The sequence below is a fragment of the Ips typographus genome, linkage group LG9, assembly GCF_016097725.1.
Source record: "Ips typographus isolate SLU linkage group LG9, UJ_Ityp_2.0, whole genome shotgun sequence".
Classification (NCBI taxonomy): Eukaryota; Metazoa; Arthropoda; class Insecta; order Coleoptera; family Curculionidae; genus Ips; species Ips typographus.
This window is the reverse complement of record NC_138430.1, coordinates 1,149,928-1,222,016: the sequence shown is the minus strand read 5'-3', so window position 1 is coordinate 1,222,016 and position 72,089 is coordinate 1,149,928. Positions and strand designations below refer to the sequence as shown.

General features: G+C 34.6%; 1 protein-coding gene and 3 long non-coding RNA genes across 5 annotated transcripts in view; 2 read left to right on the top strand and 2 right to left on the bottom strand.

Moving 5' to 3' along the window:
• The window catches only part of LOC145733692 (uncharacterized), an 8,034-nt gene extending 3,778 nt beyond the window's left edge, over positions 1-4,256 (top strand). The window contains exon 3 of the long non-coding RNA XR_014179258.1: positions 3,804-4,256. This is a non-coding gene — a long non-coding RNA (uncharacterized LOC145733692). The remainder of the gene's footprint in view (positions 1-3,803) is intronic.
• Positions 4,257-13,178: 8,922 nt separating this feature from the next.
• LOC145733649 (uncharacterized) lies at positions 13,179-21,399 on the top strand. Of its 2 annotated transcripts, none has more exons than XR_014179250.1 (3): positions 13,179-13,329; positions 13,415-13,652; positions 19,191-21,399. It is a non-coding gene; the product is annotated as an uncharacterized LOC145733649 (long non-coding RNA). The 2 variants fall into 2 exon arrangements; XR_014179251.1 differs by having other exon boundaries at positions 13,181-13,329; positions 13,450-13,652.
• Positions 21,386-22,773, bottom strand: LOC145733648 (uncharacterized). The gene is made up of 4 exons (XM_081986566.1): positions 22,404-22,773; positions 22,130-22,341; positions 21,742-21,901; positions 21,386-21,566 (listed from the first exon to the last, which is right to left on the bottom strand). The coding sequence occupies exons 2-4, from the start codon at positions 22,223-22,225 to the stop codon at positions 21,475-21,477; spliced, it is 348 nt and encodes a 115-aa protein (XP_081842692.1). The 5' UTR covers positions 22,226-22,341; positions 22,404-22,773; the 3' UTR covers positions 21,386-21,474.
• A 46,490-nt stretch (positions 22,774-69,263) lies between these two features.
• LOC145734035 (uncharacterized) lies at positions 69,264-70,118 on the bottom strand. The gene is made up of 4 exons (XR_014179329.1): positions 69,956-70,118; positions 69,823-69,890; positions 69,683-69,766; positions 69,264-69,434 (listed from the first exon to the last, which is right to left on the bottom strand). It is a non-coding gene; the product is annotated as an uncharacterized LOC145734035 (long non-coding RNA).
• Positions 70,119-72,089: the final 1,971 nt, after the last annotated feature.

Below are 72,089 nucleotides of genomic sequence, written 5' to 3'. Positions count from 1 at the left end.
AATTTCAAATGCTTATTTGAAAAAAAACAAATACTTAAGTACACTAGGTATAATTTTTTGACATTATTATATTCGGGAGGTTGGTAGCTACTAAAAAAAACGAAATCAAAAGTCCCGGTCCGTATTTTAAAATATTAAGTTGATGATGGTATCTAAAAAACTAAACGTTGTAGCTAAATACAAACATTATTTTCTTAAATAGCATAAATTAATGCATCCAGAAGGTGCAATTGATTTTCCAAAATAATCAATAATAAAGTAGTAAAAAAATAAAATAGAAATTTGATTAATTGTTTTTGTTGGATATCTCCGGATGTAATAAAAACAATTTTAATTTTTTTTTACCAAATTATTTAGTAATAAAATGAGCAACTTTGCCTCCATTTAACTAAAGCTCTATCAACTATACTTTCTGAGATAGCAATGCTAATGCATCTAATTCGTAATACCCTGTATTTGTGCAGCTGCAATGTTTTTTTTAACAATCCAATACTTAATAAAGTTCAATTTTTTGATATTTTGATTATTTGAATTTACCATTTTCTATAAATATGGTCTCAGATGGAAAGTAGTGCGTACATTCTGTGAAAGTCAAGATAGAGAGAGTAGAGATAGTAGATTTCTAGTTTCTACTGTTCAATGTAAAAAATAATATAAAAAGTTTCAAGTGCATATTGTGTGTGACGTCACGCGGCTTATCACTTCCATCTGTTGTTATGTCAACTAAAGTTGGAATTTGTCACTTTGCTTTTGTTTTTATTTTGTTATGTCAAACAGATTCCCATGCAGCTAAAATAGTTATATTTTTAATTTTAATACAATATTTCAATAATAGTTGAAAATTGTATAATTTCTAAAATCAAGTAAATGTATATTTTTTGAAGGACATAGAGCCTGCTGGTCCAGGTAAGATTACAATACCAATTTCATACTTAACCTATGTATTTAACCCTGCTGATGCATAATTACTACACATTTTTCTTGTCTGGCATTTTTTAAGTATAATTCAAGTAACAAATTAGCCCTATCTTACAGATCTGTATATGGAATATGCTGAATACTTCACTACTTTTTCATGTGGGTGAGAAAGCATAACTTTTATGAACAAATTGACTTAAACAAGGCTTAAATTACCCACCAAGAAGTACTACATTAGAACAGTGCATAAAAGAGCAAGTTTTAATGTTAGTTAACTATTTTTACTGAAATTGACATTAAAATGAGAAGCATTGCAGTTTTCATTATTGTTTTATGTTAACCCAATAATCATCATTATTTAATTTGGTAAATTGCCTTTTTGAACGTCATTATATTTAGTGTTATCTAAAAGCATGTTTAAAGTAATAGTAATAATGAGGTAGTTTACAGTGAGTACAAATGATGAACTCAAGACACCGCTTGTATGAGACATCTTCTATCTTATGAGTACTATGATTATAAAGCAAACACCTTTGTGTAGTTGCAGTGTTTTTAAAATAAGTAAATTTTTCTGAATTTTTAGATAATTTCATTATGCAAGTTATTCTTTTTTTATAAATAATATCTCAGATAGACAGGAATTAATATTAAGGTTGATTTGATTATTTTAATCAGAGTAAACTGTTTGGGTAGCTACAAAAAGTATCTTGTAAAACTGTGACAGTCCCAATTTTCTTTGTTTTATAATATAACACCCTGTATATTATTGAATTTTTAAATTTACTCATTGATCGATTGACCAGGAAGACTTGTTACATCTAACGTGCACCGTTTTGTAATCTTTGTTTTTTATAAGCTATGTGATAATATTAGTTTTAATTTAGGATGGGCAATTTTTTTTAAAACAAAAATTAGAAGTGTTTTCTTTTTGTTTTGACTATGCAGGGTGGAGCATAAATTTGTGGCAGAAAAAATATTGGTATTTTTAAATAGAACCACATTTTTTAATACATTTTAAATTCTACACTTAATTCTTAAATTTTTACCCTATACAGGGTGTCCCATAACTATATGACAATCTCTGGGGAGCATACAGGGGAGGTCAAAATAATATGATTTATTCATATAAACATTTTTCCTAAAGTCACTCCTAAGGGAAATATCGAGCCCCAAAGAACTGCCTTCCAATTAACGTTTTTGGCCGTAACTTCTGAACCACTTTGTAATGTAAAATAATAATTAAAAAATTAAATTAAATTAATAAAAAAATTAATAATTAAATACTTATTCAATTAACGAGTATTTTTCCATATCTTTCGTTATTCTACACATAAACTTTGAATACTAATTTACATAAAAAGCTAGTTTAACGAATATTTTTAATAACATTGTGGTTTAAGCAGTTCAATGAAATCGATTTATCTCGAAAACCGTTTATTTTATCAAAATAAAAGAAGAGTACAATTTTTCGATAAAAATGTCAAGAGTATTCATTAATGGCGTTTGTAGCTGAAAATAATGACAGCTATCAAAGTTTAAGCAAATTTTGTCTTAGGTACCAGTTAGTTCCTGTCTTTCTGCTAAGACGAGATACCTGGTTTTGATGTCAAATAGAAGGTCTCTTTCGATAAAACATTAAACCCAAAAATCATTACAATATACAAAGTGGTTCAGAAGTTACGGCCAAAAACGTTAATTGGAAGGCAGTTCTTTGGGGCTCGATATCTCCCTTAGGAGTGACTTTAGGAAAAATGTTTATACAGTGCGTTTTTTTTAACGCGCAACATAGGATTTTACGTGTTAAATTTTTAAGCCCATGTTAGACCATGTTGTTTTGGAACTACAAGTGTAAAACTTGACGGGTGTGTGTTTAGTACCCTGAAGCTTAAGTAAGTTTACCAATTCGGTCTAAAAAGTGTTTACAAACTAACGAAAAATCATCTTTTTTCGAAAATATTTTATCTTTCCATGCTCCCTGTATGCATGGTAGGTGCTTGTTGTTTTTGATACTGGCAGGGCAGGTAGCAGGTAGAGTGACATATTTATTTATAACGTCAAAAGAGCATTTTATCATTGTTTGGGATACTGTTTGGTTTCAAACTGAGGTCACTTTGAACAATTTATTTTAATAAATACTTCTTCTGTACTTAATTCTTGATATAAAGTTAATATTGGCATTTTGACCACCCTGTTTTACTTACTATGCCAAATTTTACCTGCTACCTGCCCTGCCAGTATCAAAAACAACAAGCACCTACCATGCATACAGGGAGCATGGAAAGATAAAATCTTTTCGAAAAAAGATGATTTATCGTTAGTTTGTAAACACTTTTTAGACCGAATTGGTAAACTTACTTAAGCTTCAGGGTACTAAACACACACCCGTCAAGTTTTACACTTGTAGTTCCAAAACAACATGGTCTAACATGGGCTTAAAAATTTAACACGTAAAATCCTATGTTGCGCGTTAAAAAAAACGCACTGTATGAACAAATCGTATTAGTTTGACCTCCTCTGTATGCTCCCGAGAGATTGTCATATAGTTATGGGACACCCTTTATAAAGGGTCTTACAAATTCGATGCATTAGCATTGCTATTTCAGAAACTATTGTTGATAGAGCTTTAGTTAAATGGAGACAACGTTGCGCATTTTATTGCTTAATAATTTGATAAAAAAAAATTCAAATTTTTTTATTACGTCTGGAGTAAATTCCAAAATAATCATTAATAAAGTGGTAAAAAACAAATAGAAATTTGACTTTTTCGGTTTTTGTCGGAAATCTCTAGATGTAATAAAAAGTTTTGTTAAGTATTTAGCTGAAATCGGTTAAAACACGTTGACGTTTTTTATGTTCTTGTCGTAATATTATTTTCTTTGTTTCAGATATTCTCCCGGTGAAGCGAGATGCATAAAAAGTCGTACAGGGGAATGCTGGAATTCTTATTTATTTTACTAATAAACTAAAAATTGGGGCGCGGGTTGTGTGTAGTTTTATTTACTATTTCGATTTGCTGTTATGCCATATGTAGCATTTTCCTATCCACAATATTTGGCCGCATAATTTTTATTTAATGTCCGACTAAATGGGGATGTATTAAAAGAATTGTCATTCCTTTAAATGTCAATCTACGCATGGCGAACTGAGTAACTGTGCAGAAGTTGACATTGGAATTGAACCAGACCAGCAATCAGTCATTAATATCTATCAAACGTACAATTTATTTTCCAACTGATTAACATCCTACAGCAAAATTAGCTTTTTGTGTCTGCCCAGTTCCGAATTATATCGAAGAATCAAACTTTTATTACGTGTGTTCTCTAAGAACGAGCCATAATGTTTATTATTAGAATTAAAAAAAAACGAGTTTTTTAATGTGTATACAAACTTGAACGTGTTTGAAACACTCTTTGAGAAGTAAATATAAAATCAATCTGTTCACATGACTTGAGTCATGATCCGAGATATTACTACTCGGATCATGACTTATTCTGTTTCTGGTTTTTGTTTTAATGTTTGTCATATGGGAGAATGCCCTTTCAACATCTGCATTTCCATGAGGAATAATTAATATTGCGAGAGCAATTTTGGAAATATTTTGAAATATGTATTTTTCGTTAAAACTTTTAAGTTCACTTAATTCACTCCAAAAGCACACCATCGATTTTTGAAGAAGTTGTTGTTTTTCTTCTACTGAAAAGTAGTTTTTTATATTTGCTACCTCTAAAAAGGCCAAACTTGTATCTGCAACGTGTTTAAACTTTTCTAGTACTAATTGAATGTTTGTGTTGATGTTTTCATTGAATGTCAGGTTTAAAAGAATTTTTGGTTCAAGAAAATCAAGTTTATCTAACCACGTTTCTTTTACCGGAAATCGCTTAACCGATTCCGTAGCCGCTTTCTGGTAAAAAGTTAAACATTTTATCTTAAATTCCTTTCAATGTTTCCACCATTGATTTGCTGAGACCTAACTGAAGTTCATCCAGGCTCACCAAGCATTGAGGATGATAGAAATTTAGTCTAAACAACTGATCATCACTGAGAAGGTCGGGTTTTACAAAATTTCCACATAATTGTCTAAGAAATCTTTTGCTTTCTTGACTAATTATAGGAAATAACACTTTTTCAGATTGAAATAAAATGTTAAATTCATTAAATAGGGGTAAAATGTAATTCAAAAACTCCAAGTATGCCTTGACAAAAGGATTTGAAAATTCGCTGTAAATTATATTGGCAACAGAATTTTTGTCCTCGAAAGCAGCTAATCGAAATAATTCGCTTAGTACCTCCCATTGGCAAATAACACGATTCACGCAACTAGATAAAGACAGCCAGCGAGTTTTTGCTGGTTCCAGCATTTTGTGTTTTTCTTTTTTAAAATATGATTGAAATTCTTCTAATACAGATTGTCGTTTAGGACTTCTGGAGAAGTAAGCATAAATATTTTGTAAAAATGCTTCCAGATTGCTTGGTAAACATTCAGATGCTGCAGATGCTACTAGATGGGCACTATGACATATACAACTGCTAGCTATGATTTGTTCATTTTTATTAAATAAATAAGTCTTAAATGACTCTTTTGCCCCCATCATAACGTTTGCGTTATCTGAACAGTATCCGACTATGTTTTCAAATTTTAAGTTAAAACTTGTTAAACAGTTTTCAAATAGCCTAAATAAACCCTTGGCAGTTCCGTCATCAGCACCAATTCTTAAGCAATCCAAAAGTTGAGTACTTAAATTATTATTATTATTTATAAACCTTACCAAAATACATAACACTCTATTATTTGAAACATCTGAACTTTCATCTACTAATACTGAGAAATGCTTTTCCCTTAACATGCGTTTCAAATCATCGCATATTACGGGAGATATGACGTTTCTGACAATTAAGCTGCATTTGGTTCTGCTTAACTTAATTTTACGGCTTAATACGGAGTCTTTAAAAATAGTTTTAGACATACTAACAATATGCTGCACCGAATTAAAACTAAAATTATGCGCCACAACTAAAAGGGAGTATTTTAAATTAGCTAATATTACTTCTTTACTGGCATTTTGTTCTTCAAATAACGAAGTGATGGTCTTTGAGTTGGATATTTTTCTTGCGTTTGAAGTGTTTAGTCGTACGGGAGTGTTTCAACAAATCCGATTTCTTTGTTGACAAAAGTACATTGCAGCACTTACATTTGGCTTTTCGTATTTCGTTTTCTACCAACCATCCTGAGAATTCCGGATATTCTAGCCATTTTTTCGAACACTTTTGCTTCCTAGAAACTGATTTCTCTTTCTCATTAAGACGTTGCCTTTTTGCTTCGTTAGTTTTCAATACATCTTCATCAGCAACTTCAGAATCACTGTCGCTAACAGATTCTTTAGAATCAGACACTAAAAGTAAGAAAAACAAATATTTTTTTCATAACCTGTTCATAATAGAAAATATTAGGTCTCCTACCTGCTTCACAAGTCTTCGATGTTGATGGCAAGAAATACTTTGAGATATCGCTCATCGCACAATTTTTTGATATCCATAGAAATGGGAGGAAGCATCACTGCTGCTCATATACGTTCGACCAACCTTTTATTATATTACGTTACGATGACATTTTATCAGTAATATTATTGATATTTTATGATTATTTTACTTAAATCAAAAAGTCGCTACATATCACCATTTTTTCGTAAATCGCCGCTACGATTTCAGACAATTAAAAAGTCGCTATTTTAGCGACAAGTCGCTACGAATGGCAACCCTGGATCTGTTATTTTCTATTGGAAGTAGAACACAGTTTTGTCTTGGGGTTTTAAATTTACTATCTTCATTAAAAATAACATGACGAGAAACTTTTATTATATGCGTCACAGGATCATACAACCTGTAATCCCCTTCATAACCTACAAAAACATACCTCTCGCTTTTCTTATCCAGTTTGGTTCTTAACACATTGAGTGCCGCATGAAGCCAATGTGGTCTCACATTAACTAGAGACAAATAGGCCGCGTGAGACCAATGTGGATTCGCACCCACTGACTTACGATTTTGCCGCGTGAATCCAACCAGGCTTCACACACTGCTTTGCAAAGCATAGGTTGTCAATGCGCACGGCCTGTGGGTCCTGAAACAGCTTTCGGCCTGAAGGAAAACGGCTTCACGCGGCCTACAAGTCATTGTTAGGGTTACAGATTCATTTTTTCAATATAACGAAAAACATTATTTATTTATAAATATAATAAATTAAAATAAAAGTACTACTACTACTACAACTTATAACTAATGAAAGAGAATATTGTTACGGTTTGGGCCTACTATGCTCGATACTCGATGAAACCGATGCGCCGCAATATCTGGCCGGGCGCGTATTAAAGTAGGCCACACAGTTAGGAAGCGCTACCTGGAATATTCTTGAATGGTCAAGGCAACCCGCGAAGCGTTTCGCGGTCATTCTAGAACGTGGTTTGCGAATATAAAAGACGCGGTCTCGACCGCAGTAGTAGTGTATTTGGGAACGCGGTAAAGTTTAAATAGCGAAGTAATTGTGGAATTGTAGTAGTGTTTTTTTAGTAGCTGTGTTAATTATTGTACGGAGTGTTTTGAAGTGTAAATAAATTTATTAATTGTTGAGTTAAATTGACTTTGTGTGAACCCACGGGAAAACCGTAACAATATGTATCTATCTGAACAAATTCAAACTTTGGTCACCACATGAATTTCAAAGAAACAGTCAAGACAGTAATGCTTATTACATTCAATGCACTTTAGCGGCACTTGTGGTGCTTTTCGAGACGCTACGTTTCGACCTGATGTATTTGCCATTTCGCTGTAACACTTAACACAACGTCGACGATTAGCCCTCCCCATGTCGACTCTAGTTTATGTTGATTAGTTTTCTCTTGCGACTCTTCATTTCTTACTTCCTCATTAATTTTTAGTAGTCCCTCAATTATTTCTTGTCGAAAGTCTGTTATTGACATTGGGCTTTTACTAATTTCTTGATGAGCTACAAATGCATTTACCAATGCAGTACCGGTTAGCAGCTCAATTGCTAGTTTTCGGTACCACTTCAATCCTTTACGAAGGCAGGCGTTGTATGATTTCATCTGGTCGGATATATCAATATAAGATTTATATTTGTTGTACTTTACAACGTTCTTCGGCTTCTTCACTTCTTGACCTCTCCTTTGTACGCTGATCATCTCGTTTGCATACCGAGTACTCAATACTAACACGTCTCTTCGGTCTTTCCACTTCTGGACAACGATTCCTTGCTCGCACTCTTCAGCTACACTTTCACCAACCTTCAATTTGCTTTGGATAACATTTTTCGGATTGAGTTTTCGGTTTTGTCGTAGGGTTCCGATCAAATGGGTTTCACGCTTTAAAAGTTCAAGAGCCAAACTTACAGAAGTGTAAAAGTTATCTGTGCATAGTGTGCGACCTTTGTCCAAAAGGTTTTCCATTAGGTCCAAGACCACTCTCGCTGCCACTGAATTGTTTGCATTTTTCGACTTTCCACAGTATATTTGGAAGTCGTATGTGTACCCACCAGCCAAACAGAGTTTGAAAAGTTTTATTCCAAACTTGTGCCTCTTGTTACTAATGTAATGTCGGAATGAGAGACGGCCTCGAAAAGGTACAAGTGTTTCATCAATGCAGACATATTCTGAGGGAATTATCGACCGCTGAAATGATTCACGTAGCTTTTCTACTAACGGTGAAATTTTGTGCAGCCTATCTTCTGATGGTTTCTCGTTGTCGTTGAAGTGTAGAATTTTTAGTAGCAGCTGAAATCTGTTTCTTGACATAATTTTGGGTACAAAGTTTTGATAAATTGTTTTATGCTGCCAATATGACTGCAGTCTCGGGAATGATCAAACACCGATCCAAATAATAATGCCAAGAAACTTCTCGATTTCCTCGGCATTTGTTGGTTTCCATGTAACAACACGTGCTTTGGGGAGAGCATTATTTCGAATGCATAATTCAGCATATTTATTCGTTTCTGTTACCTAAATAAATTGAAAACATATTGGTGGACCGATCGAAATAAAAAAGACGTTTGTTGTACTTACAATTAGTTGAATGATATCATCGGTTACAAAAAGCTTGAAAAATTCGTAAGGGGATTTCAAAAAAAAATCGTACAAATGAGGTAGAAAGCCAGAAGATGTTTCTTTGAAGCAAATGGGCTTCAAATATTGCCCAGTAGCCGGTTGCCATTTTATTTCGGAACTTCTTCGGAGTTGTTTTCAATTTCGTTATCGTCGAAATCAAGGTTTGTAAATGCATCAATAACATCCTGGATAGTTTGTTCAACGGTATTTTGTATAATTGTAGAAGACGAAGAAATCACTGTTTGTTGAGCAGCAGTAGTATGAATACTTGTAGACTGACAAGCTTCGGAAGACAATATGAGATCCTGGGTAGGCGTTGTCCTCTTGCGTTTTTTTTTTAGGTGAACAGAATGTTTCCGAGCTCGTTTCGGGCGCTCATATTCATCCGAAGTTGCATCAACTTCGAATGCACTTACTTCTGTTTCTTCTTCAGACAAGATTTCTTGCCAAAGTTCCTCTAAACGTTTCTGTTGCTTTTCGATACTCGCAAAGTATTTGCACGACTGAATCCAAATACCAAGACGCCCGCCGCGACGTACTACACCCGTCGACAATAACTTGCAGGTCTGAACTTGAATATGCGGTGACACATTGGTCTCACACGGCCATTGGAAACAAAACGTTATTTAATGGCCGCGTGAGACCAACCTGTCACCACAAAAATAAATGCCAAAAATAGACATTTTGATAGGTGATATAGTAAAATTTAACCTAGATAAAACATTTTGGAAACACCTAAAATACATTTTCACAAAAAGAAGTTGCGGCCTGTGGGTTCGCTTTTTGTCTCTCCATGGCGGCACTCAACGTGTTTTAAAGTGCCTGGTGTTAACAAATAGGCTTCACAACCAAAAACTTTGGTGTGTTGTAAGTTAGGCCTTTTACCAGTCCAGTGTTCATAAGGAGTGGTTTCGGACTGCTTTGTAGGTGTCCGGTTCAGCAAATACACAGAAGTATTTACTGCTTCTGCCCATAAAATTTCAGCCAAATCCTTGTCAAATAACAGAGCTCTTGCAGACTCCATTATGGTCCTGTTGTCTCACTCACAGCGACCATTTTGCTCCGGTGTATAAATACCTGTAGTTTCTAAAATACTGTTTTAGTGACTCATTTATATATTCTCGCCCATTGTCTACCCGCACTCTTTGAACTTTGTGCCCAAATTTAGTGTTGCACAAGGAAATAAAGTTCTTAAAACATTGGGTTACATCACTTTTATGTCTAATAAAATTTACTGACATGTAGCCTGTATAATTGTCTTTAAAAAGAACATAGTATTTGGATCCTCCAATACTATCTTCACTCATCGGTCCACAGACATCGGTGGAAATGAACTCACCTCGTTTTGATACATGGTTTTCAGTGTTTTAGAATTTAAGTTTGTGTTGCTTGGCATATACACAGCTTTCACAAAAGAAATTGTCATTTATGTCTGTTATACTTATTCCACTTACAAGATTCTTTGTGAATAGTTTCTTAATGTACTTGATATTTAAATGTCCGAGTCTTTCATGCTATTGTTTTAAAGTCCCTGTAGAAACTACATTTACCTCAGTAATTGCATTTTTATTCTGTAGGCGAATCAACACTCTATAAAGGATGTTTTCGTAAGGTACTGCAGTAGCCACCACTTGGCCACTTTCAAAAATTTCGGCCTTCTGGTTGTCCTTAAAAATAGTAAAACCTTTATTTGTTACTGCACCTTCTGAAAACAGATTTCTCCTTAAGCCGGGTACAAGCCATACGTCTGTCATATCGCCTTTACACCAAGTCCCATTTACAAACTTCTCTATCAAAATTTCTCCGATTCCTTGAACTGGAAGTTCTTTATTATCGCCGAGTTTTACGAATAAGTTTTGAAGTTTTCGAACTGATGTAAACATACTTTCCGAGTGACACATGTGTCTACTAGCGCCACTGTCTAAAATCCAAATGTCACTACAGTCAATGTCAACTTCAGGCACACTGTCATCACTGTCTTCAATGTTGAAAGCTCTTCCATTTGCAGTGTTGCCAGAGTTACCACTTCCACTTTGATGTCTAGCTCGACCACTTTCATGTCCAGTATATCCAGGTCCAGGAAAAACTGTCCCGCGCTCTCGTTCATTGTCATTTTGTCCACCTTTGCTGATTCTATGAGTGTTACCTCCTAATTGTTGCCTTTTCGGACATCGGCAATCCTTTGCAAAATGTCCCCTTTTTCCACAATTATAACACTTCACATTGGTTGACGGTTTTCTTTGTGGAGGCCCTGTATTTCTAAAATTTCTATTGCCAAACTTGTTCATTTGTGTGGCAGCTAAAGCATAATCTTCATTATGTTCGCTTGTACTTAAATTTCTTTCTTCATCAAGTAATCTCGAGGTCAAGTTTTCAATAGTCTGTCTAGCTTCATCCATAGACAACCAAGCTTGTCGGAATGGACCATATTTTGGTGGAAGAGTGCTCATTATTTTTGTTATAACAGCAGTGTCACTCAACTGGTCTCCTGAATTTTTAATTTGCATTGCTAGATTTTCAACCTTTGAAATATGCTGAGCCATTGAATCTGTGGGTAGCATTTTGTACTGATAAAATTGTTCGTGTACCAACATTTTATTTGTCTCCGTTTTTACGTCATAGATCGAGTTTAACTTGTCTAAAACTTGTTTACTGGTCTCACAGTTTTCTATTAGTGAAATTTGATTTAGCCCCATTGCTGCAGTTATTATACACATTGCCTGAGCATCTTTTTTATTCCACAATTCACCCTCTGCAAATACTTCTGGTTTCGGGGTACTGCCATCTGCAATTCCATACAGGCCTTTAGCTCGTAGGGCTATTATCGTAGGTTATTTTAAAAAAATAGTGTTTGAGCTTATACAAGTGCACAGTTATTATGGTATTATATTCTTCTTATTGTTTTAGGTTGCATTAATAATAGGTGTATCTGGAGCTTGTCGGACGGACGAATTAGTGAAAATGAAAATGTTGGATGTTACTTTTTTTGAAGAAAAAATTTCGGTTGAGATTCCAGATTCCATAACACATACAAGTAGATCATTTCTAATTACTGATCCAATATGGGTGAAGATCGTTCGAGACTACATAAATTTGAGAGAAAACATAGAAATCGATAGACTTTTTGTTCAGCTTAGAGGAGGAATAGCAAGAAATCAACCAATTGGGCACAATACAATAGCTAATTATTCCCAAAAAATTGCTACTTTTTTGAATTTAGAGAACTCGAAAGGCTTTACAGGACACGCTCTAAGAAGAACCGCCGCTACGTTACTAGTCAACAGTGGAGCAAATGTACTCCAATTAAAAAGGTTGGGAGGATGGAAATCTAGTACTGTGGCAGAAAGTTATGTGGATAGCTCAATGGAGAATAAAGCCAAAACTGCCGTTATGCTGTCCCAACGTGCCATGTCTTCTGAAGCTGTTGCAAGTAGTTCACAAACCTCAGTCATTCAGCGGCAAATTAATTTGTCGACCAAAGAGACAACTGTTGGAGACGTCAGTGCTGGTACTGGCCTAAATATTTCTATAAACACTTATAATAATTCAAATGTAACCATTAATTTCAATAAGTAGTTTGTTTTAGTTTAGATCATATTAATTTTAGTATTGTAATGTTTCATAGGCATTATAACCGTTAGAATGCATACAATTCGAGTTGTAATCCAGGACATTTTTCTCAATTTATTATTTGCGAACTGAATATCGATCCGACTTTATCTGACATCAAAAATATTAACAATCACACAATTTTAGAGGGCGGGAAATGAGGGCGGGAAGTGAGGGCGGGAAGTAGAGGTGCGCAATATGATACTTCCTAACCTTCAATGACGTTAGTAATGACAGCATTACATATATGGTTGTAAATAAAACAATAAATCCAATAATGAATATAAATTTTTAGATATTTCGTTTAGTCGAACTTACCCCTTCATATAAATACCATCTCAGAAGAATGTAATGCCTCCACTCTGTGAAGATGACTACTTTAATAATACAAAAATAATATTAATACAAAACCACGGGCAACGCCCGATTGTGCACCCGGGCATCCACTGTGACGTCACCCGGCGTATCGCATGGAGGAAAGAAGTTCCGCTGATAGACATTTTGGATCTGTTATGATGTCACATGCCAACTTGTCACTTTGCTGTTTTGTTGTATCAAAAAAAATTATATGCAGCTGAAATAATTATTGTATTTTTATTATAATAATACTTGGCGAAGATTATTCACTAAATTCAAGTAAATGTATATTTTTCAATGGTGATTTTGCATACAACGCCTGCTAGCCCAGGTAAGATTACAATTGCAATTTCATACCTAACCTGAATAAATTCTGCTGATGCATCACTTGTATACATTACTAAAAATTTTTTAAGGGTGGCTCAACTAACAAATTGGGCCTATTTCACAGATCTGTATCCTGTATATGCTGAATACTTCACTAATTTTCCATGTGGATGAGAAAATACAACTTTTATGAAGAAATTGACCTAAGGGAAGAACAAATTACCCACTAAGAAGATTGCAACATATCAATCAAGTTGAAGAGTGAAATTGTGTGCAATGGGTTCAACTACTTACATTAGAACAGTGAATAAAAAAGCAAGTTTTAAGGTCAGTATATTGATTTTACTTAAATTAACATTCAAATAAAAACCAATGCAGTTTTCATAATTGTTTTAGGTTTAATAATTATCATTACACACTTTAGTAAATGGCATTGCTCAACATTGAGTTAATATGTATTATACAATGTCTTTGTAAAGTATGTACTGCATAAATTTGATGAAATGGAAGGGACTTAAGCCTAGTTTATAAAACAAAATTTAATTTTATATATAGTATTAATATTAGGACTAAGAATAGAATCAATATAATAAAAAAAATAATTTAATTTTAGTATTAGTAATAACTGACTTCAATTAAAAACCAACATTTTTTATGGCTAATACTAAAATTAAATCTTTTTGCCTTTTTCGCACCTGCAGTATGGTTAACCTGGCATTGACGGATGAATATTATCACAAAAGTGATAGTTTTTAGGTACATGATTTTATTAACTTTTTCATTTTTGTTTTGGGTTCTTAAAGCTACAACTTTTTATTTAATATTTACTATTTATGTACTGGCAGTTGTCAGTCTATATGTCATGTAATAACCTCCATAAACTTATCATTTATAATCACCTTCAATTTTTACAGTGAATACTAATACTTAAACTAAATTTTGTTCTATTAAGTGTTCTACAAACAATTCTTAACATATTTCATGCAACATACTCCATACTGATATTCAATTGTTTTTAAACACATGTCAAAAACACTTTTAAAAATTGATAATATAATATACTAATAAACAGCGGTTTATAAAATTAAAAACATAGGGGTCCAAGAATTTTTGTGAAAAGGTAGTCTTTTTAATTTTATTGAACTTAGGCAGTATGCATGTTACAAAAGCACTGTATGTAGTGTTATCTAAATGCATGTTTGAAGGAACAGTAATAATCTAATTCATATAAGTGTCAATTCTTCAGATCAAATGATGGCTACGAAATTACTTATATGATACAACATTTGGTTATTTAGTACCATGATTGTAAATCAAACATACAAGGTGTTACAAATTCGATGCATTAGCATTGCTATCTCAAAAAGTATAGTTGATAGACCTTTAGTTAAATGGAGGCAAAGTTGCGCATTTTATTGCTAAATAATTTGATAAAAAAAAAATTCAAAAAAGTTTCATTACATCCGGAGATATCCGACAAAAACCGGAAAACTCAAATTTCTATTTTATTTTTTTACCTTTTTAATCAATGGCACCTTCTGGAGGCACTTTTTTATGCTCTTCAAGAAAATAGTTTTAGTTTTCAGCTCAGACATTACTTTTTTAGATACCAACATCAACTTCAAATTTTCAAATACAGACCTCAACTTTTTATTTCATTTTTTAGTAGCCACAGACCTTCTGAAACTAATTATGTGTCAGACTTGTCAAAAAATATACCTAGTGTACTTGTATTATGCACTTGGTATGTTAAGATTTTTTAAAAAAATAAGCAATTGAATTTGATATGTTGTCATAATGAGTAGATAATTTAGTTTTATATAATTTAATAATAAGGTTTATTGCTTCTTCGAAAAAGAGAGAGTTTCTTATGGTACTTTTCATTTATTTAAAAAAAAATATGTTTTTGGTTAGTTATTTATTTTTCAGATACTCACATGTTTGAATTCAAGGTTGATGAAACAGCTTAATCATATCAAACTAAATTATTTACTCATTATGATAACATATGAATTTCAAATGCATATTTGAAAAAAAACAAATACTTAAGTACACTAGGTATAATTTTTTGACAAGTGTGGCACATCATTATTTTTGGGAGGTTAATAGCTACTAAAAAAACGAAATCAAAAGTCCCGGTCGGTATTTTAAAATATTAAGTTAATGATGGTATCTGAAAAACAAAACGTTATAGTTAAATACAAACATTATTTTCTTAAATAACATAAATTAATGCCTCCAGAAGGTGCCTTTGATTTTCCAAAATAATCAATAATAAAGTGGTAGAAAAATAAAATAGAAATTTGATTAATTATTTTTGTTGGATATCTCCGGATATAATGAACATTTTTAATTTTTTTTTTTACTGAATTATTTAGCAATAAAATACGCAACTTTGCCTCCATTTAACTAAAGCTCTATCAACTATACTTTCTGAGATACCAATGCTAATGCATCTAATTTGTAACACCCTGTATCTGTGCAGCAGCAATGTTTTTTTTAACAATCCAATACTTAATGAAGTTCAACTTTTTGATATTTTGTTTATTTGAGCTTACCATTTTTCATAAAGATGGTCTCAGATGGAAAGTAGTGCGTACATTCTGTGAAAATAGATTTCTAGTTTCTACTGTTCAATGTAAAAAATAATATAAAAGGTTTTAAGTGCATATTGTGCAGCCCGAACACCCTACTGTGACGTCACGCGGCTTATCACTTTGAGGAAACAAATTCAGCTGATTAAGCCATCTTGCATCTGTTGTTATGTCAACTAAAGTTCGAATTTGTCACTTTGCTTTTGTTTTTATTTTGTTATATCAAACAGATTCCCATGCAGCTAAAATAGTTATATTTTTAATTTTAATACAATATTTCGAGAAGAGTTGAAAATTATACACTAAAATCAAGTAAATGTATATTTTTTGACGGACGTAGAGACTGCTGGTCCAGGTAAGATTACAATGCCAATTTCATACTTAACCTATGTATTTAACCCTGCTGATGCATCATTACTACACATTTTTCTAGTCTGGATTTTTTAAAGTATAGTTCAAGTAACAAATTAGGCCTCTCTTACAGAAATGTATCTGGTATATGCTGAATACTTCACAACATTTTCATGTGAGAAAACATAAGTTTTATGAAGAAATTGACTTAAACAAGGCTCAAATTACCCGCCAAGAAGTACTACTTTAGAACAGTGCATAAAAGAGCAAGTTTTAATGTTAGTTAACTATTTTTACTGAAATTGACTGCAAAATGACTTGAAAAGCATTGCAGTTTTCATTATTGTTTTATGTTAACACAATAATCATCATTATTCACTTTAGTAAATTGCTTTGTTGAATCAATATGTATTATATTTAGTGTTATCTAAAAGCATGTTTAAAGTAATAGTAATAATGAGGTAGTTTACAGTGAGTACAAATGATGAACTCAAGACACCGCTTGTATGAGACATCTTCTATCTTATGAGTACTATGATTATAAAGCAAACACCTTTGTGTAGTTCCAGTGTTTTTAAAACCAAGCAAATCCTTCTGAATTTTTAGATAATTTCATTATTCAAGCTATTTCCTTTCTATAAATAATATCTCTTCTATAATAACATTAAGGTTGATTTGATTGTTTTAATCAGAGTAAACTATTTGGGTACCTACAAAAAGTATCTTGTAAAACTGTGACAGTCCAAATTTTCTTTGTTTATAATGTAACCCTGTATATTGTTGAATTTTTGAATTTACTTATTGATCGATTGATCAGGAAGACTTGTTACATCTAAGGTGCACCGTTTTGTAATCTTTGTTTTTTTATAAGCTATGTGATAATATCAGTTTTAATTTAAGCTGGACAATTTTTTTTTGTTTTGACTATGCAGGGTGGATCATAAATTTGTGGCAGATACAATATGGGTATTTTTAAATAGAACCACATTTTTTAAAACATTTTAAATTCTACACTTAATTCTTAAACTTTCACACTATACAGGGTGTCCCATAACTATATGACAATCTCTCGGGAGCATACAGGGGAGGTCAAAATAATACGATTTGGTCATATAAACTATTTTCCTAAAGTCACTCATAAGGGAGATATCGAGCCCCAAAGAACTGCCTTCCAGTTAACGTTTTTGGCCGTAACTTTTGAACCACTTTGTATATTGTAATAGTTTTTGGGTTTAATATTTTATCGAAAGAGACCTTCTATTTGACATTAAAACGAGGTATCTCGTCTTAGCAGAAAGACATGAACTAACTGGTACCTAAGACACAATTTGCTTAAACTTTGACAGCTGTCATTATTTTTAGCTGCAAACACCATTAATAGATACTCTTGACATTTTTATCGAAAAATCGTACTCTTCGTTTATATCGATAAAATGAACGGTTTTCGAGATCAATCGATTTTTCATTGAACTGCTTAAACCACAACGTTATTAATTTCGTTTTTTGTTTAAAATACACATGGAAAGCGAAATTAATGTAGAACGAAACGAAAAAGTATGAAAGCTGATAGGGACAGTTGGGGTTGGCAGAGGTAAAAAATTAATAAAAAATTAAATAATTAAATGCTTATTCAATTAAAGAGTAATAATAATAATAATAATAATAACAGTCTTTATTTCGAACTGTGATTAGGATAGAGTACAATGTACATTATCAACTAATACAAAGGAAATAGCGTCATGGTAAACTATGAACTACTACTACTAGTACACGATACTTATATACATTTTCTGCGATTTTTCCCTAAATACAGATTTCAGAGAATAAGCAATATTTATTTAACAAAATATAGTGTAGGGTTCTAATTCAATTAGTAAATTTTTTACTTCTTTTTTGAAACTTTTGTCCGTCAATGTTTTCAGCCTGTCTGGTAAGTTGTTAAATAGGCGAATACACATATATTTTGCATTCTTCTCAGTGAGTGTTAATCTATGTTTTGGACAGTTTACATCTTTAGTATTTAGAGTATTCTTCCATATCTTTCGTTATTCTACACATAATTTTTGAATACTAATTTCCATAAAAAACTAGTTTAGCGAATATTTTTAATAATATTCTGTTTTAAGCAGTTCAATGGAAAATCGATTTATCTAGAAAACCGTTTATTTTATCGAAATAAAAGAAGAGTACAATTTTTCGATCAAAATGTCAAGAGTATTCATTAATGGCGTTTGCAGCTGAAAATAATGACAGCTGTCAAAGTTTAAGCAAATTGTGTCTTAGGTACCAGTTAGTTTCTGTCTTTCTGCTAAGACGAGATACCTGGTTTGGATGTCAAATAGAAGGTCTCTTTCAATAAAACATTAAACCCAAAAATCGTTACAATATACAAAGTGGTTCAGAAGTTACGGTCAAAAACGTTAATTGGAAAGCAGCTCATTGGGGCTCGATATCTCCCTTAGGAGTGACTTTAGGAAAAGTGTTTATATGAACAAATCGTATTATTTTGACCTCCCCTGTATGCTCCCAAGAGATTGTCATATAGTTATGGGACACCCTGTATACAGGGTGTTACAAATTCGATGCATTAGCATTGCTATCTCAGAAACTATTGTTGATAGAGCTTTAGTTGAATGGAGACAACGTTGCGCATTTTATTGCTAACTAATTTGGTTAAAAAAAATTGAAATTTTTTTTTATTACATCCGGAGTAAATTCCAAAATAATCATTAATAAAGTGGTAAAAACATATAGAAATTTGACTTTTTCGGTTTTTCTCGGAAATCTCTGGATGTAATGAAAAGTTTTTGAATTTTTTTGTTAGGTATTCAGCTTCGAACTTTTCAAACCTTCTTTATTCAGGTTAAAACACGTTGACGTTTTTTATGTTCTTGTCGTAATATTATTTTCTTTGTTTCAGATATTCTCCCGGTGAAGCGAGATGCATAAAAAGTCGTACAGGGGAACGCTGGAATTCTTATTTATTTTACTAATAAACTAAAGATTGGGGCGCGGGTTGTGTAGTTATTTGCTATTTCGATTTGCTGTTATACCTTATGCAGCATTTTCCTATCCACAATATTTGGCCGCATAAATTTTATTTAATGTCCGACTAAATGAATATGTATTAAAAGAATTGTCATTCCTTTAAATGTCAATCTACGCATGGCGAACTGAGTAACTGTGCAGAAGTTGACATTGGAATTGAACCAGACCAGCAATCAGTCATCAATATCTATCAAACGTACAATTTATTTTCCAACTGATTAACATCCTACAGCAAAATTAACTTTTTGTATCTGCCCAGTTCCGATTTATATCGAAGAATCAACCTTTTATCACGTGTGTTTTCTAAGAACGAGCCAGAATGTTTATTGTTAGAACTTTAAAAAAAACGCGTTTTTTAATGTGTATACATAACTTAGAACGTGTTTGAAACAATCTTTGAGAAATAAATATAAAATCAATCTTTTTCACATGACTTGAGTCATGATCAGATGATATTGGTTGGGACTTTAAAACTCAACTTTTTACGGAGTAAAGTAGTAGTCCATGTTACTCGCAGTGGAGGTGAAATCGTAAAAGTGGTGAAAAAACACGCAACCTTCTCCACAATGTATTTATTAGACCCTCAAAACTGAAGTGAAAGTCAAAACGCCTGACATGTTTCGAGCATATAGATGCTCATTTTCAGAGGCTGTAAAAATCTTAAACTACTAAAGAGCTCACCGCATAAGTGGAAAACGTACCTTAAGTTTGGTAAATATTTTATTTTGTACCTTCCTTGAGATTAATCTCTTGATTAAAACTTCTTTTCTTTGCAACTACGCCTTTTTCTAAAATTTCAGTTTGATGTCATATATTTTACGACTGATTTTTTGAAATCTGTAATCGAGATGTTTCTTGTTCATTTTGTTTGTACAACATATCCCTTAGAGGCACGAACAAAAATTGCTCTTTTTTACCCATGTTGCACGTAAAAAATAAAGTCATAATTTTCTTAATTAAACACGTTTATTGGACAAAATGCAACAAAATATAACTTATTTTTCTTTTTTGAACTTAATCTTACACTTAGTAAAATGGCGGGGGGGTGGTACAAATTTAATACAAACAAACAAACAAAATTTATTCGTGCTTACACAAAAGGTTTACACACGTCATAGTCAATGAATATGATAATATAAAAATATTAAATCTATATAATGCTTCATTTATGTGAATACTTATAGCTAAAGAAAAGTCATTAATAAGAAATTCATTGATAGAATAGAATGATTAAATCAAATATTCTTTAATTTTTGTTTTAAATTGCAGAAAAGGTAACAATTTTATGTGAGATGGCAACAGATTGAAGAATTTAGGACCGTAATAAGATATCCCAGTTTTCAATTTATGAATTCTACAAAAGTCCGTATATATATTCCCTGTGGCTCTCGTATGATGATAATGGATGCTTTCGTGTGTGTTGTATGAATTTTCATAATTTTTAACATGTAAGAGACATTGATAAATGTATTCCCAGCGAGCACAGCAATATACCCACGATGTTATGTCATGTAGTAATGTGTACATTGCAACCTCTCATTTTATGTACTATAAACATCGCGTGGATAGACCGACGACTGCCTATTGTCCGCAACCAACCCTTTGACCCAGCGATGTAATTTTAATAACATACTATAGACGTCTAAGTGTGACATATCTGGCACATTGAAAATCGATGTATTTCTAACGTAATAGTTTGAGGTTTTATGAATATACTTATTGAAGATTGGATAGATGTACCATCTGTATATTGCTTCAATATGACGTATACAGTGCTCCGCAATATTCTAGGCCGTGCTCAAATTGAATGTCTTCATAAGAATTTGACTCGTGCGAACAATAAAGCTGGAATTCCACATTGTGAATAATAATCCATTAAGCGAGACTTGTCTAAAATCAGATGTATGAGAAAAATACGCAATGTGGAATCCCAATTTTAGTGTTCGCACGATTCAAACCCCTACGAAAGCGCATTTAATATGTGTGAGCGTGGCCTAATTGAGTTATTTTTCTAGAAATTAACTCATTTTGTTACACTTCTGTTAATTACTAAAAATACAACCTCTGTAATTTTCATAAAATGGTTTATTTGCTTTTGCTTTTAAAATCTATTTTTTTAAATCTTAACTAATTGATGGTTGTAGAACAGCCTCTTCTCACATACGTCGTTGTTTCGCGTGCCGGAGCCACTCTGCAAATATCTCTTCAAAATCTTTTTTAGTGCATTGTGTTTTGTGATGCACCACCCCTAAAACATTTTAATGCATTTTCAGACAGAACCACACACATAATAACAATAAGGTGTAATCTTTGCACGGATAAGAATCAGGTCGATCACGAGTCAAAAATTTATTTTATTTTTAATTCATGGTCAGTACTAATGACCTAACTGAATAAAACCTAAAAGTAAAAGTAATATTTACCATAGGCAATAGTTACAATTTGTAAATGGCCAACTGCATAGTTTTTTTTTCTTCCCAACAAAGAACATTTTTCCGCCACTGCATTTTTAAAAATGGACTTGCAAATCCTCGTTGTGAAGTCTTTTACATCCCCACCTCCAATATTTTTTAAATATAACTTCTGGAACAAAAAAATATTTAGTCAATAAAATTCAAAATCTCTTGCAATAGAGGCATATACAAGTATTGCAAGCTATCACATATCTAAAGTTCTATTATCCCAAAGCATTTTTTGAGTATTGTTTATAAAGTACAATTGAAGTTGCTTTTTCGTATAGAAAACGTGGTTAAAGTCCTGCTACAAAAAAGTGGACCACCCAGTATAATACTAATAAAACTTTTTACTTACATAAGCTGATTCAGTTTCATCGTCCGTGTCCAATTTGGCTTCGAATCTTTCCAAGTCTTCAATGGAAGCCAGTGGCAACACTCCGTCTAGCTGCATTATAGCCCTTGGCTCGTGTTGATGTTTTTGTTTCAATTCGAGCACATCTAACTTGATTTGTGTTAATAAGTTACAAATATTTGCCAATTGATTCTTAATAATAGCAATATCATTTTCTAAAAAAAAAACACTTGTTTAAGATAAATGCGGATATGACAGGATTGCGTTTAAGAAATACCTTCAACTAGTATTGCTTTTGTTATTGCTGATTGGGTTTCAACTGCCGCAGTTGCATGTACCGTTTGGTCTAAAATTTAAATGTTATGTAAGAAAATATAAATTTATAAATCAGTACTATAAAAGGTAAAGCAAATGTACTTTTTAAATCATGCACATGCTCTCAGAAATACTGCTAATAAATATAATATGTAATATTAAAACACTACAAGTAATTTGCTGCAAATGAGAACATTGAAAAGCAAGCAAAGAAAAAAAGTAACTTAAAAGCATGCGATAACACACCAAACACACCAGTAACCATCCTAGTCTGGCTAAAGATGTCATTTCCTCTATTCACCTACAAATTAGTATATTGCATAATATCAAAATAAAATTTGCTAGTAGAATACTTGAAAAACAATTAGCAAAACTTTAAATGTATCCTAACCATTTTAGAAAAAAAAAAAGTTGTATGTATGGTTTGTGTGAATGTTTTGCTTTCAAAAATTACAAAGGTTCAAATATAAATACCTACAGTTTATTGGTCATACAAGACGACAAAATGGTGTTTTAATTTCGAGGGACGATACGAACATATATATACACGAAGGATAATAAATCAAATTTATTTCACTTGAACGGAAACATTAAAAAATGTGGAATTTATATTACTTGAGCGGAAACATTAAAATTGTGGAATGCGGTCGGAGTGCAACTGCAATTATGATGCATTTGCTGAATTGCGAAATAATGTGGAATGTTTTCCAAGTACCGAGGGTCGAAAGGTCGTCACGAGTTGTCGGCTAGACGAGGCCAGGTCTGGGAGTTTTGATTGGTGGAATCAGTGTCTGGAATGCTATAAAAAAGAGGTTGTACCCTAGAGAGGGGTTCAGTTCAGTTCAGTTCAGTCCAGTTCTTTCCAGCCAGTCCAGTTTTGCTGTGCACCACGTTAGTGACCGAACCGCAAATGTCAATTAGACATGTCCGGAACGCTCAAGTAAAGTTAATCGTGAACGCGCTCCAAAGTGACCAGCCTCTCTCCAAGATTCTGTCTTCTATAGAGATGTAAGTATGTTTATTGTACTTCTATGTTGTGTGTTAATTTACGCCTGGTTTATTATAATTTTATTGGGAGTTAGTAACGTTTTCGTTGGGTTAGGAAACCTGTTATTTTATTAGCTAGTAAGTTAGGAGTTGTTAGGTTAAGGTACTTATTCAATAGAACTTGATGGTAGAGTTAACTGTGTTTTATTTTCACGCTGAAACGAGATCCCAGGCAAATAAGTTGAATTAAATTCAACACGTCACGCTAGTCGTGACATATGGTGGAGGCGCCTACGTTTCAGGGTGAAAAAAACATAATTTTTATTTTTTAAAAATAAATCGTTCTATTTAAAATGGGGGGTTCTTCATCGAAAGAAGAAGAAATTATTATTTCTCAAGCGGGTAATAGCGGAGGTATTTCTAATAAAGCGTCTCAAGAAAAAGATAATTCATGGTCAGCTAAGGAAATTTTGATTATTATTTTTTTGTGCATGGGGGTATTAATGCTGGTGTATTTTAGCATTAGAAAGATTATTAGTTTGATGAATAAACAAATTCGCAAAGAAATTGCTAAGAATAATCAAATCGTTTAAATTTTGTCTGAAAACTTGAAAAATCGAAATAATTAAAAATACTGCCAAACATTTCGTATTAATTTTACATGAGAGAACCAAGTGACAAATCACGAGTACGAACTCGCAGTAGAGCTCAAAGTGTATCAGACAAAGAAAAATTTGTTTTGCAACAAGCACTAGCCCAAGGGAAAAACCCCGAAAAAGTCTTAAAAGAGTTGAGAGAGTTTAAACCCGCGCATCATAGCTCAACTGTCGGTTCCTCTGCTTCTGTACAGGCATCGATATCTGCAGGTGCCCCAGAAGTTGACAAAACAACTTCTATTGTCAGTTTAACAAGTAGTGAGGACGAGAACAGCCCTTTCGAAAAAACTGTCGTAAGTGCTCAAATTGAAACCCCGCGAATTCGAACAACCAAAGCTTCCGACTTCCCAAGTTCAGAAAACTAAAGATTCCAAAGCAGGATCACGATCCCCAGAACAGTTTTTTAAGCCAAGAGCTTCATTGAGTAGGACTCCGCCTAAACCGCGAGAATCAGAAGAGTCTTGGCAAGAAAGTCCCTTAGAAGTGGTAGTGCCAGAGCCTACCTCATCCCGCCCCACAGATTTATTACAAGGTTGTAATAATCCTTGCCCACCCCCTGTAATTCGAGAGAGAAACAGTGTGATACGTCCTAACAATCCTGCAGCAATGGCTAACATGACTTTACAGGTAGCCTTGGCTGAGCCAAAAACTCCAGCCACACCAAAGTTTACATGCCCACCTACATTTAACCCATCTATAGACTCTCCCATTATTTTTGTGAATAAATATGAAAAAGCAGCGGTTGCAAACAGCTGGTCGGAAAACCACAAAATTTCCTACTTAGCAAATTTCTTGGAAGGCCCGGCTCAGACTTGGTTTGATGGTTATATTAACGAACCGGCAAACCAGGCAAAGACATGGACAAATATAAAAACGGACTTTTTAAAAGAATTTTCTGGTAAACAGCCACTAAGAAAATTAAAGTTTCGACTAAATACACGAAAACATCAAGACAATGAGGATGTTAAAAAATATTATTTTGATTTACTTGCGTTGGCAACAGAAATCGACCCGACAATGTCTTTTGACATGTTTAGGGACCATTTTGAAAATGGTTTACACCCATCCTACTATGAAATGTATTACTTGCTGAGTTCAGGTAATCAAAATTTTAATGACTTAAAACAGCTAGTGTTAAAGCTGAGTGAGATTAAAGAGAGAACCCTGGTGAATCAGATGACACGTGATACGGCACTGCTTTCCGTGTCCGATGCGTTAAATAACGAGAATCAAATAGTCAGGAGCGGACCGGGAAATACAACAAATTTTCCACGCAGAAATGGCAATCCAAATAGAAATCGAGTCTATTATAATAGTAATAGCACAAGGAGAAATTTCATAGATAACAGGAATGTCGCCAGTAACGGTCCGAACAGGAATTTTGTCAATTATCGTGGAAATTTTACAAGAAATACGCCACCAAGGAACAATGCCATTAATAATGATTCAAATAATGGCGGTCAACGGCCATATTACCAAAATCGGAATATGCAAGGGAATAGAAATAATGAGTACAGAGGTCCAAACTATGGAAACAGAGCACCTTACCGAAATCAAGGTAATAGCTATTTACCTAATACAAGAACACACGATGGACGCATTAGATGCATTAATTGCAAAAGAATTGGGCATGCATCGTGCAACTGGAATGCAAACAGTTCCAGAAATAATTCAGATAACCGTCGAAATGATCGGGTATATCAAAACCCAAACGAAAGAGGACAATTTCGTCAATAGGAAGCCCTAACGAGATTGTCCACCTGTCATCAAAGGGCGTCAAAGGAGGGTTATTGTATGTGCATTTAAAAGTAAATAATCAAGAAAATGTAAATGTCGTTCTAGACACCGGAGCGTGTAAAAATATTGTGGATTTAAATTATATTAATAACATGTATCCTTTGGAAAATGATGTTGAATTAATTACTGCAGGCAGTTACCCTCTTACACCTATTGGAAATTCACAAGTGACTATTGAAGTTAATAATAAAGAGATACGCGTTGAAGCATTAGTGGTAAAAAATTTGTCCAAAGCTCTAATTTTGGGACATAACTTTTTGACGACGACAAAGTCAGTCATTGACTATAATAACAATAAAGTAACATTGCAGCATGGTTCGGACAAATTAATCCTAAATTTTGGAGATTATGATTCAACTGAAGAATGCGAGCCACAGCAAGATTTGTTCGTAAACATAGCAAACGAGCCAACAGTAAATTCCCTAAAAATTACTGTCGCCAACGATTACGTGTTGAAGCCCGGGAATGATATAATTACCCGATTGAACTTGAACCTACGACCGTCTGACTTAGCGGAATATTGTTTTATTGAGAAAGACAGTTTTTTACGACCGAGAGGTCTTATTTGCGTAGGATTACCGTTTTTGCAGAATGGACATTTTTATATTAAGCTTAAAAATGTCGGTCATCGTAGAATTTTTGTAATAAAAAATTCCACGATTGGTAATCTCGAGAAAACAATTAAAATGGACATGACAAAAATTCCAGTTTGTTGTATTAATGAAACCGAAAATGATGAAGAAATAATTACCATGAATGACCATAATCTAAGTAATATAACAAACTTAGGATTACAGAATAAATTGCAAACGCTACTTGCGGAGTATAGTGACGTTTTTTCAAAAACACCAAAATATATGGGGAGAACAGATGTAATTGAACACGAAATTGACGTAGGAAATGCTAAACCTATAAAACAAAAACCTTACAAAGTAGCACAAAAAGAAAGAGAGATAATAGATAAGCAAATAAGGGAAATGGAACAATACGATATAATAAGCCAAAGTAACTCGCCCTGGGCAAGTCCCGTCGTATTAGTAAAGAAAAAGTCTGGAGAGACGCGATTTTGTGTTGATTATCGCAAGTTAAACAATGTAACAGTAAAAAATTCGTGGTCAGGATCTAATATTGAGGATATTTTGACTTACTTAGGAAACGCACAGTATTTCTCATCGTTAGACATGTATTCAGGTTATTGGCAAGTCAAAGTAAAAGAATAAAGTAAGCCACTTACTGCCTTTACAGCGCCAGGTCACGGATTATGGGAATTTAATGTAATGCCTTTTGGATTGTGCAATGCCCCGGCAACATTCCAACAATTAGGGGATGTAGTGTTTAGAGATTTAAAATGGAAAGAAGTTTTAATTTACATGGACGACATTATAATTTTTTCTGAAACAATAGATGAACATTTGGAAAAATTACGTAAAGTTTTCAATAGACTTCGAAGTGCAGGCCTAACGTTAAAACCTAAAAAATGTGAATATCTAAAAGAAAAAATGGATATTCTTGGTTATACAATTTCGACAGATGAAATTTTTCCTGATAAATCAAAATTAGTTTCAATTGAAAATTTTCCAAGGCCAAAAAATGTAAAAGGTATACAAAGCTTTTTAGGACTTTGTAACTATTACCGGAAGTTTATAGAAAATTTTGCAAAAATTGCACGCCCCTTACATGATCTGACAAAGAAACAGAATAAATTTGATTGGCAGGACATACATGACATAGCGTTTAAAAAACTAAAACAGAAATTGATTAGTGAACCAGTGTTGGCACATTTTCAGCCAAACAAAGGGTGTGAATTAAGGGTAGATGCATGTAAAGATGGACTAGGAGCTATATTGTTGCAGGAAGACACGGAACATAAGTTACACCCTATTGCTTACGCAAGCAGAAGTCTTAGCAAAGCGGAGAAAAATTATTCCATAACTGAATTAGAAGGATTGGCGGTTATATGGGCACTTTCATACTTAAGACACTTTATTTATGGTAAACCTGTAAAAATCGTAACTGATCATCATGCTTTGTGTTGGCTAAAGACATTGAAAGATGCCACAGGTCGTTTAGCCAGGTGGTCATTAAAACTGTCAGAATTTGATTACACGGTGTGCCATAAATCAGGGATTGCGCACAAAGACGCTGACTGTGTAAGTAGATATCCGGTACTGCAACCAGATACGGACAAACACGATGTTGAAGAAATACCATCATTTATTTTGGATACTCGTAATATTGAGGAGTTACAGAAGAAAGATGAAAAAATTTTTCAAATAATAATGACAATCAAAAACCCGGAAGATGCTACAATTGGTTTACGTAAGCAGGCAAAAAACTTCAGGATTGAATCAGGAATTTTATACCGAGTAAATCCGAATGATTTAGGTCGAGATAAGCTATTAGTAATACCGCAACAGTTAGTGGGAGAAATTTTGTATTCTCACCATTCGGAACCGCTGAGTGGTCATTTGGGAATAGCGAAAACGCTATCAAAAATTAAGCAACGGTATTATTGGCAAGGGTTGCAAAAAGATGTTGAGAAATTTGTTAAGGGTTGTCAAGATTGTCAAGCTAGGAAAGGTCAGCAAAATCAAAAGCCGATAGGATTTTTACACACAATTCCTGTCGGAACACCATTTGAAAAGGTGGGAATTGACCTTTTAGGCCCTTTCCGCCGAAGTAGCAATGGTAAAACCATGATAGTGGTAGCAACAGACTATGCAACACGTTGGGCAGAAACTGAGGCGTTACCGAGTGGAAAAGCAGGGCCCGTAGCAAAATTTATTTTGGAAAAAATAATTACGAGACATGGAGCGCCTAAGGAGTTATTAAGTGACAGAGGAAAAGTATTTCAATCAGAATTGGTGACGAAACTATTGAAAGAAATGGGCACTACAAGCCAATTTACAACGGCATATCATCCAGCGACAAATGGTCTTACGGAGCGATTTAATAAGACTCTTGCAAATATGTTGGCAATGTACACCAATACAAATCAGTCAAATTGGGACCAATACTTACCACATGTAACTTTTGCCTATAATTCAGCGAAACAAAACAACACGCAGTTCTCGCCCTTTATGTTAGTATATGGACGAGAACCTATTTTACCAACTGAAGCAAACATTATGCCGCATACTGAATCTCTTAATAGCAATCAAATGAGGGAAACTAGTCTGGCAATACGTAATTTTGCTGCTGAAAACATAAAAAGACGACAAAACATAGATAAACTTCGTTATGATTGTAAACATCGGCATATGGAATTTAATGAGGGTGACCAAGTGAAAGTTTTCACCCCGATAAGGAAAGTTGGGAAAAGTGAAAAATTGCTGCTTAGGTGGTTCGGACCTTATTATATAAGACGAAAGAAGTCAGACGTGGACTATGAGATACAGAAGGGCAGATCAGATAAAGCAAAAAGAGAAGTTGTGCACGTAAGCAGAATATTACCCTATTATGATCCCTGGACCCCAGAATGCACGCCTTTATAAGAGGACAAGATGGGAAAGACACACGAAAGAGACAACTTTAAACAACTAAAGAGTATATTAAAATATATATAAAAAACAAACTTAATAGTAATTGAAATTAATGGTGCAATTGGCACCACTAATTATTATGGTGGCTCCATGCCCAGGGGCAGGAGCCTTTCTATCAGCAGGCTGCGGAGCAGTCCCGTTTTCCGGAGCGGGCTCCTCGGCTTGGGCCGGGGGTGTCGCTGGCCTCGACGGGTCAGGAGACCCCCACGGGTTGCTTTGCTGGGAGGATGGTTGGGAACCCCGTCCGCTTGATATACGTCCGAGAAGGACAGCCCAAGGCAAGTAGGGCGGCGATACGCCACCCGCGCGCGCACTATCAGGGGTTGGGGTAAAACGTGGAGGTGAATTGTCTATGAAATAGGAAAAAAAAAAACGTGAGGTTACATACCCTACGAGTAATGAGCTAAAGAGCACAGATCAACTTACCGCCCATGACTATTTAAACAATCTGGAAACACAAACTGGAAAAACAAAGGGGAAATTAACAACGAAAATTTCGCTGCAGTAGAAATAACTTCGGTCACTCACGCTCACAGAGAAAGTGACTGGAGACGAAAAAATAAAGGACCGCTTCGTCCATAAAATGACAAAACTGCTGTGAATGCAGTGCTGTATAAGTGAAATAAATAAACGATAATAAGGCACCGTCTATCCCTAACTGACATAAAGATTGTATTGAAGTGAAAATATTACGTTTGTTGGGTACAAACTTCACATACCGAGTTGTACCTAAATTTGAAGTTACTGAGCTCAGGGGTTTTTATTCTCTTATCCGCGTCTGAATTTAATGGCCAATTGAAAGATTCACCAACGGATATTAGTCTAATTTTCCGCAGTTACGTCAAAAGTGTGTAAAATGATTATCTAAGCGCGCGTGTTACAATTTATTTGAATACAATGGAAAAAATGATATAATTAAAATGGCATACTTAGACAAAAAAAAAAATACGATGGACGTAAAATATATCGGGAAATGCCATAGGTGCCGAACAAGTAGATACTTGAATAAATATAAATGTCAGGGGTATGTGATATTGGGGGGATAGACAGATTAAAATAACGAGTTTTCGTTTTATTTTAATGTTGGATATTTTTGAATACCAGCATAATGTATTAGGTCGAAACAAATGCATCAATAATATGCAACCGCACGCTGACACAAGCGTTACCCTGACCTACCTCAAAACCGCTGCCAAGACGAAATGAACCGAGTATAGGTTGTTTACACTACTTAGGTGCATTTCAGAACATGGGGTCGTTAGACAACCATAAATTTTATTTTGTGTTTACGTTTTGATAATTTACTTTTTTATTTTTGTTTACAGACAATCTAGGGGAGAAGCAATCAAACATTATCGTCAATTTAGTTTTGTTTTTGGATAAATAAAATATTTCTCCGCACGGATTTGAAATAAAGTTAGAATGTTAATGTTGAATATGTTCCAGTTTTTACAGCAATTTAGTTGATATGGAAATTGGGACATTAGTTAAACATATGCAAAAGTTATTGCAATCGGTTCGAAGTATACCGGTGAATAAAATTCACTCGGTTAAAGGTTATTGATTTAATTGAGATATAAAAGAAATATGCGCGTAATATTATATATTATTATCTGTTGTTATTAAGCCTTAAGTAGCACATACTAACCTTTTGTCTTATATTTCATGTAACACTGAGGACTATGTAAGAAGGAAGCAGACTATGATGAGCCATTATTGTTATTGGAACTCACGATGGGCCTGTACGTTGATACGGAGGTCCAAGCTAGCCGAATCATCGATTGAATAATCAACCCACACCACAAACATTTATGGAACAGTGATCATAATGGTGTTCAGTGATGTGAGATGCGAAGTTTGGCTCATAGGACTAAGCCTCTATTAAACTTTTCTCAGTGTTGCAGTATTTTTTGTTGTTTTGCCATTGCCAGAACCGAATAGATTTAGGGTAAATAAAAGTACATAATATTGTTTATGTATAGTTACTGGAGAGGAAAGATTGTATTAGGATAAGTACTAACTTATTATTAAGAAATGATTGTAAACTTAACTGAGTACTATGGAATACTCACATATGTAAACCTACTAACCATTTATCATATTACCATCGTATGTACACATGTAACTTTTAAATTTGTGTTAGGCTAACGATATATTGTTACTATTGTTACAATTTTTAATTATTGTTCATATAAAACTGGGGACCAGTTTTTCTGGGGCGGAGGCATATGTCACGGATGGAAAATGCATTAATTCAAAAGATGGACTTATTAACTTAAAAACATAAGAGTATTCGAGGATTGCGAAATATTAAGCGCACGAGCCAAGGTCGCACCATGATGCATCGAGTGTGTCATGCACCAGGTGCATTGTATCGGTGATGAGTCACCACCACCTGCTTTACAGAAATGTGAAAAACAAGCGACAATAACAAACTACGTCAGCCGATCAATCGGGTATAAAATACGCCGATTTTAGCAGTGTGGTAGGAGTGTGTGCACCAATCGGCGGTAGCGCGACCAGCTGACCCAAGAAGACGAAATGTCGACTCTCCTCGAGAAAAGATCAAGTTAAGTAGTCCGTTCTCCAAAGTTGTTCCAGCGCGAAAGTGACCAAGCCAGCCGCCAGAAAATGCTAAGTCCTTATGAGAGCTTATGAGACTATGTAAGTACAATCGTTAAATTGTCAACTTTAGTGTGTTTATGTCCGTATTGCGCAAACCCATTTGTGTATACTATATTAAATAGATTTAAGTGTTTAATAGAAAACTCAGTGTTTGATTCCATCCTTAAAACTGAGATCTCGGCGCGACGTTTAACGTCGTGAGTCAGTTTAATTAATGAATCCAGAAGAGCTCATAAATTAAACGTGACAATATGTCCTTGTTTCAAGATACAATAAGTAATCAAGTAACCTATTATTCCCCACACCACTGTTCGTCGTGAAGATAGCGCCACAACCAAGTCTTCGTCAGGTCAGTCGTACAACTCTATTCAGTTGACAGGCCCTACTATTCAAGAAGATTTAGTGTCCATCATGATTCGATTTATTCAACATTCGTATGTTATTTCAGCGGACATTTGCAAAATGTATCGGCAAATAATTGTTAACGACGAATTAATTAATTTTCGAACCCAGAAGATAAACTTCAGACATTTTCTCTTAATACAGTGGTTTATGACACTGCAAGTGCTCCATTTCTTGCAACCAGGTGCCTCATGCAGCTCGCATTCGACCACAAGAGTTCTCATCCTCAAGCTTCAGAAGTAATTCTGAGAGATTTCTACGTTAATGACCTTCTGTCAGGAGCAAATTCAGTTGCAGAAGTTCTCCAGTTACAACAGCAAGTCAGTACTATATTATCCTCTGCATGTTTCGAATTAAGGAAGTACAAATCCAATGACTAACATCCTAAATCAGTTAGATGGTTCTTCATCCAATGATACATCTTATTTTTGCACTTCAGAAACAAGTAAAATTCTAGGAATGTTTTGGTCATCCAATACTGATTCATTGTCCTTTTCAATTGATCAAGTCCCACATGAAAGATGTGTTAGCAAACGCGCAATTCTATCAGAAACAGCACGAATTTTCGATCCGATTGGATTGCTTGGTCCTATAACAGTTCGTGCAAAAATATTCTTGCAACAGGAATGGTCTTGGGTTTACCTTGGAATCAAGAGGTTCCCCAAGATGCTTATTGAAACGCAAAATGAAACCAGACTTCATCGTTCTGGCCAATGGACACAACCTTCTCATCGTCAATTCAAATTGAAGACTTACCAGAGGTTAGGAAAAATCTTCGTGCTTTTGTACACAGTGAAACTCCGAAATCTGAATTATTTCCCTTTCAAAGATTCTCTTCATTTACGCGAATTACACGAGTTATGACTTACTGCTTAAGATTTATTAGCAATTGCAGAAAGTCAAAGACTAAATTTCATGAATCAGTGACGTTGGCCGATATTCGTCAAGCTGAAACTAAGTTAGTTATGCTTACCCAGCAGGAGACCTTTGAAGAAAAATTCAGAGAGCTTTCTAAAACAGGTTGTGTAAAAAATTCGAGCAAGTTACTCAGCCACACTCCGTTTCTCAGTGACAACATAATTCGGGTCGGTGGTCGTCTCAGACATTCTTCGTTTTCCGTCGAGAAAAGGCATCGAGCATTGCTAGATAAACGACACCATCTTACATATCTCATTTTCAGAGTCAAACATTTCAAACATTTTCACTGCGCGTCTCAAACATTACTAGCTGATGTAAGAGAGAACTATTGGGCAATTGCAGGAAAAAAACCTTGCAAAGCGAGTTGTCCGAGAGTGCATAATATGTTTCAACTTTCGACCAAAATTCATTCATCCATTGATGGGAAATTTGCCCCAGTCAATAATCTCTCCTGGAACCTTACCCTTTTCTGAAGTTGGAGTTGATTTCGGTGGGCCCTTTTTCTATAAAAGTAATCAAGGTCGTGGAAGTAAACTTTACAAATGCTATTTGTGTTTATTCATTTATCTAACTGTTAAGGCTGTGCACTTAGAGCTGGTTACTGATCTAAGCACTCAAGCATTTTTGCAAGCCTTTCAGCGGTTTATGTCCAGAAGAGTTACCTCTTACCAAATAACGTTTACTCGGACAATGGTAGCAACTTCGTAGGGGCCCACAACAAACTTAAAGAGTTGGGCCAATTCTTAAAAACAGAAAAATCAGACTTAGTCAACCAACTGGGAGTTGACCTTGGTATTGTCACGTTTAAATTGAAAAGCCCTTTTGGCCCAACAAGTTAAACGAGACGTGCGTTTATTACTTTAATAAACGCCTTTACCGAGATCTTGTTTCAGAGGTAGAATCAAACCACTTGGTAGAAAAATATAATTTAATAACTAAATAATAGTTAAAACTAATTGACAAAATGGTTGGTTTATCAACTTGGTGAATCGGAATAAAACCTTCAACATAATTCCCAAAGTAACACTTTAAACAATACCTTTTACATGCACAAAATATTACAATAACAAATCTGTACTTACATTTGTTAAACAATTATGAGGGCAGCTTCGTGGAGGGTTTGGCACTCGCGATTTATTATAGTTTAAGAGATGGTTTACTATTTAATTAATTTGTAAACCCGGTGCGGGTTGCAGAATTCAGGACGACTACATTCTGTGGCGTGAGCGGAGTCTTCTGGCTAGGTACTGCCTTCTCCGACGTGGTGCACAGCAAAACTGGATTGATTGGAATGAACTGATTGAATTGAACTGAACTGAACTGAACCCCTCTCTAGGGTGCAACCTCTTTTTTATAGCATTCCAGACACTGATTCCACCAATCAAAACTCCCAGACCTGGCCTCGTCTAGCCGACAACTCGTGACGACCTTCGACCATCGGTACTTGGAAAACATTCCACATTATTTCGCAATTCAGCAAATGCATCTTAATTGCAGTTGCACTCCGACCGCATTCCACAATTTTAATGTTTCCGCTCTAGTAATATAAACATGTTTTAATGTTTTCGTTCAAGTAATAAATTTGATTTATTATCCTTCGTGACATTTGCCCCTCCTCCATGAAACTGGCCCTCCAGTTTAAACTAAGAGAGGTAACTCCTACATTTGACAATGCTAATTATTAATCTAGTTATCGCTAGCCTTATATAAAATTCATCTTATTATAATATTATTAGAAAAATGGAGTAAGAGAAAATTTTGATTTTAATTTTAATTTTCTTTTTCATATATTTTCTAAAAAGCTTACTTTCTCCATTTTCCGTCATCGCTTCGTCGTACCTAAAAATTATAGTAATCCTAATCATTAAACTAACCCTTAAATTAACATAACACATTTGAAATCTTGGGGAGCGCTTAACTACGCACCATATACTTCAATATACGCAGTTTTGATTTTGCGATTTGTATTGCGCCATTGTTCGCACAAAAATGTTTGTCACAATCATAAATCGCCCTGTCCATGACTTTGTCCCTCATTGGTCACCAAATAGTACAGTAGTTGAAGTCTAGCAATGTCAATTTCATAGTCCTTCCTGCTTAAGTTTGATTAACATCACGTGGTTGACGTTGGTGATAAGGTTAAGTGTCATCTTTATTGGTCTTCCAATACTGGCTTTGCACAGCGTCACTTAGTACATTGGCTCCTTATGGCTCCCTCAAGTGCATGGTTTGTTTACATATAATGAAAACAAGAACAAAGGTTAATATGTGTTCATTAAGGCCTAATATACTTATATTAAAATTCTAATTTGCATGCAATCTTGCGTATTACTTTATAAAGTTAATTGACATGTAAAAATAATCGGGAATCCGGTCCTGAAACTAAAAAGTTTGAACTCCGTAAATATAAACGACTCGCTCTAGACGCTCTAGTTTTCATGTTATGGAAAGTAGAACGTATTTGCCTGTTTCAAAAAATACAGAAACATTAACCGTTTCTAATTAACTTCAAATCCTTTTGGAGAAGATTTTTTTTATCAAAAATTGGATGTAATGTCCTCAATCAAATGCTTTTCCCTCATTGATTTCTGTAAAAATAAAAATATGTTATTAGTATGCAAACGCAAGTATTAAATGATTAACTTAAATCATTTCTGGCTTGGTTTATTTTTAATAAAAAATAAACTCTGATTATTGCATTACCACAAATTTGCATTGTCCGTCTTAGTTTCACTTTGCCTTACTAAGCGGAATCAAGGCTAAAGTTTATCATCATTCGGATTATCAGCCGGACGATAAGCAGCGATGTTCGCTTTTGCTTTAGTCCAAGAGCTGATGTATTTTTGTGTGTAACTTTTTATTTCGTGTGGTATAATTCAAAATATACCATGTATCTGTCTTACTATTTTCCAAATAGTATAAAAACCAGCATAGGTAATAAGTAGTCTGTTGACATTTTGACCGTGCAATCCAGTCTTTATTTGTCAATGTTCAATAAGTATTTAGCCCAGCTTTGTTTCATAAAGTCTTCAATCAATCGATTTACTCATACAATGAAAAATCACGATATAAAACTCAAGTGTACACTTCTTCACTTTTATAATAACAATGGCAATTTTTCTTAATAATTATTCTCATATGCTAAAAATTTGCATGTCAAAATGAAATTACAATGATATTTATCCATACGCAGTTTTTGTGAACGTTCGTACCGCGATGACTTAAATAACAAAGTGATCACCATCTGCCTGCGGCATAAGAAAAGAATTATCTAATCAAAAAAAAACAAAATATATCCTACTGTAGGATAATTCATTTAAGCAAATAAAAATTAAAATTTTTTATAACTTAATTATGAGCATTTTGACTTTATCGGGCTTGTAACTTGTAACTTTGAATTATTCATCAGTTCAATATTTGTTTCAAAAGTAGTCGTAGTCAGTCTGCTAGAAATTTGTACAACTTATTGTACATCGTAATGAGACGATCCTATAAACGGAATTAAGGTAAACGATTAAAGCAACTAATACGCAAACTTCCAGGATAACGTATAACCGGTTGCTGTCAGGAATAGGAATCTCCGTTGCCTGAAAATATTGACAAATTTGCTACTTTATATGGACCTTTTTATATCCGAGTTTAAAGAAGTCTAGTATCGATTTGCTTCAAAGACCCAATTTTCAAAACCTAATAAACGTATGTATAAGGTTTCATCATTCAATTATTTCAGCCTGCTATTAGTTTCGCATTCAAAAATGCTTTTGGTTTGTTCTTTGAGAAAAAATCATGCACCGCCCTAACATCGAAAACAGCAAACAGTATCTTAGTTTTTAAGATTTGAGATTTAGTGCTGTGTGGCACTAAAACAAATATCTCTCAACATGTACAGACCTTTCTGTATCAGAAACTTCTCAACTGAGAAGGGAAAAATCAGAAACAACTACTTTGAGAGCTAATACTCCTACCAACATTGAATTATACTGTTTTTTCTGTTGAATTCTTGAGTATTTAAATTACTCCTTTATAAAAGATACCAATATTTTTTCATTGGCAATCCAGTAATTATTTTATTTAATCATGAATCTTGAGCTGGACATCTTCGTACAGATGCACCAAAAATAGTTCAACTGCATGTAAGTTGAAACTTTAGTACTCATAAAACTCATTACAACGGGTCGGTTAAAGAAACAAACTCTATGTGCCACTTACATAATAAGGTATTACGCTCAGCTAGCGTTTTTCACCTCAATTAAATAGCAGGTTAAAATTATTTAACAGGTTGAAATTCAGCAGAAATAAAGTAAAAATAAAATCACATTATTATGATGTGTGGGTCCTATCGTCTCATTCGAGTAGTATGTGTGTTGAATGTTTTAAATATCACTTCAGAAATACTTTATTACAAATGTATCATTTACCATTCGTATTCAAAAAAATAACTTGGGTCACTTTTTAAATCAGTTGTCATTTTTTTCCATAGTAAAATCAAGTTTAATTATTATTAGCCAATGCAACATTTCGACTTGTTATTCCATGTAGGTAAATTATCATGTGCATTTTAGAAAAAAAAAAAAAAACATTAAAATTCATCAATCAGCAGTTTTCTTATCGACACCTTCGCGGCGATGCGACGAGACGAGTGCAATAAAGCAAGTCGGTCACACCGGCACGCGGCGTCAAATACAACTAATTAGTCTGCTTTACTTTATTTTCCACTAATGTCGCGATTTTTGTAAGCAACCAAATAATAACCTTCGATTTCTTATGTACTCTTAGTTTTGAACGGTGGAAACATATGGAAATCCTCTTTAAACTCTGCACTATGCTTTTATTTAAAACGGGTACCTACACATAATAAGTAAATAATTATTTGACGACAATTAGAAGTTTCATTTAGCGCATCGGCACATTTTTTGTCGTTATCGGGAATGCTTGACCTCGACATCGAAATAACACAATCCGCTTTTATTTTTAACTTCCCATTTAGAAGACATCTAAAAATTAATTTAATAGCATGCTGCAGTATGTAAAATTAAATTTTTTCTCCAAACTATTTGATTTTATTTTTTTTTATTTATTTATTTTTTTTTATTTTTTTTTTTAGCTTAAATTTTATACAAACTTTTACTAAATAGAAATGCTAAAAGCACCCATTTTGCTTTGAATATTGTAATCCACAAAATTCGTATACTGGGAATGTTACATTTTTTAATTCGACTTGGTCAGCTGTGTCTCTATTTTGGTGTGAAGTTTTATGAGTTGATTTAAACATCGCAACGTTTCTTCGATAATCAATATTATCGATTTCATTTATGTTACTTGTCTGTAAATTAGGATGTAACATTTTCGATTGAACAGGAAAATCGGACTGAAACTTATTAGCAGTTTTTGATTTGCGTTTTTCTGAAATGCATAACATTGAATCCTTTTTCGTATTTGTATTGATTGATTCATTAACGTCGAATTTACCTATAACAGAATGCTTTAAAATAGGAACTGTTCTAAATCCCTTATTGACAATTTTAATGTATAAATTGTGCCCATTTTGCAAAAATGGTGTGTCTACACACAGATTTCTTGGACATAAATAACTGTCTCTTTTAATAAAAATGCATTTCGTTAAATCAGGTATATTATTCGCGGTTTTCAATCTTAACGTTATTTGCGTATTTGGTTTTACTTTCGAGCAACTTTTAATTTTATTACAGGTTTTACTGTGTTTTTGACGTCAGAAATTTCTACACCCATTAGATACTCTTTCTGAACTTGGTTTTTAGATGTAACATCTAAATCAGGTCGATTGAAATTAACTCTTACTTTATCGTTGTTGTTTGTTGAAAAACTCAAAATATTTTTATTGTAATCAATCATTGCGTTAAAATTTGATAAAAAATTATGTCCCAAAATTAGAGGTTTAGAAAGATTTTTCACTACTAATGCTTCAATATCCAACTTTATGTTGTTAATTTTTAGAGTTACTTTCGAAGTACCAACTGGGTTAAAAGTATAACCTCCTACCGAAGTTAATTGGATTTTCTCTGATGATAAAGACATGTTAGTTATAAGATTTAAATCAATTAAGTTTGGTTCACATCCTGTGTCTAAAATTACATCAAACAAATTGTCTTCGTTATTTATTGAAGCTTTGATTGACAATAAATTGCTATCTTTACTGTTTGTCGAGTTTAGAGCAACTTCATCAACACTTAACATTGAGTTTTCACATTTACTAGGATTCTGATGTGTAGAAACATTCTTATTTTGTCCAAAATGGTAAAACTTGTTGCTACCTCGATTAAAATTTTTACATTTTGATGAATAATTATTTCTGGTATTACTATTTCTTATACCTCGATTTTGATCAAGCCTAGAATAATTTTGCTTTTCTTGTGACACATTTCGATAGTAGAAATCATTTTTCTTTAACTTGGTCCCTTTGTAATTATTATTTTCACAATAATTGTTGGACTGAAATTCACAATTTTGAGAATACTTATTTGGCCAAGTACGATTAGTACTGTATTTGTCAAATTTGTTTTTCAACCGATCATTACGAGACCGAAAATTCATTCCGTCCGAAATGTAAAATTTACTTTGCCGATTCATTTGATTAAATAATACACGCTCTTTAATATCACTTATTTTCAAGACTAGTTGGTTTAAATCACTCAAATTTTTATTATTAGAGCTTAGCAAATAATACATTTCAAAACACGACGGATTTAAACCGTTTTCAAAATAATCTCTAAAAGTTTCAAAAGACATGTCTGGGTTAATTTCATTTGCCAAGGTAAGTAAGTCATAATAATAAGTTTTAATGTCTTCATTGTCCCGATGTTTACGCGTGTTTAATCTAAATTTCAGTTTACGAAATGGTTGGTCACCTGCGAATTCTTTTAGAAAATCTGTTCGAATTATTGCCCAAGTATTCAAAACATTTTTTGGATCATTTACATATTTTTGATACCAAACTTGTACTGGTCCGTCCAAATAATTATTAAAATATGAAATCTTTAAAGAATAAGTCCAGTTGTTTAATCTTGCGGACTTTTCATATTTATTTAAAAATGTAATGGGGCAATCACTTGATGGATTAAACGTAGGTGGACACGTAAATTTAGGGATGGCCGGGGTTTTTGGTTCGGCCAGTGCTGTACCTAAAGTTATATTAGCCATTAATTTCTTGACCTTTTTTAACATAAGACACGATCGTATCAGTAATACTGACTTGCTTTTAACAATTTAGCAAACAAATATTCAAAATGACAATGTAGGACAAAATTAATTATGCAAAAAGAAAAATATATTTTTGTTTTAAAGAGGTAATTTTCATTCACGATAAGAAAAATCAAAAATATTTTTTCTGGTTTAAAAATTCACTTTTTTTTTTTTTAGCAGTGTTTTTCATCTACTTGAAACAATTCTACCAAATGTCATTCTGACACAAAATCGGCACCTCCACCAAATGTCACGTTTAAATTGAAAAGCCCTTTTGGCCCAACAAGTTAAACGAGACGTGCGTTTATTACTTTAATAAACGCCTTTACCGAGATCTTGTTTCAGAGGTAGAATCAAACCACTTGGTAGAAAAATATAATTTAATAACTAAATAATAGTTAAAACTAATTGACAAAATGGTTGGTTTATCAACTTGGTGAATCGGAATAAAACCTTCAACATAATTCCCAAAGTAACACTTTAAACAATACCTTTTACATGCACAAAATATTACAATAACAAATCTGTACTTACATTTGTTAAACAATTATGAGGGCAGCTTCGTGGAGGGTTTGGCACTCGCGATTTATTATAGTTTAAGAGATGGTTTACTATTTAATTAATTTGTAAACCCGGTGCGGGTTGCAGAATTCAGGACGACTACATTCTGTGGCGTGAGCGGAGTCTTCTGGCTAGGTACTGCCTTCTCCGACGTGGTGCACAGCAAAACTGGATTGATTGGAATGAACTGATTGAATTGAACTGAACTGAACTGAACCCCTCTCTAGGGTGCAACCTCTTTTTTATAGCATTCCAGACACTGATTCCACCAATCAAAACTCCCAGACCTGGCCTCGTCTAGCCGACAACTCGTGACGACCTTCGACCATCGGTACTTGGAAAACATTCCACATTATTTCGCAATTCAGCAAATGCATCTTAATTGCAGTTGCACTCCGACCGCATTCCACAATTTTAATGTTTCCGCTCTAGTAATATAAACATGTTTTAATGTTTTCGTTCAAGTAATAAATTTGATTTATTATCCTTCGTGACAGTATAAAGTGGCATTTTATTGCAGCTTATTCACTTCACCACGGAGGAATATGGGAAGCTGGAATTAAGGCGGCAAAACAGATTTTGCTTAAGGTCTTAGAAACATCACCCACTAAATTGACTTTTGAAGCGTTTTGTACCATTCTCTGCGGTATTTTAAATTCTCGACCGTTGACGCCGTTATCCAATGATCCCAACAATCTAAGTGCATTTACGCCATCACAATTCTTGCTAGGTTGTTCGTCCGTATCCTTACCATACCCTGACCTTGTGAATCGACCCACAAATAGACTTGATCTGTATGAACAGATAGAGAAACTGAAATGGTCCACAGAATACATCAGCCAATTACAACAGCGGCAAAAATGGAAAACAAACCAGAGAAACTTATCTGTTGGAGAGTTAGTTTTACTTCAAGACAATAACTTACCTCTGCACAAGTGGACACTCGGTCGATTAAGTGGCGTCAGTTAAAACTGCTAACGGGGAATTTCGTCGAGGAGTGGTTAAATTGGCACCTTTGCCAATTGATAAGTGACATAAAGTAGGCTAATGTTTATTGCTTTGTGAATTTAGTTATAAAGATTGTTACTGGTTTAGTTCTAATTTAAACTAGATACTAGTTGTAAGTAATGATCTTGTTTTGAAAGTTGGATCCTTTCAACGTGGGGGCCCATGTTAAGAAATGCAAATTATTAAATCCATTCAAACCAGACCCTAAAACCACGTTACAGGATCTGGCAACGCCGTCAAAGTAGTTGAGTTTTTTAGGCCGCGACCGCCGTCGATCAACCACGTTACTGTTAAGGCACGTTTGTGTTGACCTCCGAAATAAAGCCATGTGTGTTGAAAGTAACGTCATATAATTCAAGTTTTCAGATTTAAACCATTCCTAATCCTAGTCGCAAAGGCTGTGTGGTTTGATCTAGTAAACCAAGTCGGAAAAGCGTTTGGTGTAGGCAGATCAGCTTATATCAAAACTCCTGGTGCATTGATCGAGTTTCGACGTGTTTAAAATTGATTTTCCTCCGAAAGCGGAAACCGTTTGGCTTGGGTGATGTATTCTTTAGATTAGTCGTTTGAGAAACGTAATCGTCGAGATATTTGAGTTTACAGCAGTTTAGATTAAGTACTTTGAGTCTTAGTTGATGAATCCGACGAGTACGATTCACAAACTGTATTTATTTATATTTCAGTTTTTTTTATTAAGGGAATTACTATAAAACCCAGTTAAACAAAGGCAATGCATGCATGACTTGTCGTTTCTAGGCTAACAAACCTCATTTGAGTAGTTTCATCTCCGAGTTGTTACCAGATAATTCCTGGGTGGTTGTTTTATTTTCTTTTTTGTTTGGTAGGAGAAAGTTTAGTTAGTGGCTTAAGGGGTGTGTTAGTCACTGGAACGAGGCATTACCGTTAAGAGAGTGGTTCTGTATCTTCACCAGTTCATTCCTTAACCATTTTTTGTTTCCTTATTCTACTTAAGTTTGTCTGCATCTTTAAAAGCAGTCTGGCTTTCTTGTGTGATTTATTTAACATGTTTTTCAATTTCAGTTCAATTTATTGTAAGAGCAGGTAGGTACCTCAGTTAAAGAAATTATCTAATTTTATTATTGTTTATGAAGAAAACTAGACTTCTTATATAAAAAAGAAACTCCAGTGTACTTTTTAAAGATTTTATTTGTATATTTGATAATGTGTAAATAATACAATTAAAATAGTAATTTAACCTATCTGATGTAAAAGTATTTAACAGTAGCACCATCTGTTTCTAGCCTTATAGTCAGAGAAGACGACGTGACTAGATGACGTCAAAATTCTATCGCGCTCGGAACGTATGTAATAGACCAGAAAGGCAAATGATGACGTAACCGCCACGGGAAAAAAAATGGACTATAGGTAATAGGTAGTATGAAAAATTAACAACATTATAAAAAGGTATAACTTTGAACTCTAACACAAAACTGTAGTGAAATGTTATTTTTACCATGTGGAACACTTTAATAACAACTCACTAAAATATGAGGTAATCCAAGGCCATCCAAAGTAATGTAAGGTAATACCAAGCAGTACAAAGCATTATGGGTTTTTGAAAGAAAATTTTGAGGCAATTTGTGAAATGTGAGGCAATATTATGAAATGCGAGGCAATTAAAATGTTAATTTGAGGCAGTTCAAGGTAAAAAGGCAATACAGTGTACAAAACTAGATCAGAAATCCACCCCTCATAGTGAAAAAAAAATATTTTGTTTTAAAAAAGTTGCCTAGCTTAAATTAAAACTGATATTATCACATAGTTTATAAAAAACAAAGCTTAAAATGGTGCACGCTAAATTTGTAATTCATGTAACAAATCTTTCTGATCAGTCAATGAGTAAATTCAAAAATTCAATAGTATAAAAGGTGTTCGAATATAAAACAAAGAAAGTTTAGACTGAAATACAAAAGTTATCCGGTCTGATAAGCCGTCGTCCAATGGAATTTCTTCCATTCCACATTTCTTAAGAAATTCCAATGGACCACGCCTTTTAAGCCCGGATAAGTTTTGTATTTCAGTTTTAACCAGCCGTGAAAGCTTTCATAGACTAATAAAGTTTAGACTCACAGTTTTACAAGATACTTTTTGTAGCTACCCACATAGTTTACTTTGATTTAGGTTTAATCCTTTAGATAAATCCCGACAACTTTTCAATTTACATTTTTTTGTAAAATCAAGTAGAAAAAATTAAGGGCGTGTCAAAAGACAATCACCTTGTACAGAAAAATAGTTATTTTCTATCATTAAGGCAAGTATAGCCAATCACATTAGATGATATTTGTCTGCACTGGCAGTAATATCACTATGGAGTGACAAAAGAACTACAGTAAGAAAACATATTTTGCAAAAAAAAAATCATGATTTGAACAAACCTCAAACAAAGGTTAGTGTTTAAATTGAGGCTTGTGTATTGCTTATATTTGTTTTACAAATAGAACAGCAGTTCTAATTTAATCCAAGCTTAAGCTAAATGTGGTTCAGGCTGTGACAATACAAGTGAAAACAGTTACAATCAAGTACAGTGGTGCAAATAAAGATTAAAATAATCAAATCAACCTTAATGCTAACTCCTGTCTACCTGAGATATTATTTATAGGAAGCGAAAAGCTTGAATAATCAAAATATCTAAAAATTATCAAAATATCTAGAAGAATTTACTTGGTTTTAAAAACACTGCAACTGCTCAAAGATGTTTGCTTTATAATCATAGTACTCATAAGACTCAAAAGTTAGGTATGCTTTCTCATCCACATAAAAAAGTAGTGTATTCAGTAATAAGTAATAAAAGTAATAAGTATAAATAATAAGTAATAAAGCATATACCAGATACAGATCTGTAAAGCAGGTTCTACACCGCGCTTTGATGTCAAATAAATTCATGAATTTATTCATAAAGCTGCTTCAACGACAAATCACAAAATTTGATGTCAAATTTACCTTCAAATAATTTTATGTCAAATTTTTTACCGAATAGGACAGGTTCTATTTTCATCCAACTTATTTGATCAAACTTGCCGTTTTGCGAAATGCCAACTGCCAAACAAAAAACGAAAAAGTGAGGTTAAGTCAATGTGTTTTGTTGTGTGGACTGTGAACTTTTGTTTTAAACTGTAAAACATTTCGTAATTTAAATATTCTGCACACTATGAGTTGCGGAAAAGACGTAAGTACATATTACACGGATAATTCGATATTTATTAAAGAATAATCTCTATTTTAGAAACAGTACACTTTCACAAGGGAACAAACTAAGTATTTGATTTATTTATATGAAATTCGGCCCCACCTATACAATGTTAAGGATAATGACTATCGGAACAAAACTAAAAGATTGAACGGCCTGAGAAGCATTACAGATCAATTCTATGAATTGATTAAAAATTAATGTCCTTCAAACTCAATACAATAGTGAAACGAACAAAATTAAAATGAGTGTAGTCAGCTAGCGGAGCAGGGGCTGATGATGTTTATATACCTACTTTATGGTGTTACCCACTCCTAGCCTTCTTGAATGAAGGAACAGTTAATAGTGAAAGTCGGTCCAGCTTGGACACAGAAGAGCAAGTGGACAGTCAGGACGAGCACCATGAGAACATGTTTGAGGTGGTATATGACAGGACTGTTGAGGAACTAAATAAAGGCAATGAACAGGATATGCATGAGGATCTGCCCAGGTTAAGTACTGCCAATACAATGCCATATGAGCCAGCATCTCCATGTTCAAGACCCTCCACTAGTCAATCTGAATATTCAGGTGGGGGTAAAAAAAGATGAAGAACCACCTTGACTCCCACTACAAAAGAATCAACTGGGGCTATGAAAGTTTTGCAGCAAGCAACACATGCACTGGAGACTCTCCAAGCACAAAGCAACAGTACTAAGGAATTAGTCGTTATTGATGCTTTTGCTTTGTAAGTATTCATGTTTTTTTTTAGTGGAGGAGGGTAATTTTCGTATATTGCATAGGTTTTGAATTTACATGTTTTTTTTTTAGATTTTTAGCAGCATAATTAAAGGATCCAGTAAGAAACAGGGCGTTACGCCGGTGCATTATGAATATGATATATGAGGCACAGGAAGAAGAAAATTAAATAAAATGTTTCTTAATAAATAATTTAATAACAACTAGTAATATTCTTAACAGTGAATGAGAGTAGTTAAATCCAAATCCGTAAGACTGTACTTAATAAAAACATTTGTAGCACACCAATCTCCTTAGTCCTATATGCCCAGGTATACTAAAGAAAAACTATACAACTTATTAAGTGTCATACTGCCATGGAACAGAGCCTTCATTATTGAAGTAATCTTTATCTTGTATATCTAAACTTAGGTTTTTTGGCCTATTACCATTTTGTTTACTTAAACCAAATTTAAGAACAAAATTCTTCTCAAAATCATATTCAAATTGTGTTGGATTTTCTGCCTTTAAAAAATTATGTAAAGTACAACAGGCTAAGTGATATTTTAAACTTTTTTTGGTCCCAAATTAATAGTGGTTAAAAGAATTCTAAACCGGTTGGATAATGTCCAAAAGCATTTTTCACAACTCGCCTGTCTCTGCTTAACCTATAATTGAATATTCATTGTTCGGGTGTCATGTTTTTAAAGGGATAAGGTTTTAAAATATGTAATGCTCGAGTGCACAATATGCACTTAATACCGAAGGGATTACAGGCGTTGTCTGTGGTTTTGTATTGCTGAGATAAATCATAATTTTAAAATTGTGTAGAAGGTAGAAATATTAAAGAGATGAAGTGCAGAAGGAAACGTCTACGTAAACATGAAGTTTGACAGATGCGCATGCGCAGTTGAAATTTCTTCACGTTTGCGTTTAGAGGGATACGTAAGCTTGCGGCTCTCTACGGGAACGTTTAAAGTAATCCGAATTTTCACGAAAATAGTCGTTGTGTTGGTAGCAAGATAACTTGGCACGGTTTGACTGTCAGTTCTCTAATTTTGGATAAGGCTATATCTAGTGTTGGTAACATGTAGTATGGAAGTGATGGTTTTTTTTAGTATTACACAGTATTACTTACAGGGTGGTTCAAATTGATTGTAGGATAATTCAAGAGTGGAATGTACAATAAAAATAAACTCCAAAAAGTCATATAAACTGTAGTCGAAAAGTGCTCCCTAGCGGAGTTAGAGCACCTTAAAGGTGAGCCACTAAAACCATATTTTTATTATTTATTCCCAGACGAAAAAAGTTCTTGAAATTAAATTTGGCATGCGTGTTCACAATTTTTTTTTTACAGATTTTTTTTCAGTTTTTTAAAATAATCTGGACAAATACGGGGGCAGTTCAAAAAGTTTGACAGCTTTAAATTTCTTTAAACTGTAATTTTAGATCATTCTGATGGGTCACATGTGATAGCCCATACTTTTTTCTAAGAAAGGTTTGTCTGAACATTTCTTTTTATTTTGCATAGTTTTTCAGATACCGTCATTTTTATACGCAAATCCATAATGAAAAAAAACGCCAAATAATTACTTCAAAATGATGAACAAGCATGCCAAATTTCATATGAGTTTTATTTTAGTTTATTAATTAAGATAATTTTTTTTTCTTGGTGCATATACTTAGGGCCCGCTAGCTCCGAAATGGGGCACTTTTCAACTTTTAGGTATATCACACTTTGGCGTTTATTTTGTATGTACTTTCTACCTTTCAGATATCCTACCATCAATTTGGACCACCCTCTATATGATATTATTTTCTAGTCCCAATCTATTCGGTTTCTGTAATCTGTAAGTTGTTGTGTTAAAAAAGCTTAATTTCTTTATTGCCGATTCAGCTAAATTTACTTGTTGTCTCTTGACTTTCATGATTTATGTTATTTGCTGGAAATAGCGTTAATATTGTTAAAATGGATGAGAGTCAGAGTCTGCTCCTTGTGAGTAAACCTAAGTATAGATTCAATGATACCACGGATCTATTATTATTGCAAGAAGTTAATAGACAAAGCCCGTATGAAAACCCCAATAGATGGACACTCATTAAAACAAACATGCTGCAAGTCACTGGCCGTTTGTTAAGTATCCGGACCCTCAAAGAAAGAGCCCAAAATTACCAAAGAAGTATCTGCTGAAGGAGAGGGAAAATGAAGGAAAGTACGTGTTACATAATAGTTTTTTTGTGCATAATTTTATCCCAACTTTTTAAAAATAAATTACTTAATGAGATTGCTTTCTAAATTTATAACGGCAATAAAAACAATGTGCACCTGCTAATTGCTAAAAGCACACTTTTTAAAATTCTTCTTTCGAATCTAATAGCATTTTGTATTGGTAACCGTTTAGAGTAATTCCGTCCTGCTCTATGTAATGTCATTAAAACAGTGCAGCACAATACGAGTTTCACTATAAACAGATCAATGGAAAACGCTATCAATTTCAAAAATGATTGAGTTCATAAGACCAAATGAATTATTAGAAAATTATGGGACAATTTTTTATACAAAAATTTTTATATATTTTTTTCATAAACGTATGGTCGTGTGTATGGTGAGCTCCGTTGCTTTTGCCGTTTTTTCAGAGAACTATTACTCAGAAATTCGCGACTTTCGTGCTGGTAGTAAAATTTAATGTGCTTGATTCATCTGGACACATTACTGAGTCGATTGATAAACCAGTTGGTAGTAAATTAGGAAATAAGTGTGAACAATAGGAGACAAGCGCAAAAAGTGCAAATAATTAAGACTGGTGCTCGGCCCGATAAAAGGGCAACGAATTCGTGGCGATGGATATTACGGATGGAAATGATCCTGGAGGATCAAACTGTTTTAAATGCAAACTGAATTTTGATGATGTAAAGGCTATTATTCAATGTGTGTCCTGTAAGAGCTTTTACCATGGTAAGTGCGAAAATATCGAATTACGGGGATACCACATGAAGAAGGCAACATGGAAATGCAAACAGTGTAGTGGTGTGGCAGTGTAGTGTTACATTAGGCTTGCTACTCAAGACTACAAACGAATTAAATCAGAAAGTTGACCAGCTTTTATCTGAGAACCAATGCCTTAAGTCGGAAATAGAAAAACTGAAACAATCTCAAGTGATCAATGCAGATACTGTTGTTTCCCCCTCGACAACATCGACTTATGCATCAGTAACATCTACAAATAAACCGAACAACACTAAGATCCTGTTAGTATAACAAAAAAACCGGCAGAACGATGTGACTCAAATTAAGAGAGATTTACAAAACAAGGTGAAGCCGGGAGAACTACTCATCGGCGTCTCTATGGGACGCACAACTCGGGATGGAGGTTTAATACTTACCTGTGGCAATGAGAAAGAGATTACAGCAGTACAATCGGAAATTCAACAGAAACTTGGAGATACCTATAAGGTCGATAGACCGAAAACACGCGAACACAGAATCAAGGTGGTTGGGGTTGACGAAGGAGAATACCAATCTACGGATGACGACATTATTAAAAGGGTTATGAATGACCTAGGAGGAAGTAACAATAGTTTTAAACTGCAGATATTAAGAAAAATGCAAGTGGTAAATAGGAGATTCAACATATAACTCGATGATAAGGCAGAAAATGAATCTGGGATGGAACCGATGTTGGATATTGTCACGTTTAATTTATGAGCCCTTCTGGGTTCACCAATTAAACTGACTCACGACGTTAAACGTCGCGCCGGGATCTCAGTTTTAGGGATGGAATCAAACACTGAGTTTTTCTCATACAACACTTAAATCTATTAAATACGGTATACACAAACGTGTCTGCACAATACGGTTATAAACACTAACAGTTAACAATTCTACAATTGTACTTACATAGTCACAAGCTAAGGACTTAGCATTTCCTGGTAGCTGGCTTGGTCACTTCGCGTTTGAACAACTTTGGAGAACGGACTAATTAACTTGATCTTTTCCCGAGGAGGGTCGACATTTTCGACTTCTCGGGTCAGCTGGTCGCACTACCGTTGATCGGTTCACACTTATCCTATACTGCTAAAATCGGCGTATTTTATAACCGATTGATCGGCTGACGCAGTTTGTTGTTGTCGCTTGTTTTTCACATTTCTGTAAAGCAGGTGGTGGTGACTCATCACCGATACGGTGCACTCGGTGCATGACACATTCGGTGCATCGTGATGCGACCTTGCCTCGTGCGCTTAATATTTCGCAATCCTCGAATACTTTTATGTTTTTTAAGTTAATCAGTCCATCTTTTCAATTAACGGATTTTCCATTCGTGACATATGCCTCCGCCCCAGAAAAACTGGTCCCCAGTTTTATATGAACAATAATAAAAACTTTAAACAATAGAAAAAACATATCGTTAACATAAATTTAAAAATTATATGTGTACATACCAAGGTATTATGATAAATGGTTAGTAAGTTTACATATGCGAGTATTTCATAGTACTCAGTTAAGTTTACAATCATTTCTTAATAATAAGTTAGTACTTACTCTAACAAGAAACCTAATAAAATCTTTCCTCTCCTGAAATTATACATAAACAATATCATGCACTTTTAATCTATTCGGTTCCGGCAATGGCAGAACAAAAAATATTGCAACACTGAGAAAAGTTCAATAGAGGCTTAGTCCTATGAGCCAAACTTCGCATCTCACATCACTGAACACCATTGTGATCACTGTTCCATAAATGTTTGTGGTGTGGGTCGATTATTGAATCGATGATTCGGCTAGCTTGGACCTCCGTATCAACGTACAGGCCCATCGGGAGTTCCAACAACCATAATGGCTCATCATAGTTCGCCTCTTTCTTACATAGCCCTCAGTGTTACATGAAATATAAGACAAAAGGTCTTAAAAATATCCATTCTTTTTAAGATTTGTTTTTTCTTTTTTTCTGTGTGCCTAAATTAAAAATTATAAGGGATGCTAGGGTGATTCAGGTAAAAAAAAAAGGTAGAGAATTGTCAATTGTAGACTTGAGATTGATGTCATTACTTTAGAATACGATTTAGTCGCGAATTTTGAGCTGAAAACCGAAGAAAAACGCGGAAACGATAATACGGTTGACGAGTTATCGCGTGGTGAATTTGGTTTTTCTTCCCTGCTTGCTTTTTTTGGACAATACTTTGGCTGTGCCCTAATCCTAAACCAGTGCTGGCGTCAAATGAGAAGTTTTGGACGATCGGTTTGAGGTAAACAGGATAGGCCGAGATCTGAAGTACTACACACTGGTACACGACGATACCGACAGTGGGGCCAAAGAAAGCAGATGAGGAGAGGTCCGTCATTGTGACTGACACATACACTCTTTCAATTTAAACAGTGAACCTGAGCCTAAATTAACAATTTCAGAGACTGTAAGTAGTAGATAAGTTGTTTAATCTATTTAGGGATTGTTGGACAGGATGTAAATTTAATTACAGTAGTGATTATTGATTTCCAAACAGTCGCCTGTGTTAGAAATTAGATAGTAAATTAAGTTAGATTCGCGGTAGGAAATTATAGTTAGGTTTAGTTATTTCCCCTTGGAAAAATAACTTGGCATCCCTTTGGGTTATAAAGATCAGTTTTTTGTAAATTCTTTTTGATTTTCATTTTTCTTCAATTTAACTTAAATCAAAGAATGGATAAAAATCAAGAAAATCACTCTCGAGAAAGTTTAGATGATATAATTATGCGAATAGATAAAAGTCCAACGGTTCAGGAACGGAGACCTTCGGAACGACCTAGTCCCGAGAGTGATTTTCTTAACAGTATGTGCTACTTAAGGCTTAATATACAATATTATGTCTTATAACAAAATTAATTTTAGCATCTGTTATTTATTTGTTAGTATGTACGATCCATTTTCCATTAAAAAATAAAAAATGGAGCGTGTGAAATTCATTTTCCAAATGCTGTAAAGCAAGGAATCCCGTGTATGCACCGCGCGATAAAAATTAGTCATTTAAACAACTTGAATTTTTATGTTAGTAGTTCGTCAACAACCAACAAGATTGTCGGAGCGTCGTGTCAGGAATATTCGCTCCTTCAGCGAAACATTTTTTATCGCACCTTACTAGTTCATGGCGCTAAAAAATAATTGGATTAATTTCATGACTAGGTTATACTCGCTATTTGGGGATAATATGACATCATACATTCCATTTTTTTTTATTATATTTTTTTTTTATATATATCATCCACGTGTGTATATTATGCCTGTATCAACATATGTATACATATAGCCATTAAAATACAAAACAATAATAAGGTAACATAAATTAAATTGTAGACCTCATAGCTGCTGATAAGTAGCATATGGCCCCATGTCGTCAAACGGTTCTAATTGCGCGATAAACGGCTGTGTTACCGCGTGTCCAAGAATTCCTTCAGTTTGTTGCTGATTAATGGGCCCCCTTCTTGCACCTGCGCCAGGTTATCCGGATTCGGGCATAGTGCCGGATTGCGGTCGACTTGACTTGCGTGTGATTCAGGAGGTCCAAATGCACCTCCAGAAGATGTGCCAGCAGAACTGATTTCTGATGTTTCATCCCTTTCTTGTGTTTGGGGCACTACTGGTACCCGAAACTGATATGTCATATCCGTTACATAAGCATGCGGACATGGCGGATGACCTGGTTGACTCAAAAATTGAGTTCTCCCGTACACACATGTAGCACAAGGACATCCTTGCACAAATACATTTTCCCATGCTCGCCAAAAATCCTCAGGTCGATATTGAGGTTGTTGGGGTGATATGCAAATTGCACAATCACATGTCGAAAACGGAGTACCCCCTTGACGTACTTTCTCGCCAAGTAGAAGTATGGTATACTCCGTATGAATGATTTGAGTCCACAGGCCAAGTAGAGATTTTGTAATCCCTAATAGTTGTATTGGTACCACTCGATCAAACTCTCCTTGCAGTTCCCACAAGTGGTACAGTGCCAATTTGTACAAATACAGTTTGGTGTTTATTTCAGTAACACACCTAATATAAAACAAAAAATTCACAATCCATTCCATTTTTGGCACTTCCGCGAAACTTATAGGTTAACTTTACCCAAGTGTTATTTCACGACCGATTTCTAAAATTACACTGTAAATTGTTGTCCCATTCGGGTTTATTTAAACCAATCTAGTAATTAGTCATTATTCATAACTGCGCGTAGCGATGAATCAAATTTGTCATCGCTCGCGAATTAGTTGCTTTCTTCACCAAATGCATAAACAACTATATATTCAAGGTGATTATTACACCGACAACATCATATATTTATCTTATAGGGAAAATTAAACTGATATCTGTTCTTGAATTTTAAAAATTTGCGCAATAACAATTCAGACGCAGATAACAGAATAAAATCCTTGGGCCCTGTAAAAATAGGTACACAGCTCAACATGTGGAGCCGTACATCATAATTGTTACTTTGTTTGAACATTATGCTTTAATTGCATTTTGCATTTTATGCATTAATCGGTCTGCACTGAACAATCTCTGGTCTCATTAAGATATTATTCCGAACTGGCTAAATCAGCGAATATTTAACTGTTGGGAAAACATTTCTCTGATAACCTTAACATTTGACAAGTTCATCGTCTGGAAGTAATTTGCTAATTTCAGCATCCTGGCTTTCCGGTGGAGAGGGATCTGAATTGTATTTATACGGTTTTCTTATCACATTCTCCACAGTTCGTCCTCTGACCCATACGAGAGTCTTTTGTAGTGCATTTTTGTCGTGTCATATTTCAAAGTAAGTATAAGTGTTTTTTTTCCCTTTTATTCATTATTTCCATATAGTTTTTCTTCCAAAGAAAAATTTACTTTGTTTCGCTATCTAATGTTAACAATATTTTCCCTTTCAGATGGAACCTGGAAACGAAGGAGATTATGAAAAAGGCCGGGGCCGCGGTGCTCGTCTAATGGCCCTATTGGCCGCCCAGCGGGCCCGACGAACCGTGGGTGCGGCCAGCCTCAAACTGGGGCCTGAAGTTGATGCTGGTCCTTCTGCGGCCAGCGAGGTGGAGGCTCCTCCTGGAGTCCCAGCCTCCCCAGAAGAAAAAACCGAAGAGGAAGGCGGCGTCAACGACGCCTCGACAGTGGTGGCGCCGCGTTTGGCAGTTGAAGCCATTGGCAGTAATGCCAAAACTGTGAATTTTTATTTTTTTTAAAGTAAAAAAAAAAAAAAAAACAAAAATAAATAAATATTAACCGAAATGCTTGTATTATTTTAGTTGCGGGGTTCCTTCTGGTGTCCATGGGTCATGGTAATGTAAAATTCTGCTTACATGGACCACTTCACTTTTAGATTTTTGCGAAATGCCCTTTCGTATTTCATAGTCCACATCAGACATTTTTCGATTTATGTAGTAAGGACCAAACCATCTAAGCAGTAATTTTTCACTTTTTCCTACTTTCCTAATAGGGGTGAAAACTTTCACTTGGTCACCCACTTCAAATTCAACATGGCGGTGTTTACAATCATAACGTAATTTATCTATGTCTTGTCGCCGTTTTATATTTTCAATTGCCAAATTTCTGACTGCTAAACCAATGTCTCTAATTTGGTCGCCAGTCGAAGCCAAGGGCAAACCCATTTACAAATAACTGTCCGGGGAACGGATGGTACAAATCGTTTCTTAACAGACATCCACAACTGGCTTCACGAACAGCTGAATTTGTTACAAAAGCTAGTTCAAATATTTCCCCAAATGATTTGAAAAAGTGGTTTAGTGAAATAGAGAAATATTTAAAAGAAAAGGGATATTTCCATATTCTGCAAGACCCATCCAGAATATTTAATGGAGATGAAACAAACTTCTATTTGTGTCCAAAAAATTCCAAAGTACTCGCCCCAAGGGGCACATCTAATGTATATGAGGTGGAAATTGGTTATTTCAAATACAATATAACCGTGATGTTTACATTTTCCGCCAGAGGTTTATTAACTCCCCCAATGGTAATCTTCCCATATAAAAGATTACCGAATTATATTATTCTATCTATATATATATCGGTTCCAGAAGAATGCGGAATAGGGGCCACAGAAACAGGTTGGATGCGAAGCGAAACATTTTATGAATACATTTCTAACGTCTTGTATAATTTTTTATTAAAATCGGGCACAATATTTCCAATTATTCTTTTTTTGGATGGACATAGCACGCATTTAACTTTGCAGCGGAGTAATTTATGTCAAAAACTTCAAATAATTCTTATTTGCCCGAATGCTACACGGATACTTCAGCCCGCGGACGTAGCTGCCTTTCGACCAATAAAAGCGGGATGGAAGCGTGCTGTAACTGACTGGAAAAGAGATAATCCGACTGACTCTTTAACAAAAGGAAAATTTGCTCCCATTTTGCAGAAAGCAATAAAAAATTCACATAACCCGGTGGGACTTGTCAATGGGTTCAGTGCTTGTGGCATTTGCCCTTGGAATGTAAATGCTATAGACTTTTCCAAGTGTATTGGTAGAGTTTCAAAACAAAAAGATGATGATTGTACTGAGATAAATATCGGAGTTGTCAGAAATACATTGTCCTATGAGAAATTTGTCAGTATAATAGGGCCCGATAAACTTAAAATAATAACAGCTATAGATGATAATGTCACTTATAAAGATATATTGCTGAATAAAATACTTAAAGAATTTGTTCCAATACAAGAGCCAGAAGGAGAGCCAGAAAAAGTACCAGAACCAGATGAAGAGGTTGAAATCATAAATGAAACAAAAACATCAGAAATAGAAACCGGTGAGTCCAAAATTGAGCTAAAATCATCAAAAATACCAGATAATCGACCTGATACATCTCTAGATATTTGTAATAATTTTTACGTTGCAGATGCTATAATAGAAGAGAGCTCATTTACTTCCACATCAGAAAATAACACATCATTCAATAAGTCCCGGGACTAACCCACAGGTGGCACTACAAATCGCATTTTTATATTTTTCCCTTGAAGTACCATCTTTCAAACGACAGCTGTCAAATCCTGAGCTCATTCCCTCCAATATTTTATTTGTGAGAATTTTTTAAAGTGAACAACTTTTGAGTTTTTTTAAAACATGAAAAAAAGTGATTTTCGTGTGCTGATTAAACACTGTTTCCTGATGGGAAAAAACACCGTCCAAACAGAACAATGTCTTGAAAAATGTTACGGGGACACTTCTCCATCGAAATCTACGATTTGTAGTTGGTTTGCTGATTTTAAACGCGGTCGTACAGACACAAATGACGCTGAACGGTCTGGACGCCCAAACTCGGCTGTTGTTCCAGAAAACATCAAAAAAATCCACAAAATGATATTGTCTGATCGTAAACTGAAAGTGAGTGAGATAGCTGAGGCCTCAAAGATATCAGAAGGTAGTGTGTTAACAATTTTGCATGAACATTTGGGTATGCGAAAGCTGCTGTCGAAATGGGTGCCGCGAGTGCTCATTATTGACCAAAAACAACAACGAATTGATGATTCAGAGCGCTCTTTGGAGCTGTTTAACCGTAATAAAAAGGATTTTTTGCGTCGATATGTGACCATGGACGAAACCTGAATCCACCACTACACACCTGAATCAAAACGGCAGTCATCTGAGTGGACTGGACCCGGCGAAAGCCGTCCAAAGCGACCAAAAACGCAACAATCGGCTGGCAAGGTTATGACCTCTGTATTCTGAGATACACACGGTATATTGTTCATTGACTATTTGGAAAAGGGAAAAACAATCAACAGACAACATCAACAACATATTGGACCGATTGAAGGATGAAATCGCACTAAAACGGCCCCATATGAAGAAGAAAAAGATTCTCTTTCATCAAGACAATGCACCGTGTCACAAGTCTATAAAAACGAAGGTCAAATTCAACGAATTGGGTTTCGAATTGCTTCCCCACCCACCGTATAGTCCAGACCTGGCCCCCAGCGACTACTGGCTGTTTTCAGACCTCAAAAAAATGCTCCAGGGAAAGAAATATCAATCAAATGAGGAAGTCATCGCTGAAACTGAAGCGTTTTTTGAGGCCAAGGAAAAATCGTTCTATAAACATGGTATAGAAAAGTTGGAAAATCGTTGGAATGATTGTATCACTCTAGAAGGAAACTATATTGATGAATAAAGACGAATTTCATGAAAAATAATTGTATTTCTTAGTTGGTCCCGGAACTTATTGAATGAAGTGTTAGTCAAATTTTTAATATAGAGGACATTCCCATTATAATATCTGAAGAAGAGCTCATTTCCAAATGTGATAATGATAAAATGGGGACTCAGATAGAGGCAAATAAATTAGTTACATCCGAACAAACTGAATCTAAAGATTCGTTAAAAGATTTCTTATATTGGCCAATAACACCTCAAAGAAAGGGAAAAAGACAATCAGATCATGATCCATATGTGTTAACATCGACGCAATGGAAAAAAATAAAAACAGACAGAGAAGAAACAAAAAGACAAAGAGAAATAGAAAAAGAAGCCAGAAAACAGAAACGGGTAGAAAACAAATTACAAAAAGAAAATACAAAAAAAATACAAAAACAATCCTCGAAAAATGAAAAAGAATGTAAGCCAAAGAAAAAGAGCGTTGTATCAAAGGCTTCTGTCTCGGCTCCAATACGGGCTTCACTGCTCGAGAGAACACCCGAAGAGAAGGAACCTCTCCTGTATACTCTGGAAAAAGTTAATAAAGCCTCCAGATTTTTATTTGTCGAATCTCCTAATTCTCCTAAAATTAAAGTAATATCAGACATAACTTTAAACGTACCGCCTAAAGTTACTCAAGAAAATATTTTAGATCAAATTGGATTGATTCAAAGCAAAAATTGTATTTTAACTGACGGAATGTGCTATAGTTGTACACTTAACTTCAGTAAACGACAGAGTGGTTTAAAATGTAGTTCTTGCACAAGAGCATATCACTTTGAATGCCTAAGAAAATTTGACTTGCACAAATCCAATTCTCCAATATTTCTTTGTTTAACCTGTTTAAAAAACAAAAGTTGAATATTTTGTTTTTAGTATCCCAATAAATATTGCTAAAAATAGTTGAAAGTTAAAGTGTTATTTTTTGTACCTGAAGAACTTAGGGATTTTAGTATTTGTTTCAAATATTAAATTTTTTGTTACTTACGTTTTATTATAGAGTAATAAGTTTTATGTTCATTTTTTATATTTGTGGCAGTTCTAGTAGAACAATTTAGGTATTTGTTTAATCTACCTAGGTTCTTATTTTAGTCAGGTATAATTATGTTTTAACCCTTCTGTTAATTAAATACAGGGGTCTTAACAGCGGCCAACAACTCATTTTCTCTAGGCCAATAACTGATTTTGATTGCCAACTACTGTACATTTCATCTGTTATATTTTTAAATATTTGTTTTTTGTTAATTGTTAAACCCATTTTAATATGAATAAAAACGTTTGAAAGTATTAAATATCTACTTAAATAAACTCGACGTCAGAAACCCTTTTTAAAAAGAATAATTTTATTAAGAGTTTACAATTAGTGCGACTTAACTATACGAAGTTACAGTAGAGAGTAATCTAGGAATATAATAAAATACATTAAGCAACCTAAAATGTAGAATAAGCATAATAGCAATAGCATCTTCCTGGGAACCGTTGTGTCAGCATAGTCCCATGGGATTTACGGAAATAGGCATATATAACTCCTCCCTCCTTAAGCTTCGAAAAGCACGGACTGTGTTTTCGAAGGATCGATTGATTGATCGTTTGATTGCTTCTTCGATTTCCTAAGGATCCTGAGTATCTTCTCCTTCTGAGTGATGATCAAAACCATAGCAACTAGAATGCAGAGGACTATCGGTACCCAAAATGTAGGCTGGTCAAAACTGGATGGCTCACTGGCGTCGTCTATTGATTTGAGTTGATTGGTCATTCGTTTTAGATCATTGATTTCATCAAATTGGATTTTTGATAAATGTGGTGTCTCAAAAATCTGTGATGTTCCATCGGAGAAAGTGGGTAACTGCATTGCTGGTAAAATCAACGGTTTACCCTTTTGTACCCTCGCGTCATTGACGAACAATTTGTTATTGATGAGTGCCTCACAGGTTTCTGGTATTGACAGCAACGTTGATTGATAGACTTTAAGGTGTTGATCGGTCTGGCATTTCGTTTTAATTCCAACAGGTTTGGTTGGCAGAACAAGAATCAATCCTCGGCTGATTTCCTCGATTATTGGTTCGTCAACATGTATTTTAGCAATTACGCAGCTATCGATCGGCAGGTTGTCAAGAATGTTCTCCAGGCACTGGTCACGCGAATGAAATTTCTCCAAGCAGTAAAATGTATATTCGATTGCTGGACATGGTTTGGCCACGAATTGACGGACGGTGCCTTCTTGTACCATATAAGGGTAATTTGGGAGCAAAATTGATTGATTTTGGACTGTTGGGAACAACTGATAAAATGACAAGGCGTTTGGGTTTAAAATTGGTGCATGAATTGCAAAAATTATTTTATCCCTACTAAAGGTGACTTAATATTGATAGTAAGATAGAATGTTCTTGAAATTTGGAAGCTTTTCCTTACCATAAAGGCTTGTTAAGTAGCTTAGCATTGATTTGAGTTCCGAATTCGAAACGACACTATTATGTAGGGCATTAACCTTACTAAAAGTGATTGCATCCTCTAAGTTATCAAGAAACATTATCATATTTTGGCAGTCCAAATTTAATTGCAACAAAATGCCTTGAAAGTTAAGGTAGTCATGCATATTATTGATATTTTCACTAATTGCTAATTGTAGTTCTCTTAAACTCTTTTGAAGCGTTTGTTGATTAGCACTTAGTTGCGAAATTGTTTTATTGTAATTATCGATTAAGCATTGGGAAAGAGATATTTGTAATTTCAACTCTGTATCGATATTTTTCCGATTTACCCGTAGTTCATTTATTGCTTTGTCATAGCGCTCGCCATCTTCGGCATCTAAAGTTCCAAATAACCACTTGCTGACTTTGCTAACGACGTTAATTAGTCCTCTTTCTTTACGTACATGTGGGTACATGTTTTGTAACTTGTCTGTTGTCATTTGAATCAAATATTCAGTTCTAGACATAAAGTTTTCTTGTAATTCCCGGTATGTAGTAATACCAATACCAGAAGAATTTGTAGAATAATTAACGTGTTCTTTTATAAAGCTAAAATGACGCTCAATACTTTCTAATTGCTTAACTAAGTATTCTAAATCTATGTAATGTAAAAATGTATGTTTACTGTAAATTAAACGCGATTTTCCTAATTCTAAGGGTAAAATAGGGTTTTCTAATCTATTCATTTTTATGTCACTCATTGCTAGAAAGGTGGGAAAGGCCAGGATTTGCCATATCAGCACTAGTTTCGCCGTCATGGTTTGCCTGAAAAGATGATGTTTTATTAGGTTTTTTAGCATGACTTTTATGATACGATGTTTTCTTGGTTTTCAACTTAATATCAGTTTGACCAACTAAACTTACTTTCTTGAACTTTGGTTTGTCTTTTGCACGAGCTTTTGTTTTAATAAAGGCAAATTTTTGATTGTCGAAATCCGGCGGATCAGATCTTGTTTCATTTCGTTTATTAATGTCCTGTAATCCTTTATTTCTTGATTTTTCTCCCTAATCTGATCATACAGTTTATTTGATGTTTCCTTATGTTGTTGCACATATGTAGATATAATTGCATTGTCGTTTAAATCAAACGGATTTACCGCCTTTATATGACCACTAACAACTTCAAAAGGCGTATATTTAGTTACACTATGAACCGAATTATTATATCCTAAAACACCTCTTTTCATTAACTGTTCAGTGGACAGTCCGTTGTTTTCATCCTTTAGACACCTGTAAGCTTCAATAATTGAAGAATGAAATCTTTCAACTGGTGAATTTGAATTACTGTTTTTCGCTGTTGTGTAGTGTAATTCAATCTTGTAAAGTTTACAGAAATCTTCAAGATCTTTATTCTTAAATTCAGTTCCTTGATCAGCCGTAATTTTTAGGGGTAGTCCATAATGAGTAATAAATGTCAGCAAATTTTCCACAACCTCTGTTCCAGTTATACTCTTAAGAGGGTATGCTTGTCCGTAACGAGAAAATGAATCAATTATCGTTACAAATGCATCGTAATTCATCCGAAACGTGTCTACGTGAATGTGCTCAAACGGTCTTGATGCAGTGGGTGTTAGATTAAATTTCACTACCGGTGGATCTCGGTCGTACTTATTTCGTTGGCAGTTTTCGCAATTATTAACGTAATTTTCCACGTCTTCTATTAGTTTTGGCCAATAAAACCGTTTTAATAATGCTGTTCGCATTTCATTAATTCCTCGATGACAAGTCTTCGTTGTGTGGTACAATGTAAGCTTTTCTCTTTGATCATTTTCGCTTTCAATATCCTCTAAGAATGTAGAGCATTGAACAAACTTATAAGATGAATTTTTAAAGTACTTCTGGACGGTTATGGTAAACAATCTTGCGATTTCAGCACTTTTAAAATAAATGGCATATAAAGTGCGCGGGTTTAAATACTCCTTAAGAATTTTAATCACGTGTTGTTCGTAATTTCTGATTGATATTGTTATGTAAAATCGCATATTGTTAAACACATTAGTTTGCTTTATTTTTGGTACGTCAATGTCTCCGTTTGTCATTATTACTTGATTTTTATACTGGTTTATTGGTCTTTCCGTAAGAGGTATTCCAAAGAGTGGATTTTCGGCTGCTGAGTGAACTGTTTCGAGGTCACTAGGAGGTATTGATTCCACCCTTGGAGGTTTAATTTGCACATTGGAAATTATATTAACTCTAGGATCTTGGTGATTGGAAGTTTCCAACATAATTTCATCAATATCTAAGTTAGGTAAATTGTCGAGTCCTGGAATTATGAAATTATCGATTACGTTATCAATATCACCTGGGTTATTACATATGGATTCAGTTTCTAAGGCGTTAAGATCTACTGGATTCCTAGAAAGTGCATCCGCTGCTTGATTTTGTTTGCCTCGTTTGTACTGAATTTGGTAATCAAACTCTTCCAACTTCAGGCGCCATCGAACAAGACGAGAAGCAGGTTCTTTTAAGGAAAATAACCACTGTAATGGTTGATGATCTGTCAGGATAGTAAACTTATGACCAAACAAGTAAGGTCGAAAGTACTGACAACTCCACACAATAGCTAGAAGTTCCTTTTCTATCGTAGAATAGTGAATTTCCGCTGGATTGAGTGTCCTTGATGCGTAACAAATGGGGTGGTTATCTTGTGAAAGTATTGCTCCTATTGCATACATTTCGTCAGTTGTTTTGATTTCATGCTTAATTTTGGAAGTGAATGAAAGTTCTGTGTTTGGTTCATAAAAGATATCGGAAAATTCTTTACAAAGTTTTATTATAGCAGTTTTCTCTTCCTTATTCATGTGGTCAACACGTATTTGATTGTTGATGAAATCTTGTTTTGGTCTATCAATTTCCGATGGTAACGAACTATAGGACATTTCCTCGAATGTAAACATCTCAAAACTATCATTTTCAAAAGGTTCAACAACAAGCGGTTCGGTCAATGTCATGGTTACACACTTATCAGTTGGGTTTTAAATTTCAACAAGTGCATAATGTTCGTTTGCTACCGAAAGTGATGTAGGGATAATTAGATTTTCAAAATTTTGTGCATTGATTAAAACTTCACCATTTCGCACACTTACTGGTACTTGTTTTAAAATTATCTCATTAGCGTTTACCGAAATTGAGAAATTTGAATCGAAAATATGTCGATATTTAAATGGTATTTCGATATTAGGACCTACCAAAAACATATTCATTAAATCGATATTTATATTCATGTTAATCAGGTCTACTAAACCTATTACACCATCATAAAAATCGTGAAAATCAAAGAGTATGAAATCAATAGCATAATCCAATCCAAATTCTGCAAATGCTGGTATTTTTGCTTGGTATCGCGTAGTTTGACTTCCAACAGCTGTTTTAATTACGTTATTTGTATGATATATACAGTGTGGATACAAACTTTCAGCAATGGAAGGCTTTAATATTGACTTAAAACTACCAGTGTCAATCAAAAGCTTTATATTAGGATTTTGGATTTGAATGTATGGTAAAGCATTACTAGATGAAATATTAATTTCTATCAGCTTTGATTTCCTGTCCGGCTGGAATTGGAAAAATTTTGGTTGTCGTCAATTTCAGTGATTTCGGGACCTTGGATTTCAGTATCAATAGACCGTTGTTCACTACTCTGATTTAAATGAAAATCAGGATAAAAATTCAATTGAGATTCATCGGCATATTGATCGGAAAATTCGGTACCGTACTGGTCATTCAAATAGTCCTGATTGTTATACTGACTGAAATATTGATTATCGTCGCATTCATTATTGTAGAGTTCCTCTATTTTAAAATTAGGTCTTTGATATTGTTGCCTTTGCATAAATTGGTTTTGAAATGGTTTGCGAGTGGCATTGGTTGCTCTTGATATTCCTGACATTGGAATTGGTTTTGGAAGTTGATTTTTAGGGGTTTGATTTGGTCTAAAAACATTTTTCGGAGGTCCGAAGACTTCTCTGTTTGTAGGAAATCTGGTAGAATTCGGAGCTCTGGGTTGGACGTTTATCGGTTGTGATGGAAATGTTGACCTTTGATTCATTTGCGGTCTCGGGAATGAAAATGCTTGCTGGGGAACATTATTGAATTGTTGATTATTCGAATTTGGAATAAATTGATTTCGATTCATTGGACTCGTTGCAATCGCATTACCAAAATAATTTGGTGAGTTGTTTGAATTCATCGGGGAAAAAGATGTATTTCCGATTGATGATCTAGAAGGTATTTGATTTACCCTATTAGATTTTTCCAAATTTGAAAAACAACCGTAAAGATTTTCAAAATTCTCGAATTCTACAACATAAGCCATAGCATCTTCGATACTATCAGGTCTCTTAATATGCATGTTGTTTTTAAGAACTCCTGTACATCCGGCAATAAATGTATTTAAGGCGGTTTTCTCATATAGTTGAATGTGACATATTTTCTGATCATTACTTAATGTAATGTCATTACTAATACGTTGCGCTACTTGACTCCTAAGTAATTGTAACCTATTACCAAAACTTAGCAAGTGTTTATTTTTAAAAGGTCGCTTTCGTGTTAATTCTTGAATTAAACATTCCAAATTTCTGCGATCGGAAAAACATTGAATCAAAGCATTCTTAAATTGATCCCAAGTAGAAAGTTCTGATCGATTGCCAATCATGATTTCTGCCTTACCAATCAATTTACCTTGAATGCAATCGAAAATATGTTTGTTAAGTTCGGCATCATTCAAATCTTTGTAAGAATCAATCAGATCTTGGCATGCTTTAATAAATTTATTAAGGGTGTTAGCGTCTCCATCGTATGGTTTAATAATATCCTTTTGATTTGAAAAGATTCCAATTAAATGAAGCAACATGTGCCTGACTAACTGCTTGATTATTCATGGTGGGAATAGTGTTTCGAGTTGATTGTTTTACTTCCCTTGATAATTTTAGAGAGCTTTGAAATTGATTTATAATAGCATCAAATTCGTTTTCGGAATCACTCATCGAAGAAAACAACAATTAATTAAAAATTATGTTATTTTTAACTTTTCACTCAGAAACTGATAATTAATCCTAATTTTGTCTCCGATAGACTGAACTAATCCTAAAGTTGTCTCCAATAGACTGATCTAACCTAAATTGTCTTCGATAGACTGAACTTAAATAAATTATTCCTAACGAGACACCTAAACGGGGTATTTCGGAAGGAGCGAAAGGAATATGGCACTTACGTAGTTGAACTGACTTCTTCCTTTCCGACTCTCACTCTGGGTGTCGCCTGACGTCCTCGATTCTTTGGATTGCACTGAAGGGTCGAAGGGCCCAAATAATTGTCCGAAAATCACTACCGCCACAATCTTACCGACTGCGCCACTTAAATAAACTCGACGTCAGAAACCCTTTTTAAAAAAGAATAATTTTATTAAGAGTTTACAATTAGTGCGACTTAACTATACGAAGTTACAGTAGAGAGTAATCTAGGGATATAATAAAATACATTAAGCAACCTAAAACGTAGAATAAGCATAATAGCAATAGCATCTTCCTGGGAACCTTCCATGGGATTTACGGAAATAGGCATATATAACTAGGGCGAAGCGACTAAAAGTACGACTACTTTTTATATACCTACCCATTGACGTCTCCGAACGGTTCCCGCAGTTGTGACAGCAAATAATTACATAACCTCTGTCGCCATCTAGCAGCAACATAAAGCAACAACATACATGTAGAAATCTATCATTGGACGTACGCGACCGGTAATAGCAGTAAACCCCTCCGGAAACCATTGCGTGTATACACGGTTCCCGTACCTCGGATGTCACTTTCTTAGTGCGGTGTTATACGATCCGTTTTTGCGGCATACGGCAAAATGGGATGCCGCAAAAACGGATCGGAGGCGGATCACGCCTCCATATATACGTTCCTGCTAAAGAGGATTGCGGGAGCTTGGTGCAGACCACTTCATTTGATGTTGTGAGTTCGAGAACATCAAAACAATGTCTCTTTCAAAATTAAAAATTGTTTTAGCACTTGAAGCTGCTGATTTATTGCGAGAGCCGAAGTGCCGTACAACTTGGGTTCACCCTTTTAATTCAGAACGGGAAAGAAATAAAAGGTTTGAGAAGTTTTATAGTAAAATTCGAAAGTACGATGATAAATTCTTTGGCTACTATCGGATGTCTCAAAAATCTTTTGAAGAACTGCTTGAAATTTTGAGACCCTGTATCACGAAACAAAACACAGTAATGAGGATGGCAATAAGTGCAGAACAACGTCTAACTATAACACTTAGGTAAGTACAGAAAATTGAATTATAGATTATTCGGTATAATATTTTATTATTCTTATATCATGCATATACAATACGAGATTTTATAGTGCAAAGTCATAAGTCAGTTGAGAAGAGGCTGATGATGTTTCAGTAGATTGTCGGGAATCATTTGGAGACATGGTATTCTGATAGTTTTTAGGCATCAGATTATGAACAAACATATTGTACAAACATACTAGGTCCTGGGTAAGTGTGGTGAAAATTATTGGGGATGGAGGTGCTGGGCTTTTCTTGGTGGTTTTTTAAAATCCTTCTGTCGTTGAATGTCACGAAAGAACTGAAGCGTCATAAATTTGAAATCTAGTTTTTCGCCATCGCTCAATTTTTTATAATCACCAAGGAGAGATAGTAAAAATGGTTTGTCCACGTCTTCTTCTTTTGTATCACTTTCATGTAAATTCTTGAGCAGCTGGCTCTGTAATTCGGTAAGATTTGAACTGTTCTGTCTCTTCCTTTTCTGACGATTTGGCAAGTTTGCTTTTCGAACGATGGAAGATGGATGATTATCACTTATATTTGCAGAGTTTCCGTCTCCGTTATCATTTACACAACGTTCTTCCATTTCACTCGTATCGTCTTGGTTCTCATCACTATCTTCCATATTTCCAGTAGTCGTTCTTTTTTCAAGAGTGTTTAGGAGAAATACTAGGGAATCTGCGTATGTATACTTTTTTTTCATAGATGCTGCAGCGTCACCATTTTTTCCTTTATTTAGCGACCTGGAAAAACCATCTCTAACATGTCTCGGTTTATTCTTCAAATAAACGGAGACTTTTACTTTAACAAAGGAATAATGACTGGTCAACAATAATTATTGTAATCAATAATATTAATTCTCGTTTACAGGTATTTGTCTACTGGAAATACCTTCTCAAGTCTCCAGTACGAGTTTTATGTCGCAAGATGTACAATTGGATTAATAATTAGAGAAACGTGCCAGGCAATCTGGAATGTGCTCAAAGAAATGCCAGAGCCAACTATGGAAGTGTGGGTACAAATTTCGGACACATTCTATTCGAAAACAGACTTTCCCAATTGCGTCGGAGCGATTGATGGAAAACATATACGATGCATTAACCCTAGAAGAGGAGGTTCCAATTTTTTTAATTATAAGAAATATTTTTCTGTGATTTTAATGGCAGTTGCCGATGCAAATCTACGTTTTGTTGTTATTGACGTTGGTGCATATGGAAAAGAAGGTGATTCGACATTGTTGTGAGACAGCCCTCTTGGCAGGAAATTATATTCGGGAAGTTTAAATTTGCCACCACCTTGTAATTTGCCCTATACTGACGGAAATGCTCAACCCTTTGTCATGGTTGGCGGTGAAGCATTCAGGCTTTCTACACACCTGTTGCCCGTAATTTGAATCCAACGAAACGGGTCTTCAATTACCGCCTCTCACGCTGCAGACGCACTGTAGAATGAGCTTTTGGGGTTTTAGCAAACAAATGGAGAATTTTTCACACAGCTATTCTCGTGGAACCTGATCTCATTGACTGTATAGTCAAAGCGTGCTGTATTCTTCATAATTTTGTCCGCAGGAGGGATGGTATAAATTTTCAAGACACGGAAACCCATCCATTTAATGATATTGGTAATTTTGCGGGCCCACGTGGTGACGGACTGACTATTAGAGACAATTATGCTAATTATTTCATGACAGTAGGAGCTGTACCTTTCCAAAACAATTATATGTTCTAACTCCATTTTGTATCAAAAAATTATGTGTACTTACATACATCTTGTAAAATAAATTATAAAAATCACTTACTTTTGTCATCTCTCTCTTTATAGGTGAATTTGGGCCACTCTGGGTTCATGGATTCGCCCACATTAACCCATGCCCTTTGTCGAGCATCTTTGTTTGAATATTCAGAGGCTGATTTGTCCCAAATGGCTGGCAGTCCATGAATAATTTCAATGAATTTGTCCGTATCAAACATATTTTTGATTTCGATGTCAAAGCGGGATGCCTCACAACCGCACCGTTCAACAGTTTGCATTCAACTGTGTGTGTCATTGTGTGGTTCCCGCCAAGTTTCCGCGTACCGCTACCCTGCACTGCGGCAGCATGTTGCCGCGCATCCCGCAAACAAGGAAAATGTAACATCTGACATTTAACCTTGTGCGATATTGCCGTACTGCAACACGGGACCCGCACTTATGCGGCTTTATACGGTTCCCGCAGTGAAAGGGTTAATGCGATTATACGTCTTGTGATAACCAGAATGTCCTACTGTTGGACTAGAATGATTTTCTTCCAGTATCGTCGGAATCTGAGTATCATCTGGGGTTAAAACGTCATGAAAGATATTAACTTCTATACCAGAGTTTCTAAACACAAATCTAAGCATTGCTCTTATTTGTTTAAGTGTAAGTTGTCAAAATGGGTTCCAATTCTGGGTAGATTTATAGAGTTTATTTTTAATCGTAATAGTTCAATTTTTAATTTTGATATTAAATCAAATATTGTTTCGTATGAGCATTTTTCCCAATGGTGTGGTTTGTAAATGAGATAGAAGATGAAGATGTCGTTTTCAGGAAAAGCATGTATATCGCCTGATGTTAAATTTAACTGTTCCAATTTAGGTTTGTGGTTAAATTTTCGGTTCATTTGGTCAAATGGTTTTCCTTCGGACGTGAGGTCTTCGGAAATACAAATGGCACAATGATTTCGAGCTGTTAATATGTCATCGTTATTCTCAAATATCTTATCGTACGTTATTAATATTGACAAATGGTAGCACCGGTATCGATCAGAAATCTACACCTTTTTTGTAACTCAGGAATGTCTAGATAAATATAGGAAGTAAGACCTTGAATGTTTATGACAGATATTGAACCTATTGAAGAACTTGGTGCGGTTGCAACACGTCAAATTGCAGAGACTTTTAAAAGTTAATATTTGAATTTATTGAAGTATGTAAAACAAAGGAAAATTAATTGAACACAAAAAAAATAAATACTTTGGTTCTGATGACTAGTTCGATTAGTGTGACGCGTGCAAACAACACTCGACTAGCTCAGGGGTTCGCCACCAGTTTTATCGAACAGGTAAAGAAAACTGGAAACCTTCAGATGTCCTGCTAGTTATCAAAACCAAAGTTAATAAAAATAATAAAAAAGCTAAAAAAAAGGAAGAAACTATGCAGCAATTATTTAGTGATTATATGACGATAACAACTAATAATAGAGACTTGTGAATTCAAACAACAAATAAAATAATAACCAATTTATTCAGGCAAATCTGCGGAAGCCACAACACTATAAAGCCGGCTAACTTATGCTAATTCTTACGCAATAAGGTCAACTGCCTAACCGGCGCCCAACTACAAAACGTCGTTGTTGGCGTGACTAAGTTGTTTGGATTGTTAACCCCTAGGTTGGACCCTGTGAGAAAAAACTAATATACAAACCGCAAATAAAATATGTACATCCACAAGAAGGCTGCTTTTGATTAGTACTTAACAAAATAGTTCAAACAAATATGACATAACCACACACACACGTATGGTGTAGACTATAGTAAACAACGTTAATCTGATTAGGAAAAAACTATCAATTTGGGCCTCTTGCAATGAATGTAATGATTAGAAATAGTGAAATAGTTAAGTAAAAATTAATTAATAAAGTATTACCTGTTGGATTCAGGGTTAAGATATAGCTAGATAGCTGACCGAGACGTGTAGCTCGCTTTGCTTTGGTTTTTCCCCTGTCTGTTACTATTTAAAGGAAAGCAAAATTAATAACTAAAATTATCAAGGTAAAATGCACTTACGGAAGGAATTTCTAACATTACTAATAGAAACCACAAGTTGGTGAAGAAAACGGCCGTCTGCCTCGAGCCTAAGAACAATTATAACACCGTGAAATAAATTATTGTGGACGAAAATATTGGCTAGAAAACTCACCCACTACGCTAACGCACACAAATCAATATTCGTCTCGCGATAAATCCCAATGATGATGGCTAAATTCGCGGATAAAAAAGATTTGAGAAGAAAGAAGAGAACTCACCAGATGGACGGGTCAAAATTAAATCCCGGACATATGACAGACCGACGCCCAGATGAAGATCACGACATTGACAATTAAAGTAGAGATGGGCCGAGCAGGTATATGAAATTTGGCAATTAGCCATAACAGCGTAGTGACAAAAATAAACCGTTACAACGAAAAAATACACAAAGTTCGAAGTAGGACAATCAGTTTGGCTAAAAGCAAACAACATGTCGTCGGCCGAGGATGGTGAAATTAAAAAACTGTTCTTACTCTATGAGGGCCCATATAGAATAAAAGATATAGCAGGACACAATGCAATACATTACGAAACACGGCAGATGGAAGCATTAGAGGAGTTTTTAATGTAGTGAGCTTAAAGCCACACATTACAGAATAGTGACTTTAGTGGGGCTATGTACGGTATGGAATTAAGTTAAAAAAAAAAAAATAAATAAATAATAAAAAAAAATGAATATATAAACAAAAAAAAAACATACACACAGTTAATTAAAGCTGGTGTAAAGGTCATTAGCAATAAGGAGGGGAAGTTATCAATAGAGAGCCTAGGGTCAGACCATAATATTCATGGATCGGGGATGTTCAAAGGTGTCTTTTGTTTGGTTTCATTTTTTAATTAATTAGTGGGGCTATGCAACGGCTATAATTGCCGTTTGATATAGTTTAGTGCACACTCTATCAAGAGGGTTGGTGGTCGATAGGTTCAAGCAACCAGGGCGGATACGCCGAAGTTGATCAACAGATCGATGATGCCCTGGTTCGATTCTCGGTGCCAACCAACCTTTTTTATTTTATTTTATTGCAATCCTAACGTTTTGGTATGCGGTACGAGTTAAGCAAAAAATAATCTAAACCCGAAATGCCTTGTCGGAAAACGTGTGAATTCGATCTTGTAAGCTAGAAGTTTGAACGACAATGGGTGTAATTTAAAGTGTGATTTCTACGCAGAATATTAGAAGGCTGAACAAAAGGACATTGTCGCTGTTTCAGGTTGAATTTACTTTATTAATTAATTTTAAGTATGTAGGGAAATGATGTGGGTATTTTAGCCAGCCGGTGTTAAGGCTAAATACTTGAGAGGACCTGATATCGATCGCCATTACTAAGAGGTACGCCGGATTGGCAAAATCCAGCACCCGTACTAAGGCAGCCGTTAGCTAATCCCTCTGACGACCTGCATCATTAGTCGTGAGCATATAAGGAAGGAGTAATATCGATAGATTGGCTGTTGATTAAGAAGCCCTAGAAACCCACTAATTTAATTAAGTTAAGTGTACGTCTAAGGGTTTAAGTTATATAGTACCCGTTGGTACGTGGACAACTACGTAAGTTGCTGTGATCTTGTAAAGGACTATAGGATAAGTAATTTTAGTTTCAGTGGTGAGTGTTAACTGTTTTTTAAATAACACCTAGCCAATACACTTATATACAGGGTGTCTCAGTTTTAAGTGCCCAAACTTTAATGTCGGATAGTACGTCGAAAAATAACAACACTTTGCTATATAAACCTATATCCAATAGGGCGTCGTTACTGATATACAGGGTGTTAAAGTTTTTTAAAAAAATTGCTTATTTGAGAATTTCTCGAAAACCGTTGGAGATATTGTAATGAAATTTTTGTGTGAATATCTCCTGTTCAAAACGTCTTCAATGAAATAAAAAATTGAACTGTGACGCAACCAGTGTCGTACTTACCGACGTACGCCTAGGTACTTTGGATAAAAAAAATGTTACGCCACTGCCTTTTTGGAAATTAAAATTTGTTTTTGAGATGACTGTTTAATTTGGGAGACAAAAGTCCTCTTGTGTTTTTTCGGATTGACGCACCATTTCAGAGTAAAAAAAGGAAAGGTTATAATGGTATAAAAATTTATTATTATCACATAACTTAAATTAGGAAACAAATTAAATAAAACTTAACAAATTAAAAGTTATTTAGTGCCTTTTGGACAGAGATACTTTAGGGAAAGCTTACGTTAAGTTTTGACTGTGACAATTCTTATGGCTCTTTGTCTCAGTCAACAC

What these genes read in the sequence shown, in the direction of transcription:
- LOC145733648 (XM_081986566.1), bottom strand. Translation starts at nt 22,225, where the DNA reads ATGCAGCTAGACGGAGTGTTGCCACTGGCTTCCATTGAAGACTTGGAA. An exon ending in ATGAAACTGAATCAGCTTAT is followed by an intron (nt 21,902 to 22,129) that starts GTAAGTAAAAAG and finishes TTTTTGTTCCAG; the next exon opens with AAGTTATATTTAAAAAATAT. An exon ending in AATTGTAACTATTGCCTATG is followed by an intron (nt 21,567 to 21,741) that starts GTAAATATTACT and finishes AAAATGTTTTAG; the next exon opens with GGGTGGTGCATCACAAAACA.